Source organism: Pseudonaja textilis, chromosome Z (genome assembly GCF_049901715.1).
Source record: "Pseudonaja textilis isolate UNSWEBS1 chromosome Z, rPseTex1.2, whole genome shotgun sequence".
NCBI lineage: Eukaryota > Metazoa > Chordata > Lepidosauria > Squamata > Elapidae > Pseudonaja > Pseudonaja textilis.
In genome coordinates this window covers 77,602,588-77,674,676 of record NC_142008.1, presented here as the reverse complement: position 1 = coordinate 77,674,676, position 72,089 = coordinate 77,602,588, and the positions used below count along the sequence as shown (strand labels likewise).

At 37.4% G+C, this 72,089-nt stretch overlaps 1 protein-coding gene across 1 annotated transcript; it reads left to right on the top strand.

Annotated features, from left to right (window-relative positions):
- Positions 1-30,273: 30,273 nt before the first annotated feature.
- On the top strand, positions 30,274-70,483 carry CZH7orf57 (chromosome Z C7orf57 homolog). The gene is given in 9 exon segments (XM_087917177.1): positions 30,274-30,283; positions 30,450-30,641; positions 43,299-43,496; positions 45,822-45,912; positions 46,072-46,115; positions 46,118-46,218; positions 63,694-63,941; positions 65,102-65,217; positions 69,894-70,483. Coding segments are annotated over 9 exon segments (1,047 nt in total). The 3' UTR covers positions 69,941-70,483.
- Positions 70,484-72,089: the final 1,606 nt, after the last annotated feature.

The following is a 72,089-nucleotide window of genomic DNA, read 5'->3' as shown; positions in this document are numbered from 1 at the left end:
ACAAAAGTGCTTTATGTGTAATTTTCCCACTGCTTCATTTTAACAATAAAGGAATCTAATAAATGGTCTCTGCCCTGAGACACTGGCCCAACTCAACCGCGATCGATGCCAGCCTCACTAACATGAGGACTGGTGAGGTGGGAATGGGAAAGCTGTGGCGGCACCGCTCCACTGGAGAAGTAAAAAAGCTCAGGGCGGTGGGAAAAGCAACCCACTTTTGCTGTGCTTTGGCCAAGCCCAGACATTTGCTTGAGAAGGGAATCCCTGCTCTCTCCTGGCCTTGCAACAGCCAGTTAGGGTGTCACATGAGAAGAAGGAGGAGGATCATCATCTTTGGGGAAGCCAATACTGTGGCTCGTGCTCAATCCTCATCATACCCTCTACCTGGATCCCATTCCCACCCCACCAGCCCTCGTGTTAGCAAGGTTGGCATCAGTCATGGCCTGGTTGGGCCAGTGTCTCAGGGCAGAGAGCAGGTCATGTGACTGGGTCAGCAGGGAGCCACAGGAAAGGAGTCAAAGAGCTCCATGTGGCTCCGGAGTCACGGGTTGTCAACACCCATGCTAGGATATCAGTAAACATATTTGTAAAGCTGTAAAGATTCTTCTTTACATACTGTTTTAATGAGTAAAGAATCAACATCAAGGATAAAAGTTGTCAATTTCATATGTTCTGAAATTATTATAGTAATCAGTAACAAAATTGCCAGAAGCTGAATATATGTACTATATTTAACATCAATACCAAGACCACAAAAATAGAATATAAAAAAAATTCCAAAACACTGTAATGTTGATAAAATTGTTATGGTGAAGAAAGTATTATAATCTCAGTACCCTAATGTAATAGGTGAAAGATTACTAGTGTGAATTAAATATAAGCTTTTGAAAAATTATATTTCAAAGGATGCTCACCCAGTCTTGACAGTAAATTACTGATCTTAATGCTTAATTCAACTTCTGAACTTGAACGAGATTCAAAGAAACAATTTGACTAGAATTTAGAATTTTTACTGCAGAGTGGATGGAGAGGAAAGAGGAAAGGAATGTATTCTTCTATTAATACAGTGTTTTGTTTACACTACAATCAAAAGATCTCGAGTACTTCACACACACATGCACACACACAACTTCAAAATTTAAAAATATAATCTCAACAATTAAGGTTGGTCTGAGCAATTAAATCTTAAGGATTTATTTTGTTTCCTCAGGGATTTTATTCCAAACTGAATATAGCTATGAGATAAGTTTGCTTGAGACAGATATTCCAAGTCCTTTTCTTATTTATTCAGTTTTATTTTTTTTAAGGGAATATAAAACTTCACATCATATTGTGTTGTTGTCAGAGCATCCACTTGCCCAGTAGGCACCTAGGAGTTAGAATCTGCTGAGATTGCTGACAATTTGCTGCTAATGATCCTTTGGTCCATCACAGACTTGCAATTTTCAGTGTTTCCTGTGGAGAAATAGCGAACAAATGTTTCAGACTTGGATATAGATTAGCTCAATCAAAGTCACTATTCCTCTGATTTTCAAAAATATAGGAAAATGAGTAGGCAGTCTTCTGTCTAATTTCTCATGACATGGAAAAAAACTTGCTTCCACTTAAAAGTTTGTTATTTATATCAGCATATGAATCAGGCATGGGCATAGAGAGAATTAGTGATAGTATCATATATAAAAATGAATTCAAAAATGCCTTAGCTTTTCTGGCTGTGGCTTATGGAATCTATTAATTGCATAGGACAAGGGCAGGCAACTTTTTCTGAGAGCCATTTTTAAAGGTGGATTTTGGAGCTTCAAAGACATTGTTGTAATTATCTGGTATGAGAAGAAGATCTCAAATTTGGGCCATTTTTTTAAAAAAAATCAAAATAGATACTTTAAAACTATAATGGTTTTAAAGTAATTATCTTATACATGCAAAGAAAAAAAAATGTTCAACTTGTCCATATTTTTACTTCAGTCAAATTTTGACAATAAAATTTGGGATGCAAAAGTGCTTCAGTAGATTAAAAAATTGGGGTTGGAAGCTACTTTTGGTTATAGGTTCCTATCTATGTCCAATTCAATGTTGGATAGCCGTGTGAAGATCCATAGGAGAAGAAAGGACTATTTCCTACCATGGAATGGACTCAGTGGTGGATTAAGGCTCACTGGTGCCCTAAGCACTGACAAATCTTGGTGCGCCCCTCCTTTGTACATACAATTTTTTTTTACAAATCTTCACTGGGTTTTTTTCTTTTTCAACTTTGTGGTGCCCCCTTTGGGCCTGGTGCCCTAACCATGTGCTTAGTCTGCTTAATGGTAATACACCACTGAATGAACTGATCCATGGGGCATCTCCTTTAACCAGGACTGTGTGCATGCCCTATGTTGAGCAGAGTCTTTTTGACATGCAGCACTTTTTGTTTGATGTTTCAAATAGCTTATTAGTTTACCAGAATATAAAATACAAAGGAAGATAGAAAACAATGGGAAACTAGGGGTGGAAAAAGGGAAGAGTGTAGAGAAGAGGGAGGAAAGGTTTTTTTGACTTCCAACTCTTTTTAGCACAGTAGAAGATAATAATATAGGGCACAATGGCTCAGCAGTTAAAGACACTGAGCTTATCAGTGGAAAGTTGATAGCTGGAAAGCTGATAGCCTGGGTTTGCAATGCAACAAAGTAGCCTTCTTTCCTTGCCCCAGCTCCTGTCCATCTAGCAGTTCAAAAGCATGAAAGTGCAAGTAGATTAATAGGTATCATTTTGGTGGGAAGGTGACAGCATTCCGTTTGCTTTTGGCTGACCACATGGAAAGTGTCTTCAAACAATGCTGGCTCCCTTGGCCAAGAAACAGAGATGAATGCCATGTCCTGGAGTCAGACATGGCTGGAAGAGAAACCTTTACCTAGAAGATAATAAAATTACACCCTTTTACACAACTTTTTTACTTTTACACAGTAATGTATACTAAACCAAATTTGGGTCCATCACTGGGACCAGAAATTTACTCTTCTGAGGTTTCAGACTCATGCTGGAGCCCATTTTCAGAGAATTTCTCTATTGAAATACATGCTTTGAGCTGTTCTGTGAGGCATGTTTATGTGGTTCCTTCCTATTAACTGATTGGTGTGTTGATTGGTGTGTTGATGGCTGGCAATTGGCTCTTATTTCCTTATGGTGCCAAGCCCTCGGCTCCTAAGTATTTGATAGGCTGGTGATAATTCAGCACTCCTGTTACCTGACAAATGGTCCTTTTCCCAAGCTTCAATCATTTCCCTGGCTATCTTTGTATGGCCAATGATCTTAGTTGCTGCAAAATTAAATGTGTTTCCTTAATCATTGCAATGTGATGCTACCAATGAGTTTGGGTTTCTTCATCTGACTGCTCAGTTATGTTCTTGCAATCTGTTGGTTAGTTTTCTCCCCATTTGTCCTACATAGCCACAGGGGCAATTCATGCAGGGGATCCAGTAGATTACATTATAAGTATCTCCCATCTTCAAACAATATTTACAATGCATAATTTGTCCTCATATGGTAGCCTCTGGGTGGTGTGCAATGCTCACTTACAGATCTCTGCAGCTGCGTTCTATTGCTTCTGAAATGTTTTTGATATATGGCAGGGTATGCCATATAGTTGGTTTTTTACCTTCTTTCTTTTCTCTCCTTTTATTATGCACAGGCATCTTGCAATAAATAAATACTTGTGGGTACCCATTTCACTTGAATTGTTCATGTATGCACCCTCTCTCCAGTTGTTTAGTTTGCTGGGTACTATAGTGGGTCCTCACTCTGCCATATAGTGTTCTAATGCAACTATTTTTATGTAACAGTGGATAGTTACTATTGAAACTAAGAATGTGTAGAGTGTTGGTGGTTTTGCAATAAACCATAGTTTTTAGATATCCACCATCATACCTGTTGACAAGCACATCTAAAAATGATAATTGTCTAGCCATTTCTTCCTTCATTGTGAATTGTATGTCTGGGAAGATGGAGTTCAGTAGCATACGAAAGACTTTTAATGCATTTATTTTGATGATGACAAATGTGTCTTTCACATAGCATCACCAAAATTTAGGTGTGTAGTTTTGAAATGCATTGTGTTCTAGTTCATGCAGGACAGTTTCTGCAATGACATCTGATATTGGGAGGTCTCATAAGGGAATGTCATCATTGTCCCTTTTATTTGCTCATACATTTTCTTTTTGAATGTGAAGAAGGTATGGTGACAGTACTGGAGTAGTTTCATGATTTGTGTCCAGGTTAGGATATTTTAATCTGTTTTGTATTCTTCTTCTATTTTTTTATCTACTACTTCATATTGTAGTTTGGGGGACAAGGATGTACATCAAAGGAGACCATGATCTCATCAGAAGCCACATTTAAGCCTTGTAATTTTGTCAAAATTGGTGTGGATGATATAACTGTGGTGTTCAAGGATGGGGTCAGAAAGCTTAAGCATTGTGCCAGCAATTTAGCAGGTTGTAGGTAGGGATATCTTGGAGAGTTACAATAGGTCTGAGAGAAACTCCTATTTTAGGTATTTGGAGAGTCCATAAAATCTCGCTGGGCTAGCAGCTATTGCTCTCATTTTCCAACATTGTTTTTCTGTTATACACTTGTTTTGTTTGAGCTGGCTGAGATAAGCATTCAATTGTGTGATCATCTCTAATATCTTTGCTGGTTTATATGCTGAGGAATCATTAAGCAGTACAAATGCCCTCATTTCATAATCTGTGTGATTCATCACCACTGTTGAGTGGCCATTATCTGCTGATAAAATAATAATGTCCTGATATTGTTTCATTCAAGATGTTGGGCTGAGCATGTTGCTTGATTCATTCGAGACCACTACTTTTTGTCTGATGTAATTTTTTTTTGTCTTTTCTATCTCTAATTTGTTGAGTATGAACTCTAATGCTGCTATAAATTCTCTTGATGTTGCATCTCGTGTGTTAAACCTCTCCATCAACATCTAGTTCAAGAATCCAAATAAAACTCCAGGTTTATTCTGTTTCTGAGAATGTTATTGTTTATTGAATACACTGCATGGTAATAGCAATAGCCCTTAGACTTAAATACCACTTCACAATGCTTTACAGCCCTCTCTAAGCAGTTTTACAGAGTCAGCATATTGCCCCCAACAATCTGGGTCCTCATTTTACCAACCTCAGAAGGATGGAAGGCTGAGTCAACCTTGAGCAAGTGAGACCTGCACTGCCAAACTGGTGGCAGCCAGTGATCAGCAGAAGTAGCTTGCAGTACTGCATTCTAACCACTGTGCCACCATGGCTCTTAAATGTCAAAAAGCTAACTCTGAGATTCCCAACACCAGTTCATAGAATTAAACAATAATTTCTCCAAGCTACCAGACTACCGTCTGTTTTAACTCCACACCTGTTATGATGTCCTTGAAAAGGTTTTAGGCTCTCACAGTCTTCAGTGGAATCGTTGAGGTTTTATTTCTCCATCTAACCCATTCTAAAGTAAGCCACCCCACTTCTTACTCTAATGGCAAGTTGAAAAGAAGAGGCACGTAGGTGTGAAAGTTTCATACCTGACAGTCTCATCATGTTCAAGTATTCATAATTCCCACTGGCTTGTTTGTTTGATGAACTATAGACCAAGTTCACACAGGTTTCGGAAGATGGCTTTAACTTTTGAATTTTATCTTCTATTTCCTTTTTTTCCATCTGTTTTTCTTTTTACCAGGGTCCTAATAACATTTTCTAGGTGGGTTACAGATTCTTCTCCAAGTTGTGATAGATAATGCCCTTGTGTATATTTATAGCTGCTTTATAGTTGTTCAATCTTAGATGGCAGTCATTGATTAAGGCTTCTAGCACATTTGCTGAATGTTTTTGCCATGTCTGCCTACTTCCGAGCTGACCGTTGGTTGGTATTACAGGCTGTGTGGAATCACAGCATAATGATTTGTAAGTTGATGCCTCATTACTGTGAAGGATTCCCAAAACTGAACTGTTCATGCATTAGCTGCCCTTATCTCTCACAAATGCAGGCAAAAAAACCAGGATAATGATGCAAAATCAAATTTGGGGCAGTCACTGGGACCAGAGATTTATTCTGTAATAGTATTATATACTAGCCATTACGGACCTATCTAATTTGCAAAACCAAAATCAAAGTTTCATTTTTTTCTATCTCAAGTACAAAATCCAGAAGCAGCTGCCAAGTACAATCAAAATTACATATTTCTTTTCTTTGAATAAAACAATCAATTTAATAATCTCTACTTTTTTTCCTTGCAATGGAAAAAAATGTATATTTCTATTTTCACTTCTTAATCTTTATAGACTATTCTCACTTATATTAATAATGTTTACTATACTTTTAAAAATTATTTAACCTTAAAGAGAAAAAATTAACTTCCATTTAAAACTCTAATATTTCCTTCAAAAATATTTGTAAAATGAATACATTCTAATACATCTTCTTTTAAAACTTTTTCTTAAAATATTGTACATACTTTTAAATTCATTTTTGATAATATTTTACAAGCATTAGGTATTAGATGTTATAAAAGAGGGAAGAAAAACTCCATTTTCAAATCTATTCTATAAACACAAAACTACATTAGACTTTTCTTTCAATTACATAAACTGGTGCAAATCCATGGTAACATGAATAAACTCATTAAATTTAAGTTACTGCTTCCAGCATATACTCATAAAATAAAATCTTTTTCTACTCTAGAATATTTATCATGTAATTATAAACCTGTCCTTTTTTGAAAGGATTCTCAAGCTTCATGGTTCCAAAAAGTCCAAAACTTGTCCTCCTAAGAGATGTAGACTTACTTGGAACTCTTCTTTCTATAGGCTTGTATTTAAATCATCATCATACTAGAAACTGGTGTCAGATCTACATTTCAAAATTGCAGTTAAGTCATTTACATCATCAGATATTTCTACACATAATTGTATCTCTGAATTACTCATCTTTCTTTTAATTACTTGAGTAGTTTGTTCCTCTTGCTCTTTTATAATATCTTTATTGATCTATAAAGTGAATTGTTTTATTTAAATATTTCTCAAGCACCGCTCTGAAAACATGATAAGAGTCTATGTTTCATCACCTTCTTAATTCCCTCTTAAAGGTAAGGAGTAATTTTTAATTTATCAATCAATACTTTCTGGACAATCAGAAAGTTTCAGCCACCCAAAACAGGCAGCACTTTTGCTCTTGTGGAAGCTGGTTGAAGAAATTATTCTGAAATCCCTGTTTACTCTCTCCTGCTCTCTGAGGCAGGAAGGAGGGGAACTACAAGCCTGCATTTATGAAAAGAACCTTAGATCTGAGGGGTTTTTTTTCTGAGTTTCTTTTCCCCTGCAATTTCTTGCTGCACATTCAGGGAAGTTGTCTGCGTCCCTTCAGCAGGCAGTTCTTTCCCTTCCTCCACTTAATGACCCTGCCTGGGAAAACCAGGATATGATTGTAAAGATATGCCACGTATGTCAGGTCATAAATCAAGGACCACCTGCTTGAATGCCTTTTCCATAGTACTGGTTGAATATTAAACAAACATGTCTTTTCTGCAGTCTAAGCCAATATGGCCAAGGAAGGAAGTGTCCAATACCTGCCCAGGACAAAATATGATAATTAGGACTATAGGTGGCCAACAACTGAAGAAGTTGGGCAAATCCCAGCCATTAACTACTGTACATCATCAGTCACATTAGTGATTATTTCCATAAACAAAATTGTGTCAGGAGAACAGTATCATTTTAAATCTGGAGCAATTAAATACAATTCTGATCTGTCTCTGCAGTAGGTTAAAAACTTTTTTTAAAAAAAAACCAAATCTAAGATTTAAAATTTTTCAAAAGAAGGGACCTAAGGGCTACTAAAGTATACAAAATCAGAAATACTGCTGTAAAACAATTCCATGTCTTTGAAATATTGGGAGTAATTGAGAAATTATTATTTTTATATACCCTTTTACAATGACTGTGAGCTGAAAGACTTTCCCCTCCTTCTATTCTTTTTTGCTTTCTGTATTAAGTTTGTTTGGGGGTTTTTTGCTGTGGGAATTTTAAACTATATTTTGAAGGTGAACTGATTAGCCACCAGAGGGAGCAAATGACTAACATTTATGCATTATTTCAAAATCCCAGTAATGGAGTTATTTTAAAAATCAAAGAGTACGATATTGAAAAGATTATTAAAAAATAAAACCCTGCATCAAATCAAAAGTTAACAGAAATAAGAGACCCCCATTGGAACGACTCAGAACATTTGCAAGAAAAATAATATACTGATGGAAAAACACAGTCACAAAAAAGACTAACATTGTTATGATTTGCAAAATATATGCCATGTACTGTATGTATTCCTGCCACAGAAGATCCAAATTATATCCATCAAACTAAATGAATTACTCAAAGAGAAAGTAAAAGATCTAGAAGCAAATCTAGCCACTCAGATATTCACAAGACAAAATGTGAGTATCTCCAACTAAAAGAAAAAGACTATCACAAACTGAACACAATAAGAAACAAACAACTACCAGAAAAAATGGCTCAGTTAGAGATAGACTGATGGCAACATGTCATTTATTTTAAAAAAAATGCAAGAAATATGTTTTATTTATTTATTTATTTTTGTCAATTGTTTACAAGATAATGGGTATAAGTAAAAACATAGGGGGATGACCGTGGCTAGTGACCATAGTTTTGGCGAGGAGCTGGTCCTGAAAGATTTTCAAAGATGATGCTTAGAGGTTCAGCTATGGCAGTGGATAGCTTTTTTAAGAAGTAGGCACATATTCCATCCAGTCCAATAGATAGAGATGGTTTTAGATTGCGTAGTGCTTTTTCAACATTGTCTTCTGTAAAATTGATATGTATTAGATCATTGTAGTTATCTGTGGTTCGACTAGGAAATACTGGGCATGATCCATTGCTGTTTACAAATACTGAGCCAAAGAAGGTGTTAAAGAGGTTGGCTTTAATAGTGTCGTTGTTACAGTCTTTACCATTAGGTCCTTTCAGAGGTGGGATGGACCTTGAGTCTTTTAGTTTGTTGTTTACAAAATTGTAGAAAGCATGGGTGGAATTGGTGCATAGAAGGTTTTCTTCTTGTTTAATGTGATAATTGGTGCATTCAGTTTTTATCTGGTGGCATAAATTTTTGTATCGGCTTTTGAAGTTGGCAATGACTACCATGCTGACTGTATCAAAAGTAAGTCACACATCCCGCAACTCAGCTTTAACCTTCAACCACAACCCTACCTCAACCAATCCACCATCACTCCAAGACTGAGCACGCCACGCCCTAACTACCTCAATTCCAACTACTGCTGGCTTAAAAAGCAAGCTACTCAATGCAAGAAGCCTTGTAAATAAAATACCTGAATTTTTCCTCCTACTAAATATGGCTAAATTCGACATTATATTTGTCTGTGAAACATGGCTCAATGCATCTCTCCCTGACTCCATTACCACAGTAAGAGACTATCATGTTTACCGATCAGATCGTGAAATTCGTAGAGGAGGTGGTGTTGCTATCTTCTACAAAAAGTCCTTACATCTAAAAAATATCCAAGTTACCCAGGAGCTTGCTCTTCCTGAGACCATTATCTGTGAACTATCCTTAAATATCACAATTCGATTCTTACTATGTTACAGAGCACCTGATTACGACATCGAACATGTAAACAAGCTAAATACACTACTAACATGGGCAGCATCCTGCCCATACCCTTTATCTTTCTTGGTGATTTCAATCTGCCTCATATTGACTGGACCTAAATGAATGTACAACTGAAACCATACATGCAACCTTTTACAATGCTGTTACAAATCTGGGACTGGAACAACTACTATCCAACAACACTAGACTAAACAACTGCCTCGATCTCATCTTCTGCAATAGTTTGAATTTAATTTACGGAATACAAACTAAAGAACCCTTTTCAGCAGTGACCACAATATGATTGACTTTTGTCTCAACATACGTCCACACAAAAACCACAACAATGATGTGATCCCCAATTATAATTTCAAAAAAGGCAACTATGATCTTATAAACAACGATCTCTCATCCCTTGATTGGCAATCTCTATTCACTGGATGCAATACTGTTGAAGACCATTACAACATATTTTTACTTGAAGTCAAAGAGTCATCAAACTATATGTACCAACAACTACTCCCAAAACAAAACAAAAACAGATTGCCCATAACAATAAGGAAACTTCAATCCAAAAGAGATCACTCTGGCGGAAAAACAAATCTGGTCATGTTGCCAATTTCAAAAGCCGATACAAAAATTTATGCCACCAAATAAAGACCCGAATGCACCAATTATCACATTAAACAAGAGGAAAACCTTCTAAGCACCAATTCCACCAATGCTTTTTACAATTTTGTAAACAACAAACTAAAAGATTCAAGGTCCATCTCACCCCTGATAGGACCTAATGGTAAAGACTGCAACGATGACACCATTAAAGCCAACATCTTTAACATTTTTTTGGCTCAGTATTTGTAAACAGCAATGGATCATGCCCAGCTTTTCCTAGCCGAACCACAGATAACTACAGTGATCTAATACATATCGATTTTACAGAAGACAATGTTGAAAAAGCACTACGCAATCTAAAACCATCCCTATCTATTGGACCGGATGGAATATGTGCCTATTTCTTAAAAAAGTTATCCACTGCCATAGCCAAACCTCTAAGCATAATCTTTGAAAAATCTTTCAGGACCAGTTCCTTGCCTAACCTATGGTCACAAGCCACAGTCATCCCCATCTTCAAAAGGGAGACCCTTGCCTAGTTGAAAATTACAGACCAATCTCCTTATGCTGCGTCACCTGTAAAGTCATGGAATCAATTATTAACCAATCCATCATCCTCCACTTAGAGACAAACAACCTACTCTCAATAAACAATTTGGTTTCAGAAAAAAACTATCCTGTAATCTGCAACTCTTACACTGCAAAAACATATGGACTACACAACTTGATCAGGGCAAAACAATAGATGCAATCTACATAGACTTCTGTAAAGCCTTTGATTCAGTGGTACATGACAAACTACTACTAAAATAAAATCCTATGGTATCTCTGGACAACTGCATAACTGGATAGAAGCATTCCTGTCAAACAGACAACAAATGGTCAAAATTGGGAGTGTCCTATCAAATTCTGTACCTGTCAATAGTGGTGTCCCCCAAGGCAGTGTTCTAGGACCAACTCTCTTCATACTCTACATAAATGACCTCTGTGATCATATTTAAGAGCAACTGCGTTCTTTTCGCTGATGATGTAAAGCTGTTCAATACCACAGACAATACTGCTACCCTTCAAAAAGATCTTGACTGTGTATCAGAATGGTCAAACAAATGGCAACTTCAAATCTCAACAAATAAATGCTCTGTCTTACATATTGGCAAAAAAAATCCGAAAATAAAATACAAGCTGAATAGTCAAGATCTTGTTGATGATCCAAGCTCTGTGAAGGACCTTGGAATACTCACCTCTAATGATCTAAGTGCTAGTGCCCACTGCAACTACATAGCCAAAAAGGCATTAAGAGTTGTTAACCTAATCTTACGTAGCTTTTCTCTGGTAATATCACACTACTAACTAGAGCATACAAAACATTTGCTAGACCAATACTCGAATACAGCTCATCAGTCTGGAACCCACATTACGTATCTGATATTAGCACAATTGAGAAAGTCCAGAAATACTTCACAAGAAGAGTTCTCCACTCCTCTACTCATTGTAGAATACCTTATGCCACCAGACTTGAAATTCTAGAACTAGAAAACCTTGAATTACGCCGTCTTTGGTCTGATTTAAGCATGGTATATAAAATCATACATTGCAATGTCCTACCTGTCAAGGAATACTTCAGCTTCAACCATAAGAACACAAGAGCACACAACAGATACAAACTCAAGGTTAACCGCACCAAGCTTGATTGCAGGAAGTACGACTTCAGCAACAGAGTGGTCAATGTCTGGAATACTCTACCCGACTCTGTAGTTTCTTCCCCAAACCCCCAAAACTTTAACCTTAGACTGTCTACTATTGACCTTATCCCTTTCCTAAGAGGTCTGTAAGGGGCGTGCATAAGCGCACCAACGTGCCTACCGTCCCTGTCCTATTGTTTCTTTTATTTTTCTTTTATTTTTCTTATATGTACTCATTTCATGTATTCATAATTATGTATACACTTTTACTTATCTCGTAAACAATTGACAAATAAATAAAATAAAATAAATAAAATAAAATGTGACCAGGTTTGTTTTTCCGCCAAAGTGATTTCTTTTTGTATTGAAGCTTCCTTATTGTTATGGGTAATTTGTTTTTTCTGGTGTCGGGAGTTGTTAATGGTACATATAGTTCAATGATACTTTTGACTTCAAGTAAAAATATGTTGTAATGGTCTTGTACAGTGACAATGTTGCAGTCATTTATAGAATTTATCCCCAGAAAAGCTCATTTGACATTCACATTAGTATCATTTTAGCAACAGGTAAAAATTTCCCCTTTTTTGGTTTTTAAAAACTTTCAATTGTATTTTAATTCATATTGTTGTGTTTCATTAACACTTTTTGCTACCTAGTTGGCAATACTTCACTATTTATTATCTGATTATTAATCATTCTGCCCTTTAATGTTCATCAGAAAAAACTTCTAATTTCTTTTTCCACTATCGATCAAGATGGCTTTCTTTATAAAATAGAATAAAAATCCATCAGTTGCTGCTTTGACCATTTTTATCAGAAAACAGACATCACTGATAACTATTATTGATCAGACAATGTAGTATTGATGACTTTCTTGTGGTTAGGTTTACCTATACAGCTCTGAGGCTTTTTATTCAATATTAAACTCATTAAACTCATGTATCTTTATTTTAAAACTAATGTTTCTGCATCCTTGCCCATACAGCTACCAGGCTTTATTTTAAGTAAATTGAAATAATGACATCACCCTCTTCTGCAGTTATGGAATTGTAGTTTGCAGCATAGGCATGTGGAAGATGCCATGTGATTTTTCAATTAGCCCTTCTTTCCAATTACAGTAGAACCTCTGGCAATGATCGTAATCCATTTCATGAATTCGGTTGTCACCCAATTTGGTCATGAATGGAAGCCTTTGAGACCAGAGGTTCTACTGTACTATTCTATACTTCTTTGTTTTCTACCTAATTCCATGATGTAAAAGAGGGATGCTCTGCTTCATTTCAAATATCAGTATGAAGCTGGTTCTGCTTTTTTAGTCAGTATATATACTATACAAAATTCTTGAATCAAAGATCAAAATTCATTAAGTTCCATCCATTCAATATAATATGATGGAAATACAAAGAGGGGTAGAGCTGGCACTTCCATATATATGCAGTTATCACTAAATCTTAGCATAACACTAAGTATTGTGCTAAGTTCTGCCTCATTTTTCTTATAATTATAACTTGCAGTAATTAATCACAATGAATAATGTGGTATTGTTTCACCAGCTGCCTATCATGTACAAGAAAGCAATCACTGATATATACTGTTTAATGTATGACTCATTATTTTGTATTCTGGGGAAAATACATTTTGTCTTTTTTAAAAATATCAGTTTCTCAGAGTTCCTGGAAGATGCAGTTATGATGTCATAAAGCAAATTTCTTATGTAACACTAAAAAGGGGGCCGAATGTGACTATTACAGCTTTGCAGGCTTGAAATGGGGGAAGCTTTGTGACTATTTTTTTACTTCTCAGTTTTTCAATTATTTTTCATTTTAAACTGGCTTATAAATAATCAGTTCCAAAAATGTTTAGTACAGTAGAATTACTATGTGAGGGAGACAGGAAGTTTCTAAATGTAATGAATTAAATAAATAAGTAAATGGATCTCCAAAGACATATGAATGTCTCCCTATAATATTCCACCTTGTTAAGTATTAAGACTAGCTTCAAAGTATCTGCTTGTTTAATGTTGCTTACTATATCCTGATACAAGAAGCTAGAATTCTGGACTTATTATTAGTGCCACTTTTTCTGCAGAGATACTAGAAAAGCTCAGTCTTTGCCATTGAAATGGGGAGAGCTTGAATTAGGATAAGGAACCTTGCATGATATGCCTTCTGATTAGCTTGCTGAAGCTTTTTATAGAATGTCCAAATGTTAATGTGGCAGCCAGTTCTGTATGATAACATTTAGTTGTCTATTTTTGAAATGCTCTTATCTACTAAATAACTTGTTTGACTTTTAGCAAAGACTGTAAGACTTTTTCAAGAGGAAACTGGCTTTCTGGTTTTTCTTTGAAAACATTTTACTTCTCATCCAAGAGTTTTTTCAGCTCTTGGATGAGCTTCTTGGATGAGAAGCAAAATGTCTTCAAAACAAAAACAAAAAACAAAAAAAACCCAGAAACTCTGATTGCCACTTGAAAAAAGCATCTTTGGGACAACCATGATCTGGATGACTGAAAATCTCCAAGCCTCTGAGGGAGTTGGCAGTTTAGAAATATGATACATAAACTAATAAATTTCAATTATTTAAGATTAATTCAGTTGATAATGATAATTCAAGAAAAAGTAGCATATAAGAGGTTGAAAGCAACAAAACACCACCACCCTGAAAAAGATAAGGTGCCTGTATTTCTACTCATGAAAAGAAAATACAGTGAAAAGGTGAAATATATTTTACTTTTCTGTCAAAAAAGCTAATACCTGACCAATTGGCCCACATCTTCACCCACATCTTTAATAAATCATTAGAAATATGCTATGTTCCTTCTTGCTTCAAATGTTCTACTATCGTTCCAGTGTCGAAGAAACCTTCCATCAGGGAATTGAATTACTACACACGGGTTGCTCTGACATAGTTATGAAAACCTTTGAAAGGCTAGTGCTAGCCCACCTAAAAACCATACGAATCCATGGTTAAACCTCTTGCAATTTGCCTACTGAGCAAATAGATGATGCTTTCAATATGGCTCTGCCCTGCATCCTACATCTAGAATCTCCAAAAACCTATGCAACAGGGGTGAAATTTTTCCCTACCGGCTCTGTGGGCATGGCTTGGTGGGACTCAGTATCTAAAAGGAAGAAGGTGGGCAAGTGTGGGTGGGGCCAAGTGATTCAAATCGTCCCTATCACCTCTCAGGTGGTTGAATTTCACCCATGCTATGCAAGGTCCTTTTTGTAGACTTTAGCTTAGCATTCAATACCATCATTCCAGATATTCTTCTAGCTAAACTAAATCAGTTAACTGTGCCTGACCACATTTGTAAGTGGATCATAAGCTTTCTAACAGATAGGAAGCAGTAGGTGAAGCTAGGCAGAATCACGAGCTGTGTACACTCTCCACTTCACTTTTCTCTATATACCAATGACTGCATCTCAAAGGATCCCTCTGTTAAAGTACTTAAGTTTGCAGATGATACAACAATGATTGGTCTCATTTGACACATTGATGAATCTGCATACAGATGGGAGGTTGAACAACTAGCCTTGTGGTGCAACCAGAACAATCTTGAACTAAACACACTCAAATGTGTTTAAACACACTAGAAATGATAGTAGATTTTGGGAGAAGCCCTCCTATACTACCACCATGCACAATACAAGAATAACACAATAGCAACAATCGAAACCTTCAAGTTTCTAGCTTCTATTATATCTCAAGACTTCTATTCCATTCTATTCTATCTTAAATCTTGCTACATAAGAGGCAACATACACTATGTAGGGAGTGATGGTGCCTTTTCCACTAAATTTGCCTGTGGTTTTGTGACTGTGTGGTGCATGAAGATCTACCCTCTTTTTTTCAAATTACAATGACACTGAGTGTCATTGTATTATCTGTAATACAGGTTTTAAAAAGGTAAGATTTTGCCATTTATCACTCTATTCCTCTTCCAAATACATAATTCAAAGTCAGTTCGTTTTAGAGGATGATTTCATGGATTGAGAAAGCAAGATACTACTTTAAAGCTTGCCTTTAGATTCAAGGGCTCAGCTGTAAATCTTGACTCTACAGGCAGAATCCTTAATTCAGGATTTGATTTACTAAGTAGAAAATTCTTAGACATGGTTGGATTAGTTTCTTTACTTCAGGCAAGAAAAAATGTGATACACCCCCTAAATATTTGCACTATACACTGCAGTATAAGAGTGAAAGAAGCTGTATGATTATGAGTGTCTTGCCTTACTCGTGAAATCCAATTGTGTGATTCTCTCCCTCAGTCCAAATCATCTGATAATGTTGTTGTTGTGTGGAAAATAAGAGAGGTAGGGTATGTTGGATATGTTCATTACTCTGAGTTATTTGTAAAATAAAAAAGGCAGGATATACAGGATATAAATAAATATTACAGGATATAAATAAATGTTTTCCCTAGCTTTTCTATGTTAAGAGATTTTTGATCATTTTCTTGAAGGCCTTGATCATTTGATCTATGTTGGCTAATAGTTTTCTCCTGCCTGGGAACTGCTGGTACTAGCCTCACCAACTGCATTCCTTACATTTATCATTAGCAGGACTACATGATGTTTTCAGTTCTCTCGCTTATTTCAGGAAGAGTGATGGTACAACCTGGAATTACTCCATTTGAGGATAAATGTTGGATGGCAATTAGAATAGCTGAGGGCAACTATAAATGCTGCTAAATGTGCGCATATACCATGAAACATAAATAAAAATGCACAGATAAACACTGACACACAATATTACTACATGCAATACTCTAGCCCAGGGGTCTCCCATCTTGGCAACTTTAAGACCTGTGGACTTCAACTCCCAAAAATTCTAGGGAGTTGAAGTCCACAGGTTTTAAAGTTGCCAAGATGGAACTCCTGCTCTAGCTTGACTTCTGTAAGAGTTCAATAGCTAATTCCTTATTTATTTTCCTCTTTTGCACTGCTGCTATTACTTGAAAAATGCCCCTGCCCATTCTGTTTAAAAGGAACAAAGAACAATAACCAGGCAGTCAACCATCTTGCTTGCTTCTATGGTATATAAAAATTATCACTAAACAAATAAAGTACAATTGACTGTTTTGCAATTTCTTTCTTAAAATACATATTTCTTCTCTTTAAATTCAGCTTTCCAATATTATCTGCTGAACAATTTTTGTAATCAATATTGCCCATTGATGGCATTTCCTTCTGGAAGAACTGCCTGGATGATGATATATTTGACTGCATCTGCAATGTCTTTCTAGTCAAAAAGTCAGGCAGCTGTGCAGCAAAGTGAAATCAAACAATAAGAGCAAGGAAAGATAAAATTCTCTTGTTCTGATATGGGCTTGGGGGCAACTTTGATTTGGTGAGCTCATGTAAGTTTACTCTCTTAAGAACATTCAACTATATACCATAACTTATCCTACCTCCATTGTTGTGTTGAATTTCCTGGTTTTCCTTCTATGTCAATCTGCTTATTTCCTCACTTATCACTAGATTATCTGCAGCTAACTATAAATTGGTTGGTTTGTATAACTGAAGCCAAAAAAGCCAATACTTTACTCAAGTTCTGTTGCATCAAAGGTTAGGGCAAATTTCAAACATAGAATCATATTAACTTGAAAAGAAGCGTGGCAAGTTTGATTTTTTTCATTGTTCGAGTTAAATGAAGTTAAACAGAGTTTCATTTTTTAAAATATTTGTTTAAAACCCACCTTTATTATTTTTGTAAATAAGTCCAGATAGCAAACATCACATTCTTCCTCTTCCAATTTCTTGCACAACAATAAACCTCTGAGGTAAGAACAGTTGAGAGAAAATGACTAGTCAAAAATTACCCAGCTCTCATTCATGCCTAAGATAGGACTAGGATGCACAGTGACCCTAATTTCTAGCCTGCTGACCTTATCAAACTGGCTCACTAATGCTGACATTAGTTGTAAGGTTTTATAATCCTGACAAGATTAAAATTGTCTAAATAGTTTTATTTTAGAAGTCCCTTTAGAAACAGCACCAAAATTATTGGAAAAAATAGAGGCATATGGCAAGGTGGCTGGTTTGAAAATAAATAAAGATAAAACAAAGATCTTGACAAAGAATATGCTACTAAGACAAAAAGAATTGGCAGACCTACTGAAAATTCAAGTCACGAACAAGGTTAAGTATTTGGGGATACATTTGACAGCAAGATGTAGTACATTAAAAGAGAACAATTACATTAAACTTAAACAGCAGATAGCGTTGGACTTGATGAAATGGGAAAATCTACAATTGTCATTAATAGGGAGAATTTCAACAATCAAGATGAATATATTACCCAGAATTTTATATTTGTTTCAAACAATACCAATTAGGCTTGGAAAGGACTACTTTGAAGATTTAAATAAAATTGTGTTGAAATATATATGGCAAGGTAAGAAAGCGAGAATAAAGTTAAAACTCTTGCAAGATGCTAGAATTAGAGGAGGATTTGGTTTGCCTAATTGGGAATTGTACTATCAAGCTACAAACTTGATGTGGGAGGAGGAATGGATAACATTAAGAAAGACTAGATTGTTGACATTAGAAGGTCATGATTTGTTGTTGGGGTGCACGCTTTTTTATGGTATAAGGGAACCAAAACACAGGGCTATTTTAGAAGACATCATATACGGGAGTCTCTGTGGTTAAATTGGGAGAAGATTAAAAGACAACGATATTTGAAAATTCCAGTCTGGTTATCGACTATTGAAGCATTTTCCTATCCTATAATATACAAGAAGGAACAAACAGTTAGATATGGGGAAATTTTGAATGAAATGGGTGAACTTAAATCTGTGCAAAAACTAGAGGAACAAGATATAAAGTTGAATTGGTTTTCATATGCGCAAATACACTCAAGGTATGATAAGGTTTTTAAAACAGAAGATTTTTATCATAAATTGACTGACTTAGATAAGATCTTGACAGATAGGGATGAAAAGGTGATTAAAAAAACTGTATGGATATCTATTAGAAATTAAACTAGAAGAAGAACAAGTTAAAGAAACTATGATTGCTTGGGGGAAGAATTTTGGATATGGGATTGATTTAGAGAAATGGCAAAAACTGTGGTCTCAAAATTATAAAATGACAATGTCAACAGCATTTAAAGAAAATTTGTATAAGATGTTTTACAGGTGGCATTTCCCCCCGACAAGTATAGCAAGAATGTTCAAGAATAAATCCGAAAAATGTTGGAAATGTCATCAGATACCTGGCTCATACTACCACATGTGGTGGACTTGTGTGGATGCGAGAAAATACTGGACTAAAATCCACATGTGGTTGGAAAAAATGACAAAAAAATATAGATTTGAAACCAGAGATTTTTTAATTGGGAATTTTACCTGATACATACAGTAAAGATTTAAAATATTTGATTGTAAATGTATTAACAGCGGCTAAGATTGTATTTGCTAAAAACTGGAAAAATGAGAAAATATCATCGCAGGAGGAAACCATTAAGAACATATTGGAATGTGCTGAAATGAGTAGATTGACATTTGAAATTAGAGATCAAGAGGATAAACAATTTTACAAAATTTGGGACCTTTTCTATCAATGGTTAGATAATAAAATATAATATTAAAATATGTAGAATTTTAGAAAACAATGAATATATAAAGATGTATACCTTTTCTTTTTTTATTATTATATCTATAAAATGTTTCTAGGATAGACTTGGGAGAATTATATGAATTGTTATCAAATAAACTAAGTAAATTATAGTTATCTCGCAAAGTATGAATGAACAAAATTATAGTCAAATGATTGATTAATAATGATACTAGGGTATTCAATTTTTGAATGATAATATGAGTTATTATGCAATGTAACTGTAATTGAGACTATGAAATGGATGCACAAAAAAATTTGTTAACCAACCGACACACTGCTTGTACATTTATGGAAGAAAGTTGGGTGTTTTTATGTTTTGTTTGTTTTTGTTTGTCTTTAAAAACCAATAAAATTTACAAATTTTTTTTGTCTAAATAGGCATTTCTTGGAATTGAAGTGCTGATTTTTCACACAAATGGCATCAGTGGCCTTGGAATGTGCTGGCTAAGATGTTGGTGGAAAGATATACTCAGAATACACTGAATGAGAGAATAGCAGAGTTGGACAAGACCTTGGAGATTTTCTGGTCCACTCCTCTGCTCAAACAGATGACCCTATATCAGGGCTCCAAACTTGTGGCCCATGGGCCAGATGTATCATGCACTGGCCATGCCCACGCTCAGTTTAGTGAAGGGGGGAAAAGTCAGGATACATCATGTGATGTTGCCGTGATGATGCGAGTTAACAATCCCTGCCCTATATCACTTCAGACAAATAGCTGACAATCTGTTCATAAAAGCCTCCAGTGATGGAGCATCTACACCCTCTGAAGGCAAATAGATCCACTGGTTAATTATTCTGTTAGGAAATTTCTTAGTTCTACATTCTTATCTCCTGGACTAATTTTCATCCATTGCTTCTTATCCAGCCTTCTGATGCTTTGTAAATAAGACAATCCCCTCTTCTTTGTGGCACTTCTCAAATATTAGAACATTGCTAACATGTCACCCTAGTCCTTTTTGCTAGACTAGACAGACCCAATTCCTGCAACCATTCTTGTATGTTTTAACCTCCAGCCCCTAACCATCTTTGTTGCTCTCTTTGCATCTCGACATATTTTTTATATCGTGGTGACCAAAACTGGATGCAGTATTCCAAATGTAGTCTTACCAAGGCATTATAAAGTGGTACTAACCCTTCATATGATCTTGATTCTCTCCGTCTGTTGATGCAGAAGATTGCATTGACTTTTTGATGGCTGCTGCACACTGCTGGCTCATATTTAAAGGACCGTCTACTAGAATTCCAAGATCTTTCTTGCAGTAACTGTTCTTGAGCCAAAATTCATTTGATCTGTTTTTTTTATTTGATTTTTCATTTGATTTTTCTTGTCTAAGTGTAAAACCTTAGTTTTCTGTCCATTGAATTTCATTTTGTTAGATAGTGCCCAGTGTTCAAGTCTATCCAAATCCTTGTGGATCTTGAGCCTATCTTCTGGAGTGTTGACTCTTTGTGCCAGTTTGGTGTCATGTGCAAATTTGATGAGCTCCCGTTCTATTCCCTCATCTAAATAGTTTATGAAGATATTAAAGACAGGGGTGGGATTCAAATTTATAAACAACTGGTTCTGTGGATGTGGCTTAGGTGGTGGGCATGGCTTGGTGGTCATGTGACTGGCTGGGTGTGGCCAATTCAACATCACTCATATCGAGGCATGCATCTCCTTGCCTGGTTTCTCATGACTGTAGGGATGCTGCAACAGTCATAAGTGTGAATTATGCTCATAAGTCACTTTTTTCAGTGCTATTGTAACTTTGAATGGTCACTCCACACAAGCAAAGTACCAGCAAAGGAGGGGGAAAAAACTCCGGAGAAGTTCTTGAGACAGGAAGTCTAGTCCTGCCAAGAATGTAATAAAGGTTAACAGAGAGGCAGTTTCTGTAAGCAACACCAGAATGTTTCCTTCCTGCCTTCCTTACAGGATTAGGCCAGTAATTTCTTCTAACAACTGGTTCTCCAAACTGCTTAGAATGTTAACAACCAGTTCTAGTGAAGAGGTGCAAACCTGTAGAACCTCACCCCTGATTAAAGAGTATTAGGCCTAAAACATAACCTTGGGATACTCAGCTACTTACTTCCCTCCATGTAGATGTAGTTCCATTAAGGATTACACTTTGAGTTTGGTTTGTCAGCCAGTTATGAATCCATCTGGTGGTACAGAATAACAGAGTTGGAAGGGACTTTGTAGGTCATCTAGTTCAACCCCCTGCTCAAGCAGGAGACCCTATACTATTTCTGACAAGTGGCTGTCCAATCTCTTCTTGAAAGCCTCCAGTGATGAAGCACCAACAACTTCTGGTGGTGACGCTGTCTATTCCACTTATGATGGGTAGGAAACATTTTCCATTTTTAAGTTCAGATAATCCTTTCTCATTCATTATGCTAAATGATCCCATCAAAAATTAGTTCAAATAATTTGGAGGGAGCATTTATACTGTGCTTTGAAGACAATAAATCATACCCTTGTAATATCTTAGAATACTGCTTCCTTCCTTCCATGTGGATGCAGTTCCACTGAGAACCACATGTTGAATGCAATTTGTCAACCAGCTACAAATCCATGGTGATGCTGTCTATCCCACATTTTTTTAGCTTACCAAGAATTAAATTGTGGTCTACTTTCTCAAATATCTTACTGAAATCTAAGTGTACTATGTCCATTACATTTTACTGGTTCACTATTTTAGTCAGTTTGTTGAAGAATGAAGTAAGATTTGTTTGGCATGATCTGTTTTTGACAACATTGTATTGAGTTCTGGTTATAATTTCGCTTGCTTCTAAATGTTTGCAGATCTGTTACTTATCTTTTCCAGGATCTTTTCAGGTATTGATGTTAGGCTGATAGTTCTGTAATTTCCTGGGATCTGGTGGTTGGGGGTTTTTTTGTTTTGTTTTTTGAAGATAGGAACTACATCAGCTTTTTTCCAATCCTCAGGTATAGATAGTCCTCAACTTACAACCACAATTGAATCCAAAATTTATGTTGCTAAGTAAGAAATTTGTTAAGTGAGTTTTGCTCCACTTTACAACTTTTCTTGCCACGTTTGTTAAGTAAATCACTGCAGTTGTTAAGTTAGTCACATGGTTGTTTAGTGAATCTGGCTTCCCCATTGATTTTCTTGTCAGAAAGTTGCAAAATGTGATCACATGAGCCTGGACATTGCAACAGTCATAAATATGAACCAGTTATTAAGCATCCGAATGTAAATCACATGACCATGGGGAGGCTGTAATGGTCATAAGTGTGAGAAATAGTCATGTTTTTTTTCAATGCTGTTGTAACTTTTAACAGTCACTAAATGAACTGTTGTAAGTCAAGGTCTACCTGTAGTTCATCAGTGCTCCAGGATCTTTGAAAGATATGGTTCAATGGTTCTGAGATCTCCTCTGCTAACCCCTTCAGAACTCTGTGTTGTAATCTATCTGGTCCTGGAGATTTGAATTCTTCTAGACTAGACAGGTGTTCTCTTATCATTTTCTTGCTTATTTTAATTTGTACTCCTAGTCTGTTGTGATTATAGTTTTGGTAGGTTTATAATGTTTGGCAAGTTTATAATGTTTAGCTATGTTTAGATTCTTTTCTTAATGTAAGGAACTAATTCAGCCATTTTATATATTTGCTCTGTTGACATTTGACTAATATGGCTCAAGTGATACTATTCTTATGGCAGTATTCTTTATAAATAAAACACAACATACATTTCTTTCTTTCTTTCATTTTTCTCCTTCATTTCTTTCTTTCTTTCCTTTCTTTCTGACTGGAGAAATTTAGAGTGAGAATAATAAAACCTATTGAGTAGCCACTGGGTGTCACTGGTATTCTATCAGCAAAGTATTGTGGAAGAATTTGCTTTATAAAAAAATATGTTTATCTATTTAAAATATAATTTTGATTTAGAATTTTCTTCCAAACCAATTCTCATTTTTCTTCCAAACCAATTCTCATTTTTCTTCCAAACCAATTCTCAATTCTCCCAGAAATCCAATCATCAATTTATGTTTATTCTTCATTATAATGCTGGAACATGTTTTCATTTAATTATTTTTAAGGATCTTCACAATAGTTGGATTTGCAAAATCCCTAGGTGTTCAAAAGCCTCATTAATTATTTATTTGTGGATTAAAATACAAAAATTATATGGCAAGTTGCAAATTCTGTCTAGGTTTTTTGGTAGGGTTTCACCATTTAGAGAAAAAAATGGCATTGTTAAATGGACAGTGCAAATGAACAATTCATATGCAAATTAAGTTATACTATTTACTTTTATTTGAAATTTATGTTGTTTTATAGATTTTTTTATTAAAAAAATAAAAAATTCAATGTCTATATAAACAGTATGTTGTCTGGGTAGTTAATTTTGAGAAATAGTAATGATAATAACAATGATATTCACAACAATAATCACATAATAATAATAGTATTTGATGATCCTTTTTAATATACCTTCCTTATAATCAATCTCTTAAGCTTTTAAATTTCTAACTTCTGTTTCTGTTAGTTAGCCATTGGTAAAACAAATCCCATGTTAAAAAATATTCTTTTCTTCTTTCTCCTTAATTTTAAGTGGTAATCAATCCATTTCTGCACATTCTAATATTTTTTTTATTACGGTTTCATCTGTAGGGATCTTTTTGTTTTTCCACTGTTGTGCAAACACAATTCTGGTTGCTGTTAACACATGTAAAATTAAATATATATTCCCTTTATTGTATTTTTCTGATAAGATTCTCAACAAAAATATTTCTGGTTTTAAATCTATATGTTGTTTTAGCATTTTTTTCTAACTATGTATGTATTTTTGTCCAATTTTTTTTGCCTTTGAGCATGTCCACCACATATGATAATATGAACCCAGTATCTGATTACATTTCTAGCATTTAGCAGACATGTTCTTAAACATCTTTGTCAGTCTTGCTAGTGTATAAAACATTTTATATAGATTTCTTTTATATGTAGTTGACGTTGTTAGTTTATAGTTCCTATCCCATAATTTCTGCCATTTATCTAACTCTATAGTATAACCAAAAATTTAGTCCATACGATCATTGTTTTCTTTACTTGTTCTATAACTGTTTGGTTTGGTTCTGCAACCCAACAGGACAGACACAGACTTCAGAGGATAGCTAGGACTGAAGAAAAAACAATTACTACCAGCCTTGCCCCAATCAAGGACCTATATACTGCAAGAGTCAAAAAGAGGGCTGTGGAAATATTTATAGACCCTTCACATCCTGGACATAAACTGTTTCAACTCCTTACCTCAAAATGACACTACAGAGCACTGGAAACCAGAACAACTAGGCACAAGAACAGTTTTTCCATAAACGCCATCGCTCTGTTAAACAAATAATTCCCTCAACACTGTCCAACTACAAAGTCTGCACTACTATTACTATTAATCTTCTCATCACTCCTTATCACCCATCCCCTCCCACTTGTGACTGTATGACTGTAATTTTGTCGCTTGTATCCTTACAATTTATATTGATTGTTTCCTAGTATGATTTGATTGCCTATTGTACCCTAAGACTATTATTAAGTGCTGTACCTTATGATTCTTGATTCTTGATGAATGTATCTTTTCTTTTATGTATATTGAGAGCATTTGCACCAAGACAAATTCCTTGTGTGTCCAATCACACTTGGCCAATAAAAATTCTAATTCTAATTCTTCCATTTTAATGCTCAGTAGATAGCTATAGATTTTTAAAATTAATTTTTAATCTGACCCTATTAGTATCTGATATAGCTCTGTTGGTTGTCCATACAAAAGGCCTTTCCTTATTAACAGATGACAGCCATCCATTCATATTTAACTGAGAAAAAATTGGTGACTATTCATTTATAGTGATAACAGTATATGTTTAGTCTTATCTGCTTAGAAAATGGTACTATATATTTCAAATAAAATTTAAGAGACTCTTTCTTTCCAAGAACCAAATGACAATGGAATACAAATAAACATATTTCTTAAATTATATTGAGATTTATTCTAGATAGTATTTTTATTAATATTAAAAGAAAAATGCAAATTTGTTGTGTAATTACTATTGATGTGACTTTTGGGTTTCCAAAATATTATTCCAAAATAATAGAGGGAGAAAACAACTTGAAAAATAGCATAACATTGCTAAGAAATTCAAATTAAAAACAGTTAGAACCATTGTGTACTCACAATTCATTCTGCAGGAAAAAATTCTTGATCCACTTAATTTTGACCTAATGCAGAAGAGGTTTTTGGTTAAGCAGAATAGAGTTATTAGGCTTAGAATGATCAAATTATAGATAAGCCTGGGCATACTTTCTGGAAAAATACACAGAAAAATACAATCAAACAATGCAATTAAAGTTCCATGTAGGTTTTTTTTAAATTATTTAGTCATAATTATATTGTGGACAAATCTTATTTGTTACGGAACAATAACTGGCCAAGTTTTGAAGGAAAAATAATTTTACTTATTTATTTAGAAAAAAATTTGGATGCCCATCTTAAACAGCTTTGGATAGCTTACAAGAAATATACAATAAAAAACAGCATGATAAAATCAATATAACCAAATAAAAGATATAATTAAAAATAATTGTAATAGCTAAGGCACCACGACATTAGAACACATCTTCAGCCTGTCTAGTATCTTAAGGATGAGTTTGTGCTTCCCAGAGAGACCCAGGTCACAAGCTGCATTCAATCATGCAAGTCCCAATTATCTTGTGCTTAGATTACTGCAATTCATCCTACATGGGACTAGACTACCTTTGAAAAGAATACAGAAGTTCATCTGGTGCAGAACACAGCTGCACAGGTCCAATTCAACATGTTGATCATCACCTTTAAAGCCTTCATGGCATAGGTTCAACTTATCTGAGAAATCGGCTCAAACTGATGGGATTGTGTGATCCATATGTGTTGGCAGAAGGGACATGCAACAGACCTTGTCAGCCAAGGAATTTCAGCTGAAGAAAAATTAACTGCCATGGCTCCCACCCTTTGGAATATGTTATCTCGAGATCAGATCGAGATCGGATTGATCTTCCAAAAGGCTTTAAAGACATGATTATGCCAACTAGCCTGGGGTCCAAATAAGTGTGTGGCACTTTGGAGGTGGCTAATTTAGTAGAGAACATCTCCACTTTCTTTGTGCACTTTGATCACTCTATCTCCATCCTTCTTAGCTTTATTTTAACTGAATCTTTAAATTAAAGGTCTTTATTTATTGTTTTATTGTTTTATTTAGATTGTATTTATTCAATGCCTGTAAGCCACCCAGAGTCACTTTGGGCTAGATAGGTGGCATACAAGTTTGATAAATAAATAAAAATAAACCTCTACAGCTTTAACTGGATTACAAATTAGTTCTTTGACATATATTAATTAAAGCTAAACAATGTTTTTTTTTCATTAGATTGTTTCAGATTCCTCTGCTTAAACTAGATTAACGATAAATCCATCACAAATTGTTTACTAATGTTTCTCTACAACAACTAGATAGCATGTAGTAACTTTCCGTAACATTAGTAACAATACATTTTTGATTAACTGAAATACTGCTAAGAATCTGATTCTTAGCCAGTCTCTCGAGCAGCTATGCCTGTGCAGACTACCATTACAAAAAAAAATCATCAGGTCCCCAAACACATCAATTTTTTTAAATTCACTGTTTTCTTTTTAATGTCTTATTTGTTGTGTTTTTTCCCTTCATCTTTGTTTTTTAAAACAGAATTTGGCATTTTATATTTAACTTTTTTCAATAAAATAAAAATATATTTAAAAAAAATATGAACTAACACTCTTATACAGCCCATCCCTAATTTTTACAATGATATCCTAATCATCCAATTTTCACCATTTTTAAATAAGTTCATGTAAATGAATTGTTGAGTCAACAAATGCTAAAAGATTGTTATAATTGTAGTTCTCCTATTTCTCTCTCACACATTGCAGGAAATCTCAGGGTACAACCTTTAACAAAGTTTTTGCCTTGCAAAGTAAAAATAATGCAGCCTTAAGAGAATTCGTTAAGGGAGATGGATGTTTACTGACAAAAATACAATTATGTATATGGTAGGAGTCATAAAGTTGTATGGCAGAAATGCTTTTCTCAAATGCAAATATATTCCACTGAGGTCTCAACTTTAACAAGTACTTTCATTAAAAAATTTCCACAGAACATATTTATTATATGTAAGTAAGCAAAAACACATATTCAGTGCACTCCGAGTCTGATTGTTTTCTTGCAGATGTTTCATTACCGAACAAGGTAATATAATTAATGCTACCGTGTTTCTCACAAAATAAGGCCAGGCCTTATTTTTTGACCCAAAATGGCTAGGCCGTCTTTTGGGGGTGACTTAATCCCCCCTTGCATCCTCAGGTAGGTGGGCAGCGACAGCTTGGATGTTGACCTCGGCATTGGTGGGGCACTTCATATCAGGAGACCTTCCGCCACCGTTGCTTTCCCTTCTCCCTTGCTTCTGCGGCGTTTAGAGCAACGCTGTGGCATTTGGCGCAGCCATGTGCGGCCAGCTAGGGCTCCTCCCTGCAACCGGAGCCGGCAGAGACACTTGGCTTCAGGCGTTCCTGTCGCCGCCTTCCCTTTGCCTTTGAAGGTGAAGCCAATTATTTTAAAAACAATGCCCTGCCTGCCAAGCAAAAGGCAGACCTGAGCTTGGCTTCCTTCACAAGTCCCTCCAGCGTGAACCCGAAGGGGCCATCAGGAGAGGCTGCCCAAGGTAGTGATAGCGCACAACTGTCCGCAGACAGGGAGGCAAGGTGATGGCAGCGCTGCTTCCCTGGCTGGCAGAGAGAGTTCGAAGCCACCCATCCTTTCCACCCCTCACCCAGCCCATCCCCGTCCCCATGTATCTCCAAATGCGCTGGCAGCTCCAAATGCTGCAGCGGAATGGGCATCAGGCAGAGGCACTGACTCGGTGGGGCTCAGCTTGAAGGAGAACGCAGTGCAGGCCATCGCTGTGCCTCCCTGTCCACGGATGGGTGGGCACTATCACTGCCTCAGGCGGCCTCTCCCAGTGGCCCCTTCAGGTTTGGGCTGGAGGGACTTGGGAAGGAAGCCAAGCTTGGGCTGGCCCAGCTCTTTCGCTTGGCAGGCAGGCGCGTACCCGCAGCTTGCTTTCCCAGTTCTGCCCAGCCCGCATGGCTCTGGCGCGGCCCTGACGGGATGAGTAGAGGGTCCAGGGGGGAGGCACTCACTGCCTTGGCAAGAGCTCTGCTGCCGGGCAGGAGGGCTCGCCTGTCAGCAGCGCTGGGTGCCCCAGGAGAAGCTCTTCGCACTCTGCCCAGTGCTAGGCAGGGATGGCAGCTGGGTGCTTCTCCTGGGGTGGGCCGATCCTGTGCTGCAGCCCTGGGAGATTCGCCTCCCCACGTGGGGTTGGGCTGCCTTCTTGGGCAGGGGAGGCTTTGTCGTACGGGTAGTAGGGTGTCATTTTTAAAAGAATTGGCTTTGCCTTTGAAGGCGAAGGGAAGGCGGTGACAGGAGTGCCTGAAGCCAAGTGTCTCTGCCGGGCTCCGGTTGCAGGGAGGAGCCCTGGCTGGCTGCCAGGCTCCGGTTGCAGGGAGGAGCCCTGGCTGGCTGCGCTTGGCTGTGCCAAACGCCGCGGCATTACTCTAAACGCCACGGCAGCAAGGGAGAAGGAAAAGCAACGGTGGAGGAAGGTCTCCTGATACAAAGTGCCCCACCAACGCCAAAGTCAACACAGGCAGTACCATATCCGGGTATGCAACAAAAGTACTTCCTAACGGCAAGCCCCCCCGCCATTCCTCCCCATTTCACATGTTTAATATAGGCCTTAATTTGGGGGGAGGGGCTTAATTTGATTTTATGCCAATAAAACATGCTGGGCCTTCCTATTGGGGGAGGCCGTATTGTTGGAGAAACACGGTAGTAGTAGTACATTTTACTGGCTTGCCATGTAGGCTTCCAGAAATTTTCTAGCATTTTTGGACTTTGCTTTGTCTAGGATGTTCACAGTTTCCCAGTTAATACTATGGTTAAGTCTGTTTCTGTGTTGTGAAATTAAAGAGTTTTCATCATATCATTATAACAAAGACTAGAAACTAATAACAGAATAACAGAGTTGGAAGGGATCTTGGAAGTCTTTTACTCCAAACCTCTGTTCAAGCAGGAAACGTATACCACTTTGGACAAATGGCTATCTGATCTCTTTTTAAGGGATGAAGCACCCATTCCTTCTGAAGGAAAGCTGTTAAACTGGTTTATTGTTCTTATTGTCAGGAAATTTCTTCTTAGTTGGACATTGTGTTTGTGCTTTTGCAGTTTCTCTTGTGGGACACTGGCTGGTTACTTTGATAGTGGAGCACCTGGCTGGAGGGGTGGTTTTACAGTAACCTGTGTTTCTAACTTGGCATCATTGCCTCTGTTAATGAGAATATCCAGGAAAGATAGCATCTTGTGGTTTCCTTCTTCCCTGGTATTTTTTTTCCTCTAAAGAGATTTATGATGATTTCGGTTGGTTTTTATTATGAGAAAAATGTCATCCATATACCAGATCCATACTTTGGGTTGTATGTATAGGAGTGCTAGGGATTCCAGGCACCTCATTACAATCCCTGTTATTAGGCCTCAGTGTAGTGATTCCATGGGTGTTCCTTTGGTCTGTTGATGTATTTGTGGCTAGATAAAGATTGATACATCTAAACTGAAAGTATGTGGCTAGACAAGGGCTGATAAGGCCCATGATTCTGGGTATTTCAATTTTGATATACTTGGTTAGGTCAAGTATACTGTGAAGTAGTGGTATCATGGATCAGTGGCGTCGGCCTGCCTTTCGATTGGCTGAAGGGGGGGGCTATTAGTACTGCCTCTCTCTAACCTCCGTATTTTTCTCTCCGCGTGCTCCCGGGACTGCCAGAGCAACAGCTAGCCAGGAGCACGCGACCGATCGGCGGCGGGAGGCGGAATGTTTTCTGTTGCTATAGCAACAGGGATCGTTGTGGCAGTTTGTCGAGGAGCGCAGCCCCACCGCTTCGCTTTTCGTCGTTTCTCTTTGAGCTTCTCGGCCGGCTGAGCGCGAGAGTTTCGGTCCCCTCTTTCCCGACCCCAAGTGCGACCAGGGACGCGGACGACTGCTGTGGCGGTGGGTGTCGGTGCCGGTCGTGTGAGCGAATGCGTTTGCCTCCAAGGATCCTTGGTACACTTTTTGCCGGTCAGAGGATAGCCGTAATTCACAGTAAAGCTTATTGTAGAGTGAGAAGCACCTCCTCCCGTTTGCTCATCATTTTGTCAGCTGTCCTTGTCCGCCCTTTCAGGGAAAGAGTTCGTTATTTCCTCACAAATTAACGGTATGCCCTTGATTTTGAAGTCAAATCATTCGAGGAGTGGGTTTTCTTTTACTGAAATAATACTGGTGAGAGTTGAAAGGATTAAACACGGAGAATTTTGTAGATTGTGATTTTTGTGTGTTGCCTTTTCTCCCCGCACCTCCATTTCTTTCGTTTTTTAACTGGGAAATTTTTAGCGCGTGCAGATTTTATTGATACATTAAATCAGGGGTTTAATCTCCATAGGGCAGAAAATATAGGATGTTTGATGAAATGCGAAATGTTTAATTTAAACTTTTTGCCCTGCACAGGTATGTGGAATACAGATAAAGAGTCACGTGGACCCACATATCGATATGCACCATGTGGCAAGTACACTATTTATACTCGTGATTTTTTTAAAAAATGGAAAGACTGAATTGTAACCCCTTATCCTTGGTAGCTTATATTTAAATTAATGTGAATTTTGTAATCATAAGATATGCAACATGAAGTAAAATACATTCAATAAACTGAACATTTCAGATCTTAATTTACACCTTTGTTAATCCAAAGGGTATAGAATGTACAGAAAATTTATTATTTATTCAATCAACCACCTCCAACTGTGCAGTTCCCCCATTGGGACCCAGGCCAACTGGCAGACTTACATCTTTAGGCTCTTACGAAAGATAGAAGGGTTGGGACCAACTTTACATTGGGGGGCAAAATGTTCCAGAGGAGCAACAGTACAGAAGGCTCTTCTCCTGGACCCCGCCATCCAGAATAATCGCAGTGACAGGTTCTGCAAGCGTGCTGCCTCTGCTGGCACAAGTGGGTTGGTGGTCATAGCCACAGATTCCTATGGAGATTCCATGTGGAAAAGGCCAAAGAAATCTAAAATCTTTATAAAATTCAAAACCTTTATTTTTTTCTTTTGTTTTTCCTATGGGACTTGGCATGAAAAATTAGGGGACAGATTAAATATGTGCAATGCTTATCAGGCCCAAGTATTTTCCCTGGTATTGATTTACTTGTATTTAAATTTTTATTAGTTTGAATTTTTTGTATAATAAACATTCCATTATATATTTTCTCAGAAATAAAGCATACCCTGATTCATAAAAATGCTTTAGATTTGAATAAATGGCATTGTGCCTTCACCTAGTATAAAAGGGAAAGGAAGAGACATTATGAAGAGTGGCTTAAAACTCATAGTCTTAATATTAGAAAGAATTCTATTGAATATTGATGCTCATGAAAAAAATAACATCTTGGTAAGTGACAACATGTCCCAGGGTTTTGGAAATATATGTATATTTGAAAGCCATGTCAAATGGGGAAAACCCATTTGGAATATTTTAAAAGACCTTTGGATAAAAACCTTAATGAACTTTTTCTGCAGATGGGAAAATTTACTATTTGTTATTCTAGCTCAATACCCATGCTTTGCTACAAAACTATGTGGTCAGGCTTAATTTCTGGGGAGGAAAATAAGGGGAAAAAATTCTGCCTCTGCCTACCAGTATCCATCAGTATTCATCTGGCTAGTGTCCATTCAATGTGTGAGAGAGTTGAGGGGTGTTTGGAAACTGAAAGACTATTTGCTGTGTGAGCAAAAAGGAGACAGCAAGGAGCCTGTCTGTGGCTTAGCTCAACTGTTCTGTACTAAAGCTGCTTAGTGCTGTGAAACTGAAACTCCTCTCCTGTTTTGCATTTGGAACAGATTTCCTTTCAAATGGGGGGTGGGAGTAGAACTCCTTAGCATCAGAGCGTGTTAATAATAATATATGAAATACTAATGCTCTGCTGGTCATTTTGAAAAATCCTTTCTTCGTAAGCACCTAGAAGCCAAGAGGAACATACGTGCCAAATTTCAATTTTTTAGGCTTTATGGTTTTGGAGGTTTTGCGATGATGCATGAGTGGTATTTCGCTTTTATATATATAGATTGTAACAAGATATACATTAATTATATATTTATTAAAATATCAAACACTCTTATATTTTAATTATTGAATCTTGTTTTCTCTTGGTATCCTTCTCTGATACTGGTGTAGACCAACGGTTGCCCACCGGTGGGCTGTGGAAAAATTTTGGTAGGCCGCAGAAGAAATGGCCCCTGAAAGCAATTAATCTGGTTTGCCCAGTTCTCGTGCCTCCCAGCTCTTCAAGGGACCCTGGAGTCAGGTCCCTGAGATGCACATGCCAACCAGCTCCCACACATGGCGGGTGGCAGAAGCAACAGTCCCCTCCCCCAGTGCCCACTGTTAGCTATTCCCATTAGTTCTCTAGTTTTGAATTGCTCGTGCCTCTCTCTTCTCCCTCCCACCCACGCCCACATGCAGCAGGCACTTTTCTGTTATGTAGGAATAAAAAGGTAAAGGTTCCCCTCAGACATATGTGCTAATCATTCCTGACTCTAGGGGGCAGTGCTCATCTCCGTTTCAAAGCCAAAGAGCCAACACGTCTCCATGGTCATGTGGCCAGCATGATTAAATGCCACGGAACATTGTTACCTTTCCACCAAAGGTGGTCCCTTTTTTTCTACTTGCATTTTTTTCATGCTTTCGAACTGCTAGGTTGGCAGAAGCTGGGACAAGTAACGGGAGTTCACCCCATTACGCAGCATAGAGATTCAAACCGCTGAATTGGCGAACTTTCAATCAATAAGCTTAGTGTTTTAGCCACTGAGCCACCACATCCTTTTATGTAGGAATAGGATGCTTCAATTTACTAATTATTGATTTGCATGTTCTCACATTTTCAGATTAGTAGAAGGAAAGGGAATTGCAAGCTGGTTTCAGGCTGTTTTTGAGGGATTTAAGAACAAAAAATGCCCTTGCCTAGACATATCTTAAATCCTCAGCAGTCTATCATTTTCACCAATTCTTGAGCTTTGTTTTATGCTCATTTTCAAATATCTTGCTCATTTCAGCTCTTCCCATTTGGATGATTAGAAGACCTTGCTTCTTCTTGATTCATCCCTTAAATTGATGTTGATGTTCTTAAATTCCTGCTGGTTTGTATCAAATTGAAAGCTGCCCAGTTATATTTTAAGATGAATTATAATAACCAAATTTTGAAATCAACTTTATTTACTTGATATCATATCATCTACATACAGAGATTTATAGCAAGTGCTTTCATATTTTATACTATGTTTTCTGCAACTTTCTGCATTTGTAGAAGAATAAAATTTTCTTCTTCATTTCCTATAAATAAACCTTCCTACATTAATAGTCCAACTAGGCACATCTAGTTGGAGATTTATACAGTTGTGTTTTTTTCTTGACACACCACCCTCTAGGAATTGAGTTAGTACTTATAATTTTTTGAAACCATTTATAATGGATCTTTGTATTGACACCATTCAGCTGTTGTCCATCCAAATTACCCTTCCAATTTTTTTTCGGTATATTTTATTTACTTATTTATTTGTCAATTGCTTACAAGATAATAGGTATAAAAATAAACATGAGTATGAATACAGGAACTAGGTACGAATAAATGGAGACAATAGGACAGGAACAGTAGGCATGATTGTGCACTTATGTATACCCCTTACAGACCTCTTAGAAATGGGGTGAGGTCAATAGTGGATAGTTTAAGGGTAAAGGAATGGGGGTTTGAGGATGTAACAACAGAGTCAAGTAGTGCATTCCAAGCATTAACCACTGTTGCTGAAGTCATACTTTCTGCAATCAAGTTTGGAGTGGTTTACATTGAGTTTGTATCTGTTGTGTGCTCTTATATTGTTGCGGTTGAAGCTGCAGTAGTCATTAACTGGTAGGAGATTGTAGCAGACAATTTTGTGTACTACGCTTAAGTCCAACCGTAGACGACATAGTTCTAGGTGGTCCAAGCCCAAAATTTCAAGCCTGGTGGTGTAGGGTATTCTGTTGTGAGCAGAAGAGTGAAGTACTCTTCTCGTGAAATACTTCTGGACTCGTTCAATGTATTAATGTCCAATATATAGTGTGGATTCCAGACAGCTGAACTGTATTCGAGTACTGGTCTAGCAAAGGTTTTGTATGCCCTAGTTAGCAGTTCAGTATTACTGGAGAAGCTTTGTAAGATTAGATTTACAACTCTTAATGCCTTTTTGGCAATGCTGTTGCAGTGAGCTCTGGTGCTTAGGTCGTTTGATATGAGTATTCCAAGGTCTTTGACAGAGTGAGGGTTTTTCAACAAAGTCATATCTGCCTAGCTTGTATTTGGTGTACTGATTTTTTTTACCAATGTGTAAGACAGAGCATTTGTTGGCTGAGATTTGGAGTGGCCAGTTGTTTGACCATTCAGACATATAATCAAGGTCACTTTGAAGGATGGTAGCATTGTCGGTAGTGTAGAATAGTTTTACATCATCAATGAAGAGGATGCAGTTACTTATAAGGTCATCGCAAAGGTCATTTATGTAGAATATAGTGAGTGTGAGTTCTAGAATGCTGCCTTGGGGACACAGCTATTAACTGGTGCAGGGTTTTATAGGACACTTCCTATTTTTACTATTAGTTGCCTGTTTGACAGGAACACAGTAATCCACTTATGAAGGGATCCAGAAATGCCATAAGAGTTTAGTTTTAACAGTAGTTTGTCGTGTACCACTGAATCAAAGGCTTTGCAAAAGTCTATGTAAATTGCATCTATTGCTTTACCCTGGTCAGGTAGAGTAGTCCGTATTGTCAGGATTCCAGCAATCGCTTTAATTAAATCATGATTCTTGAGCCACTTCAAAAAACTTCAAAGGATTTATTAGAGGTGACATACTGGCATTGCCCTGCATTAAGCCAACTCTGGCATATGTAATTTATGGTCACCTGTGACCCTGTTTCCCCTTTCCCCCCAGGTGTCTCATAAATCAAATTCTCCAATTAAGCACATTCATTGGTTGAGTGTCATCACTCACCTTCTCCAATTAAAAAGCTCTGGTAGTTTAGTTACAATCTTTTAAAGATAAGTGTTGGAATGCACTTTTGATTTCAAACTACTAGTACTGCTCTTCCAGATTTCCTCCCCCCCTCCCTCCTTTTTTTGTTTTCTTTTAATGGCAACTACTAAAACAGGCATAGGAAAGTTTTATGAGTTGATCCATGTTTTTACAGTGTAGGAATTGCAGATTGCAGGACAATTTTTTCCTGAAACCAATTTTTTTCTTTTTTTGGAGAGTAGGTTGTTTGACTCTGGGTGGAGGGTAATGGATTGGTTAATGATTGATTCCATGACTTTGCACATGATGCAACTATTTCTGAATAATGTAAATCAGAAAAACTTTGATTTCAGCTTCTAAAATGAATAAATATTATTTCTCAAATTGCACTATTAGATTCCTCTAGAGTATTCTTACTGGCAGAATTACTGGGTCCTCGTCAATTTTATCTATCAAGTAGATACAAAACAGAATATCAGTCAATCTTTCCTGCTTCCTCCTTTGTAGCCACAGTCTTTGGGGGCTTGTAATTTACTTACCTAATTTTTACAGACAGTAAAATCCCTTATATACCAGTGAAGATACAATGGATATGGTATATCCTGCAGCAATTATGCAATATGACTATTTTTTCTAAACTCTCCAAGTCTCAAACAGTCTCTGTTGGTAGATATCAAACCATAACAAGAAAACTCCCAATTGAATGCATATTAATAGACGCTGTATTATTTACATAAAATTCCCAACTGAATTATTTATGTTTATAGCATTATGTCCTCTGTTTTAAATTACTTCAATTTTTTAAATCTGAGTATTAAAGAAATGTTTCTGTATCTCACAGAATTCATGATTTATTTGTCTTTAGTACACTTCCCAAGCTTTTTCTTTTTCTTAGATAGAAACCCTTCATTTTTAGAGTAACATGAATGTTGTTCTACTATTATTAAAGTTGGAAAGAAAAGATAATGAAATGGCTGATTGATATGGAAAAATGACAAATTACCATTATACATACAAAGATATATTTAGTGATTATGCCCCATATACAGTCTACTTATGAACAGATGAAATGATAAAAATTAGGAAAAAAACAAAATATAAATATTCTATCAACTATTAAGGAGGGGCTGTCTTCATCCTCTTTTTCTCACACATAACATGAATTAAGTTGCCTCCTATTTCTTTGGAGCACGCCTTCTTTTGTGACATTGTATTACATTTTGATTTGTCCTAGCACTGCCCTTTATTTCCCTAGATAACTGAGTCTCTTAGTCATTATATATTCCAATTTTTATTATTTTTCAAAACTTTATTAAATTTCAAATAAGGATAAAAAACAGAAAAAAGAGTTTTCTCCTCCATGCTGCATCGAGAGCCCAGGATGGGTTGACTCCTTCCTATGACGTCATTTAACTGAGTCTGTACTAAGATATAAAAGCCAGCCCCCAGGAGAGACCCCAGCTTTTGACTCAGCTCCTTTCGTCAGTAGCTGTGTCTCTGAAAGTGTTCTGTTAGGTAGCACTCACCAGCGATCTTCAATACTTCTTCCTTGCTTCAAGCAGCTCCCAGGGATCTGGGCAGCTGCTCTTCCAGGAGAGCAGGGCTCTCTCTCCTGCAACATTGGGAGCAGCATTACCAGAGCTCTGTGCAGGCAAGCTGGGCAGCGTCTGTAGACCTCCCCCATGCCTGCGATTTGGAGCGATTGTAAAAATGATCAGCAAGCTGATAAGAGTGCAAGCCAGCTGATCGTGTGGCCTGCATTTCTCCCTTGCTGACTTCACTCGGGGCTCTTTATAGCCTAAGGAGCGATTCTTCGATCTCGGAGCCTGTTTCCCCTAGTCAGTGGCCATCTTGGATTGAAGCCTTCCACCACGAGGTAAGCCGCCATTTTGTAAGCCCGTGGGCCATTTTATACTCTAAAGGACTTACTAAAAATTTCTAAACAGTTTCTTTCCAATGCAAGAGCCTTTATTCTACAAATGGAGCAAGATAAGGCTCAGGCAGAGCTCCCCCACCACAGTGGAACAGTCTCTTAAGCCCAATAAGAGAAAAAGACATAGGCAACGCACCCCATCAGTCCAGAGGGAGGTGGCTACTAAAATCAGAGCTAAGGCTCTAGCCCCTAAGAAGGCAACTCAGGCTGAGTTGAGGGCAGAAAAGTGCAGACATGCAGCCCTAGAGAAGCAGTTCAACAGAACTATTCAACAGAAGGGAGTGCAACTACAGCATGTTTCAGGTGATACTCGTGGGCCCCAGCCAAGCCCTCCCAGGGGAGGAGAAGTTATCTATGAGCCTTTCCATCCTCCATGGTGATCTCCTGAGGTTCTTGTAGTACAATCAGATCCTCAGGATCTAAGCAGATCTGGACCTTATTTCAAACAGGCTTCTGGGCCCTATGCTCCTCCCCATCCCTCCAGGCCTCGAACCTCTCCTCAATCTAGGCTTGAAGCCACCTTCACTCCCATAGCAGCAGGCCTTCAGCCTTCTGCCTCTACCTTTGAGCATAGACCAGGGGATATCCAAGATGTTGTCTCATTGGCCATTAGGCAGGGATTGGCTGAAGGCTTCAAGCAAATTCTTCGACCTCTGGAAAGGGTTCAGGCCCTTCTCCCTTCTCAATCTATAAGTTCCTTGCCACATCACCCTGATTTACACAGGCCCCAGGACCTCAGGGTCCATTCTTCTCTACCAGAATGGGGGGAGGTTGATGAGGAAGGAAGGGCTTCACCATCTGAACACAGTTACTCCTCTTGTTCAGAGTGTGAAGAGGGTGAGATTTTTGACCAAAATCTTTCAGAGGAAGAAGATTCTTACCCAAAGCAGACATCCTCTGCATTGGTCTTCAAACCTACTCTCTTCAGGCCATTACTCAGCAAGGCTTTGGTCACTGCCAAGCTGTCGCCAGAAGAAGTGGCCCCTGAGCCACAAGGAAATCCCTCTAGCCAAGGGGACTCACTCTTCTCCAAGCCTGTAGTGCATGCAGAGGTTTTGCCTTCTCCCATTTTGTTCCTGGACATGGTCAAGGAACAGTGTGCTTCCCCTTCAGCAGGTCCTCGCCCATCTTCTCTGGATAAGCGTTTCTACAATGTCAGCACAGCTCTGGACAATGCCCTAGCAGTGCCTTCTGTTGACATTCTGGTTCTGGCCTCGTTCTCATCTTCTGGCACTCCCACGGAGCCAGAAGATATCCTGAAACCAGATGATAAACGTTCCAAACAGACCCTCAAGTGCAATCACCAGGCTGCTGCATGGGCTGTTCGGGCTTCAATGGCAGCATCCTTTTTCACAAGGACATCCATACAGTGGCTGCGCCAACTCCAGAATAGATTGCCTGCTTCTGACCTTTGGTCTCACCAAGACCTTAATAAGATTATCGCAGTGGCAGAATTCACTGCGGATGCCACTCTCAATTCTGCAAATTTGCATCCAAGGTCATGGCATCTTCAGTAGCAGCAAGAAGACTTTTATGGCTTTGAAATTGGCAGGCGCAGTCACGCCAAAAATGGAAGCTGACTTCAGTTCCATTTGTAGGCGATAAGCTTTTTGGCAATGCTCTGGAACCTTATCTCATTGAAACCAGAGATAAACGTAAAATTCTCTCTTCCTCTGGGAAGAAAGCCGACTATTACCCTGCTCCTTATCACCCTCCTGCCTTTCAAGCAGAAACCTCATCTCGCTTCCCCCACTCTCAGAGGCCGTACTCCCAACGCCAAGACCAACGTGCAGAAGCATCTGGCAGGCAACAACCTTCTACTGGTAAACGGCCCTTTTGTGGGGGGAGGAGGTCGTTCCTTCTGTCGCTCTAAGTAAACCCTTGTTCTCTCCACCCATTGGAGGTCACCTAGCCTTCTTTGCCTCCAAATGGGAGGAGTCAACGACGGACACCTGGGTGCTCAGCACTATTAGATCAGGGTTACAATTGGACTTCAAAACATTTCAAGGCAAGCCCTCACGAATCAGGCCATTCAGCACCTTCTTGAAATCAGGGCTATTCAACCTGTTCCCCACTTTCAATGGGGACGTAGGCTTTACTCTCTCCTTTTCATCATTCCCAAAGCCTCAGGGGTGGGGTGGCGAGCCATCCTTGATCTAAAATTTCTCAACCAATTTGTAAAATACAGGCGATTTAAAATGCAGACTCTGCATTCTATTTTAGAGAGCATTTGGGAGGGCGACCTCCTCTCTTCCACTGATCTCATGGAGGCTTACCTCCACATCCCAATTTGACCTCATCATCGCCAGTTTCTCCATTTCTGTTATCAGAATATCCATTACCAGTATTGAACACTTCCCTTCAGCCTCTCATTGGCTCCAAGGGTTTTTACAAAGGTTCTGGCAGCATTGATGGCATCTCTGTGTTCTGTTCCAGTGAGGTTCCAATGCTACTTGGACGACATTTTTTTTCTTTCCTCTTCCATCCTTGCGGCCCATCGGGATCTGCAAATTACCCTGTCATATCTCCAGAGCCACAGATTTTCCATCAACACCAAAAAGAGCCAGCTCTCCCACAACCAAATTGGGAGCAGTCATCGATACCACGTCATGCCAGGTTTTCCTGTCCCCAGCTCATGGCAAGAGCCTTGCAGAGATCATCAGCCAGATCCAGCAACATCAAACGGTCCCCCTGTTGCTGCTGTCCAAACTTCTGGGGAAGATGGTCTCCTGTATTGGCATCGTTCCGTGGGCTCGGCTCCACTCCCAACCCCTCCAATGGTTCCTGCTTCCCTACCAACGAGCAGGAACCAGCCACTCATCCATCGAGGTCCTGCTCCTGCCACAAATCCGGAGATCTCTCAATTGGTGGCGTTCCCCGTCAAACTGGAGGGGACTCCTGTTCAGGGACCCAGACATGCTAGTGATAACCACCAATGATAAGCACTGATGCCAGCCTCCTGGGTTGGGGTTCCCATATGAAGGGCCAGTTAGCTCAGGGCATTTGGTCCAGGTCATAACAGACCTTTCCCATAAATTGGCTAGAGCTCAGCCATTTTTCTGGCTCTCAAGCATTTCAGGCAATCAGTGACCAGCTCTCGTGTTCTAGTTCTTATGGACAACATGGCCACAAAGACTCACGTCAACCGGCAAAGGGGGACAAGGTCCAAAGCCCTCATTACACAGGGTCTACAGTTGGGGTTATGGGCAGAGAAACACCTGTTGTCGATCTCGGTGGACCACATCTCCAGGGTCGACAACTCCCAGGCTGACTGGCTCAGCGGGAGTCTAGTCAACCAGGCAGAATGGTCCATTCTTCCGTCTCTATTCAGATACTTTTCCCTCAGATTCAGAACACCAGAGGTGGATCTCTTCTCCACTCCTCAAAACGCCCAAGTCACCAGATTCTTCACCAGGTTTCCTTGCCAGGGAGCGGAGGGGACCAATGCTCTTCAGTGCAGATGGCCCAAGGGTCTCCTCTAGGCCTTTCCCCCACTTCCCATCATTCCGGCAGTAATTCGGAAGATGTTGGAGGAATGAGTGGAGCTCCTCCTCCTGGCACCCTCTTGGCCAATGAGGTCCTGGTTTGTGGACCTGGTCAACCTATCTGGCTTCTTGGAGGATCCCAGCCCATCTAATCTCCCTTCACCAGGGGGCCCTGCTCTACCCAGAGCCCCGGTGATTCAAGCTGACCATGTGGCACTTGAGCAGCAGTGGCTAGAGGAGGCTGATCTTCCAGAAAGGGTCATCCTCACTGTCCTGGCATCTCGCAAACCTTCTACAAGGCGCATCTATTATGCCACCTGGAAGGCTTTTTCCCAATGGTGCCTCAGGGAGGATCTTTCTCCTGCTTCAGCCCAGTTGGCAGAAGTTCTTAGCTTCCTTCAGCATGGGCTGGAGAAAAGTTTGGCCCCCAACAACTTACTCAGGCAGGTTGCGGCCCTCTCCTCGGTCCTTTCATGGGGTTCGCTTCCTTCCTTATCCCATCACCCTTCAGTCAGGAGCTTTTTGAAAGGGGCTTCCAACCTGCACCCACCGGTGGTTCACAGGTATCCTTCCTGGGACCTTCATATGGTCCTTAAAGCCCTTATGAAGCCTCCCTTTGAACCCCTTAGAACAGTGTCTCTTTGTTTCCCGACTCTGAAAGTAGTGCTCCTTGTTGCCATCACTTCTGCCAGGAGGGTTTCCGAGCTTGCTGCTCTTTCCATCAGACAGGATCTTTGTTCCTTTCACAATGATAAGGTTGTTTTCCATCTGGACCCCTCATTTATTCCGAAAGTTAACACTTGGTCCCAGGACATTGTGTTGCCTGACTTCTGTCCTCTCCTGCACCATGACTTAGAGCAGCAGTGGCACACACTAGATGTAAGAAGGGCTCTTAGAATATACATTAAGCGCACCTCCTCCTTCAGGAAGTCGGAAGCCATGTTTGTTTCATTTTTCCCTGCTCACTTGGGGCACAAGGCTTCTTCTACTACTATTAGCAGATGGGTCAGGTCTTGCATTGAGCAAGCCTACAAAGCTGCGGCACTCTACCAGAAGCGTGGCCACTTCTGCTGCCTGGGCGACCCAAGCATCCTTGGAGGAGATTTGTCATGTGGCCACGTAGACATCCCCATCTCCTTTCCTCAGATACTACTGTTTGGATGCCTTTGCCTCGGTGACTGCAGCCTTTGGCAGATGGGTGCTTCAACAAGTGGTTCCACAGTCAGTGTGATGAGCCAGACGAGGACCCGCCCCTGGACATGCAAGCTTTGATATGTCCCATCCTGGGCTCTCGATGCAGCATGGAGGAGAATGGGCATTGATAGAAGTTACCATGAACTCCCTTTCTATCTATGCTGCAAGAGAGCCCAGCCCCTCCCTTGATTCGTCCGGAGAGGGTAAGACATATTTCTGTATTCATTTGTGCTTTCAGAGACACCTTTCAGTCTGTCAAGTATCTTCGCCAAAGCTGAGGTCTCTCCCAGGGGCTGGATTTTATATCTTAGTACAGACTCAGCTAAATGACATCATAGGAAGGAGTCAATCCATCCTGGGCTCTCTTCCAGCATAGATAGAAAGGGCGTTCACGGTAACTTCTACCAATGCCCATTTTAAAAGGGAAACAAATAGGTAAAAACAAAATTGGAGGGTGCAAATCAAAGGGGAAAACTATTGAAAAGAGATAACTTTTAACTTATTTTGCTACAAATAAAAACCTAAAAATCAGTAATCCTTTGAATAAATCATAACATAAGCATTTGTATCATAAATAAATCAAATAAAAATGTAAAGTTAAAATTTCATTTTTTTCCGTTTCAAACAAAAATCTAAGAGTGGTTTCCAAAGCAATAAATTTCTCAACTCCATTAATTTTACCATCTATTTTTTACATTGTGAGTATGTGTGAGGCCTACCATCTCTGTTTCTTGCAGAACTCCTGCTGTTGTTGTCTATATAAAAACAAAGTTCCATATTTTTTTCAATCCAGTCTACATATTCTCCCATAAATTAAAGATTATTTGGTAACTAAGCATTGTGTTATAAATGTTGTGCATTTGATCTTATAGTTATAACCTTTAATATATTCATATTCCATTATTTATTATCGTTACAGATTGGTATTATCACATCCCTCTGAAACGATCAGAGGAACAAGTTAGTTCAGATGTTGCACAACAGCCAAAATCTCATATCCTTGGTCTTGGTGATTTGGGGGGTCCTCACCATGACATTACCTTTGGGGGTCGAAGAAAGTGGATCAGGGATACTGATTCCGAATATGTAAAACTGGCAAAGCAAGGAGGTCGACCAGGTGATTTACTTTAAACAAATATCAAATCTATTCAGAAGGTTGATGTGAATATTTTTATGTGAAAACAACGGAAGAAATTACTGCTAAAAGTGTTGGAAATTAAAGATAGAATATGACAGAAGAGAAGCATGAACATTTATTTTTCCAGCTGACACTGTGGATCTTAATTCTCAAGGGCTTTTTTATAGATTCTAAGACTCTGAACAATAAGTTATGAAACGTACAAGAAACCAAATGTGTGATAAAAAAGTTGAAGATTTAACAATTAGTGAATCTCAAACTGAATCAAAATAAGGAAAACTTCTTAGACCTCTATTGCTGCTTATGAGGTTGTGTTATTTCTGGTTTTTACTTCAATTTCAGTGGGATACCCCAAGGCTCTGTCCTAGGCCCAGCACTCTTCAAGATCTTCATCAACGACTTAGACAATGGGATAGAAGGGAAAACTGATTAAATTTGCAGGTGACACCAAGCTGACAGAAATAACCAATACACCAGACGATAGTTCAAGATACCAAAGGATCTTGCAGTCTTGAATGTTGGGCACTAGCTAACAAATTGAAATTCACTCTAGGGAAAAGTAAGATTTATGTTTTCTAGGGAAAAGTCAGATTTACTTTTCTAGGGAAATGTAAGATTTATGTTTAGGAAGAAAAACCAAATGCACAGCTATATAATAGGTAGTACCTGGCTCAACAGTAGTAACTGTGTGAGAGATCTTGGAGTCCTAGTGTACAGTCACTTATATTTCAGCCAATAGTATGTTGCAGTTGCCATAAAAGCCAGCACAGTCCTAGGTTGCATTAATAGAGGGATTGAATCAAGATACATGAAGTGTTAGTAACGTTTTATAAAGTCTTGGTAAGACCATACTTGGAATATTGCATCCAGCTTTGGTTGCCATATATAAAAAAAAGATGTTGAGAGTCTAGAAAGAGTCAACAAAGATGATTAGGGGATTGAAGGCTAAAACATGAAGAACTGTGGTAGGAATTAGGTATGTCATCTTCTGGTCAAACCAATGTAAGAGGCCATATAGGAATAATATAATCCAAGGTAACAGTCACATGTCCACTCCATGCAACAGTTAGGTCCTGAGCCAAATTGCTCACTAAATCTTCAGGGGAAAACCCCAAGCTCTTTTTCAAACCCCATTTGGTCCATCAATTGTCTGGAGGAAGCCAATTGAATAAGCTCTGTCTCTCTGAAGGAAAGGGAGAATCAAAAGAGAATCAAAAGACAACCAAAGAATGATCTGTCCACGACTGATGTTAATGTCCACCACCACCTCAGGACAAAAACTAGGCTCAGCATGTAAACACTGACATGTGTCTCACTGTCATTTATTTGGGACAGATTCACTGAAGCCACAATCTTCTGAGGCTCTCCAGACTCAGTCGTCAAATAACAAATTGAAACCCCAAAGATAACAGCCTTTGTGACTCTATTGCCAATCCAGCAACAGATTCAGGTAGCAAGGAGGGTGATAACACCAACAATCCCAAATGTTCCCTTATGCTGAATCACAACTAGAACACCTCATATCTGGTTATCTTGGAGCAGAGTCCCTGAAGTATTAAATTTAAATACTAAACTTATTCAAAGCTGTAAATAAACTTCTACATTTTAAAATCAATCTAGTTCTTAATATCCTCATTTCCAGTTTCTAAATTATTGTAATATATGTTATTTTCAATATTCAGGGAAGTCTCTGGTAGCTTATGTAATCAAATTGGCAAGAGGCATGTATAAGAGTGATCAGCAAGCATGGAATGTTTGCAGGAACACAATATTTTTTAATGAAAAGAATTAAGATTGTGACTCTGCAGTGCTCAATGTCTTATAGTACATACACCAGAGAAGAAACAAGAAATGAAAGGAGAGCAAAATGAATTATTCTGGAGATAGATATTGCTGGATGCTTTTAAATGGCATTTTGATTTCTTTTAAAAATTGAAGATTTCTCTATTTTCCTGAAAGATAAATATTTTTTTCAAATATCATAGTGAAGTAATTTTTATAAGGAACCTACAATAGAATAATATGAAACAGTTAAACACTATCTCCCACATCATTTTATTCCTACTTCAGATACAGCTATCAATAGATTTTAAAAACAAAATGTAAAAAAGAGATTGCATCAAAAACTCTTTTATATCCTGTCATTTAGATATTGTTCTCATTTAGTGCATTAATATTAAAAGCGTTTTAATATTTTTTTCATGCTCTTAACAGTGTGCAGGAAACAGAATTTATTTGATTATCTTTTTTAAAATGTGCAGTTGTTTAAATATATTTTATATTTTTAAATATCTTTGATTTAAGGTTTACTGAGACATTTTACTTCTCCACGAAAAGTATCCCCTTATTGTGCACCTGAATCACATCATAGAAAACAAGCCGCTGATAACTCTAAGTAAGTATTCTGTCTTCATGAGAAGCGTTAATTTAATTTTGCAATGAGGGGGGAATGGTTTTGTTGAATGTTGAAATAAAAAAAAGTTCCATAGCTTGTTTATGTCTGCACTATAATGGCAAAAGCTACATTGAATAATGGTTACATTTTTGCCTCCAGATCTCGTATTCCAATAATGCCAGACTACATGATTCATGAAGAATTTAACCAACCAGATATAAACCTAAAAGGGGTCCTTTTGATTGTGATACGAAAAGTATTTGGCAAAGAGATGCTGAATATAAAGAAAACCAAAAGAAAAGAAAGGTAAGATTCTGCTATTCCTAGCTGTTACATTACTTATTTTTTAAAAACGATGCTAGATACGTCAGTTAGATTTTAAAAAACCAAATATGAAAATAGATTTACCTGAAACAAGATTAGTTATGTGTGTGGAGTACTTTTTGTTGCAATATGCTTGCAGTACAGTCTTAAATATGTATACTTGGAAGCATATTCCACTGGTACTAGTTTTTTTACTATTAGTGTTTAAATATTTAAGAATTTTAGTCTGAAAATTATGTGTATGAAACATAAAATGTATAAATATTGTAAAAAAAACTTTTAGAAAATAATATTTATAATAGGAGCAATACACAGTTTTAACTAACTAAACACTATTATGGGTTAGTATTTAATAAAGGAAAATATCTGTAGCTCAGGGTCCTTGGTGCTCTGAGCTTGGTTCCTTTATTGCAGGCCATTATTACCCAAACTAGAGAATATCATCAGTACTAGTGATTAGTCTTTAAAGAGGTCTATGGGGCTTTCCTATGCATACATGTATTATTTATGCTTATTCAAATAAATCTCAATCATAAGCTTCTTATATAGCGCTAAATAACCAGCCGATTATTTGAGCTCAAATAAGTGTCTATGTCTAGTGTGGAAGATGTCTTGAATTCAAAACAGCCATTTTAAATATGAAATGGTGATTGAAGTATGATATGGAAGTTTTTCCAGAATGCTTGAAACATTCCAATTTATTCAATATGTTAAATGTAGATATTTTAAATTCAAAATGTGGTTTTTCATATTGAAAACATTGTGCCTACCTTTAATGCAAAAACAAAATGTTTATACTTAGTATTTTGTGATGGCAGATTCTACTAATTTGCTATTTTGCTTCCTAAAGTGTGCATAAATTAAAGATCTAGAATGCTTAGATTAAAGATTGGTCCAATCTTATGTATGTAACACTAAACCAGGCCTTATATACAGAATAGTATTCTATTGTATATTAACCCAATTTTAGTTTTAAATATGTTTAAGAGAGTTACCTGTCTCTTGCCAATTTCCACAGAAAAGATAAGCCAAGTACAAGTTTCTTTTCCTAATAGTTTTGTAGTCCTGGCAAATTGGAGCTCATTTCTTCTATTCTGTTTTGGCTAATAACAACCTCTTTGAGTTTGAGGAAGGCACATTCTTTTCCTGACTTCTTGTTTTGAAAAATCAGCCACGGTGTTTGAAAAAACAACAAAGAAGTTGAATAATATACATGCTCTGTAGGACTTAGTGTGCTTGTGAATGCTCCTTTACGCATACCTATTTTTCCGCAGGAATAATAGTTGTTTAAAGATTAGATTAAAGTAAGTTAACCAAAAACATAGCAACTAATTGCAGATAAAAAGAAGTGTTACATTGTAATTTGGATATCTTTTACAAGTAGTTCTCCCTTAATGACAAGGTGATTAATAATCAAATGTATGACAATTTCCTACAGCAGGTGCCTATAATCCAATTTTGAAGTTTTGTGAACTACACACATATACATGATCACAGGCTCACATTTATAGCCTTTTGTAACATCCCATTGTCATGTAACCATAATTCTCAGCACTTTTTATTAGTTTCCGGCATTTGATTCTGGCTTCTGGGGAAAAATGTTCATTGCCTAAAAGGGATTTACTTAATGACCAGTTGCTTAATAACTGCTACAAATCAGGTCATAAAATTGCATATAGTCACAAAGTGATCTGCTTAACAAGCCCAACAATTAATGACTATAATTCTGGGCTCAATTGCAATTATAAATCAAGAAATAACTACTGGATAAACCAAATCACAACTTGATTTCGTATATCATGTGAATAAGGTATTTATATAATATTTATATATAATATTATATATATATATATATATATATATATATATATATATATATTTATATTTATATTTATATTTATATTTATATTTATATATTATGGAAGTAATCTAGTGTATTCTAGCTGTAGTACTTAGAACTCTAAATGATATAATTTCTGTTTACAAGTTTTGTATCTGAACTTAATTAAATTAACATTATGTGGATAGAATACATGTTGTACATACACATTATTGAGAATGAATTGCTTAATATTCAAAAAGCTTAAATTTCACTTTTGTATGGGTTTTGAAATTATTTTTCATTTTGTCCATTTAAAGAACTTTAAATATATCTACATAGTTGGGACTTATATTATCAATATTCTTCTAACAAAGTAGTTTAAAACATTGTTGTTGTTTAGCTTGTTGTGGAAAATGAATTTGGTGCAGCTATAGAAATGACCCACAAGGAAGTTTCATAATGTAAAAAACACTGTAATCCCAGTAGGTTCCAACCAGATTAGTTAAAAACATGTAAATCCTAGGGGAATCTAGATTAGGTTATTTAATACATTATGGATTAATTTTCAGTTTCTGGAATATATATCTGAATTGTGATTGTATACCAAAATTGTGTTTATTTTGGAGTCTTGTTAGAACTGAAAGTCTTTTTTAAAAGCTTCACGTCTATATGGAGCTTCTCGGTTATCCAGGTCATGGTTGTATTAAAGGTACTTTTTCAAAAGGGAACCGGACTTTGTCTTTCCTTGAAGACATTTTGCTTCTCTTCCAAGAAGCTTCTTCAGTTCTGAACTGAAGAAGTTTATTAGATGAGAATCTTCAAGGAAAAACAAAATCCAGTTGACTTTTGAAAAAGCACCTTTGGAATTTAAAAGCTTCAGTTGGTCTTTAACACCTAAACTCATTGTCAGCATTTCTACTATATTGATGTCTTTTATTATTTTGTTTTTGCTCAGAATTAAATTGAAGCTTTTATCCTGTCAGTTGTGGAAAAAATAGTTTTTTTCATTTCATTTTTCATTGTTTAATCTTATTAGCAACTCTTCCATAAACACCATCAATTGCTAATGATCATAGATCTTTTAAATCAGTAAGTAGAACTGTAAGAAGTTACAGATAAACAAAGTTGTATAAATACGAAATACATACATATAAATACAAGCATAGCAGATGATAAAAAAGGCCTAACCTCTAATATATTCGGGTGTGGCTTTTCATAGCAAATTACAGACATTTGAATATTATTCCTGTAGTATCTTTGGACTCTATTTCCTTAGCAACAATAAGAGAACAAAAAAATAGAATCATTTTCTCTGTGTGTAGATTAATAAGATTTATTAAGAAAAAGGCTGAAGTAATAACACAAAAATCCTGGCAAAACATTTTATTTTTAGCCACATCATCAACATGAGAATCATTTCTTGAACTTGTACTTATATTTTCTAAAAGAAGCATTGAGTACTATTGGAAATATATGCACAGTTAAGAAAATAAGAAGGGACATAGGATGAAAGTAGTCGGATGTTTCCTATACATATGTATGTAGTTTTACGTGTGGGCTATCTTGGATCCAGCATGGGAAAGGTTCTGTGCACCTGGCATTGTGATTTGTACTATGTGTGGTGGTAGCTCCTTAGAGAAGCCATGTGTTGTTTTTTTCTGGATTTATATAATAGACACCCAGTCCTTGGAAAATAAGGAGGGTCCCATCTTATATTGCTACCTTGCTATTATCTCCTTATTTCAGTCATCTGCTTTTCAGTGCCTGCAAGACTGCTGTGTAAACCCAGGAAAAAGTATGACTTCCTTAAGAAGCCACCAACAGGCACTCAGTATCTGTACTTCTACCAGAAATAAGGCATTTTTCCCACTTTGCATCTACTGCATACTCCGGTATATGCAGGGGTGGCCAATTAAATTTTTTTTAACAACCGGTTCTGTGGGTGTGGCTTGGTTGGTGGGCATGGCTTAGTGGTCATGTGACTGGGTGGGTGTGGCCAATTCAACATCACTCATATCGAGGCATGCATCTCCTTGCCTGGTTTCTCATGACTGTAGGGATGCTGCAACAGTCATAAGTGTGAATTATGCTCATAAGTCACTTTTTTCAGTGCTATTGTAACTTTGAATGGTCAACACATTTGCATGGGTGTTGACTGTATGGGCCAAGAGGAAAGAAAGACGCAACCTTTGTGCATGTGTGTGTGTGGGGTGGAGAGCTTAGTTTTTTTAAAAGCCCAGAGGAGGGAAAAAAAAGAAATCCCAGGTTGGGGGCAAGGAAAGAAAAGGAATCCCTACTCTGAAAAGGGAGTACCCTCCCAAGAAAACAAAGGAGTCAAAACCTTATTTATTCATACTTTAAAAAATAATAATTTAACAGACATTAAAAAAGTAATTTCAATTTCACTTTCCCAAGTTCAAGTCTTTTGCTTAATGTATGTGATACGTTAACATATTCCTCTATGTTTTAAGCACTAGGAATTCTCTATATAATTAGATTAAAGAAAAGCACTTACATTCAGTTAGTGGCAATTTTCTATATCTCACAAGCAATGAATTAGTGTGGAACTACTTTATAACCATTACACATAAACTTCTGGTCTTTTTTTATTCCATCTGTCGTCTGACACATCCTCATTCTCCAGGTGAGCTGTTCAGAGCATCCAGGCATGGGAGGTGCTTCCTTCTCTCATCCAATAGGCTGAGCTGATTTCTGAGGACATTCCTCCTCGAGGCTCCTCCTTAGTGTCCCCAGTTTTTGCTCAGCCTTCATTCAGAAAAAGCAAGCTTTTCTTTTGGCTGGATTTGTGAACAACATTGAGCAGAAAACAACAGAAATAAACAAGAAAAAAACAGGTCAGATTGCAGCTTCTGGCTGCAGGCGGAGATCGCGATCTATAACTAATTATAGAGAGCGCCTCTGGCGCAGTTTCTAGCATTGTCTGGCTGTCGGAGCTCTTAAAACACCAAAGAGAGCCCTAATGACATTCGTGCGCAGGCTAGAGTCTGCAGACAGTTTTCCCCTCAGGCTACCATCTCAGCAAGCACAGTCAAAACAATTAAAATGAACTGGCTGGCAGAGATAATAAAGCTCCGCAGAAGATTGACTTTGTGTTCAGCACAGCTCGAAGAAAGCTTTTAAATAAACAGTCAGTCTCAAAAAGCTGCAGACACCAACTTTAACAAGCTGCTGGCTGTCATAGCGCTTTATTCCCTCACAGAGGGCAGCAACGGCGCAATAAGTGGAGGCTCTCATAAAGAGTAGCCCAGATAAGGGCTAATTTCCCCAGGAATTCCATTCCCTCATCTAACACCAGGGTGCATATCAGGACATAGCCAAAGTGTGATGGCAGACGCAGAATTTTCTGCAGATGCTACTTTTAATTCTGTAAAATTCTCATCAAGAGCCGTAGCGTCTCAAATCACGGCACAGTGCCTGTACTCTGGCTCTGACATTGGCAAGCGGACACTAAACATAAGTGGAAACTAGCATCTGCCCCCTTTGAAGGGGACAAACTATTTGGATCTGCCCTAGATCTGCTCCTGGGGCTCATGTAAGTCCCTTACAGCTCAGGGTCACCGGTCCACAACAGGACAAACTTGCAGCATAAACTGGCTGGGATTGAGGGCAGTCCACCTGTCCCTCTGCAAATTTCTACTGCTGATCCAGGAACAACGTGTTCTCATCCTGATCGACAGCGTGGCTACAAAGGCCCACATAAACAGATGGGGGCACACATTCAAGATCGCTAATGAGGGAAACAGAGAGACTGTGCCACTGGGCAGAGAGGAATTGAATGTCTGATGCTCCCCCACAAGCGACACTCCTCCACAGGCACTTCACAAAAGCGTCAGGCTCCAGGGATGACTGCTCACCCTGACCCCGACAAATATACCCTAAATGCCACTCACTAAATCCTGGTTGAGTTGGAGGCTGGGATGGGTGCAAACACGTGGCAGGACGGAGGGTCGCAGCCACCCGCCACTGGCAGGTTGCAGTGGTGTGAGCGGCTTCCCCTCCCACCTCCCCAGCTGCCCGTGGGCATTGCCAGCAACCCAGTCAGTGAGCTTTGATCCCCCTCCTGACGGCAAAGAAAAGGCCCAGCAGCACCATCATCACCCCTCACCTTTCCTTCCTGTTGGCGGCCAGCCAGAGGAGGTGGAGCCAGTGAGGGGGGAGAAAGGAGGCTGGGATAGCAAAAGCTGCCCCGGAAGAAGCAAATAGATGCAGCGCCCCTTTGCCTGCCTGCCTGCCTGCCTGCTAACCATCCAAGCAACCCTGGGCGGCTTAGTGAGGCAGAAGAGAGCACTCCTGTGCACGTGCCGAAAGCTGCAGAGTGACGCCCAGGCTTTGAAAGAGATACCAGAGTCTTTCTATTCCTGCTTCTATTGTAGCCATCTTTAGCAAGACGATTTTGGCGGTGATAGAATGATGGAGAAGAGCAACCAGGATGATGAGGGGACTGGAGGCTAAAACATACGATGAACTGGGCCTGGCTAGTCTGGTGAAGAGAAGGACCAGGGGAGACATGATAGCGGCCTTCCAATATTTGAGGGGGAAGGGGTCAAGCTATTTTCTAAAGCCCCTGTAGGCCAGACAAGGAATAATGGATGGAAACTGAACAAGGAGAGGTTTAACTTGGAAACAAGGAGAAACTTTCTGACAGTGAGAACAATCAACCAATGGAACAGCTTGCCCTCAGAAGTTGTGGAAGCTTCATCACTTGAGAATTTCAAGAAGAGATTGGACTGCCATTTGTCAGAAATGGTGTAGGGTCTCCTGCTTGGGTGGAGGGGGGTTGGACTAGATGACCTAAAAGGTCCCTTCCAACTCTGATTATCTGTATCTTGCTGGGAGAGCAACAGAGTCTTTCTTGGCACAGCAAAAAGCTTGCAAGTCCCCCTCCCATTGGGAAACGGCTCCCGGCGGCAGAGAAAAACAGGATTAAACTGGCTGCTTCTCTGCCGCCCAGAGCCATTTCCCAACAGGAGGGGGACTTGCAGGACCCAAAGCTAAATTTCGCTCTGCTGGGAAAGCCTCCCTCGCTCTCCCAACTAGAGAAGCGGCCACTGGCCCTGCTCCGTGTGTGTTCTCTGGCAAGGGTAAGTGGTGGGGATGGGAAAAGGCATCTGGCGGTGGCAGCGAAAGCTAAGTGGTAGGGCGGGAAGGCGACCGGCGGCAGCAGAAGGAAAGTTGGGGTGAAAGGCAACTGGTGGTGGCAGATACACAACAGTGAAAAATTCCATAAAAATCTAAAAACAATAATAAATAAACTAAACATATAAAATAAATAGAACCCAAGAAAGTGGGAGAATAAACATCAATTTCATACAAGCATCTTGTCCTTGAAATCCTCAAAGCTGTGGAAAAAAAAACATGTTTTAGGAGGCTTTCTGGAAGACTGAGAGAGATGATGTTTACCTCACCTCAACCGTTTTTCCTGTCGGTGTTGTCTGGCCAGTGTACATCCTGTTGAGACAATGCTGGCAATGCCATTGGCATTGGAAATGGTGACAATTTGATGTGAAGCCTCATGGTTTAGCCAGAGACAGACAATATGGCATGTAGTTTGCAATATCTAAATTCAGCCTAGGACTTGAAAGACTTATGGCTTGTACCTTTGGGAATGTTGGAGGGGAACAACTGATTGAATTGGGGAAGACTAGTGGCAGAGGAAGGCGGTTTCCTGCAGATTGCCATGGATTCTCTTCTTATGCAAGCAGTCTTTTTTGTTTGTGATTTAATTACAGATGAGAAAGCCAGCCTGATGTGAATTATTGAGACTTGGCTGGGTCTGGGGGAGTGATATGTGTCCCCCTTTTGGAAATGTATCCAGCCAGGTGCTGATGTAGCAAAAGATATGGGGATGGGAATGTGGAGGTTGCCTTTTAGGAGTGTCTTACTGCTTTCAGAGACACTGTTCCGCAAGTTGCTGAATTTGAGACTATTCCTTATAACACTTCCAGGGATTGTTGTTTCTGTACTAGCTAGTATCCCAAGTGTGAAGCAACCTCCTTGCCTTAGTTGCTCAACTCATTCTCAGGGTTAGCAGTGGAGTTCCCCACTGGGAGACTTTAATCTGCCTTCTCTGGGAGTGGGGTCTAAGGTGGCTCAGGAGTTCATGACTACCATGACAGACAAGGGTCTATCCCGAGTCATCGAAGTCCTGATATGGAATAATACTCATAGCCTTGGTCTGATTATCTTGCTCCTTAGATTCATTCTTTTTAGACTTGGTAGAATTTTAAAAAAAAATCAAATGAAGTGTTTTAAAGAACCATTTAATAGATGTTGAGAGAAGGCTAATAAAATCAGAATAATTTTTTCCAAAAAAATACAATTTTCTTAAATGTTAACAAAATCTTTGTTGTTTCCAGCATGAATCCATGCATAATCATAATTTACTTAAACCAAAGCTAACTCATTAGTTTCAAATTGTATTACAGAATAAATTCTGGGTAAGATAAATAAATTAATTAAAATTGTTACAAATGCATTTGTTACTTATTTGATTACTTCAGTATTGCTTATAATATAATTTTCTGGTTTGGGCTCAGTACCTGAATTAGAAAATCTATTGGTTTGTCATTTGTAACTCACATCGTAAAATGTGTGAGTCTAATGAATTACATATTTTTGAATAAAGTGTGTTGTAGCAAATCATGTTGTAGCATGATGTATAACCCAATTATTTTTGACAGTTGGCATCACCTGAAGTCTTCATATACAAATATATTAGATGACACATTTGTCCTAATAACAAGGAAAAGGAAATCCACTCCCTAACTCTGTGGTCCAAATTTTAATTTAGGGGAAATCTATGTAAAACTCAAAGTAAAATCTTAATTATTCTAACATTAAGTACCAAAACCACATGTTATTTTACAATTGATTTAAACAGACTGGTATTAAAAAATGGTTCCTTATACCCTTCCTTTTGCAAGAGACTGGTCAAAAATACTGTGGTTGCTCAGCTGTGTGGTTGTATTTTTGATTTATGAATTATGAGTCTGCCATTTTCCTTTCTCAGTTGAACTATAATAGGGATATTTGGATTACTTGAGATACTGAAGAAAGATTAAAAAGAATAGTGTCAGCTTTTATGATGGAAAATACCTGGTTAGTCCATTGGCAGAACTTCATGATAGGACCCACAAATAGAGAAAACTGGAATGGCATGATTGGCAAAATAGACAAAAGCAGTGACAGGATATAAAATACAAAGATATATGTAGGGGAGAAGGCGGAGCTTTGTCGCTGCGATACAGCTGCAATCTCGGGGCTCTGAGATCGCAGCTGATATCTTTGCCCCTGGTCAGTCCCAATGGACCTAAACCGTCCCGTAGAGACGGTGATAGCAAGGGGTGCATTCTGCTGATCCCAGGGACATCGCAAAGTCCCTGGTTGATCCAGGAGAAGCCCCTTTACCATCGGCGGAGAGGCAGCCATTAAGCTGCTGAAGCTGGGACAGCTCCGGAAGAAAGAGACAGAAAGAGAAAGTGTATCGGCTAGTGAGAACTTTTTTTTTTTTATATTTGGGACTTAAGGACACTCTAGAATAAGAAGAAATCTCTTAAGATTTTTGACAAAACTTGACAAAATTGATTTAGCGGCGATTTTTTAAAGAGAAATGTCAAAATGAGGCTTGGCTTTTTACTTTTACTTTTTTTTTTACTGAACTTATACTGCGATTTAGTAATTGTAACTAGACTGGTTTTTTCTCTTATATTTACCTATTTTTTTCTCCTTTTTGACTGCTTATTTTTTTTAAAATAGAGGCTCCCTTTAGTAATTTTTATTTATATATATATATATATTTATATGTAGATCTTTGGTTGTTCGGGTTTTCTCCCGCGTAAGATTTGAAGTATCTAGGCAACGTTTCGATGAAGTCTCATTCATCATCTTCAGGCTTCTGTCTCCAGCTCTGTGCTTCTCAGAGTAATGGAGATTGCAGCTGCTTCCTCCTTTTAACTGCCAGTGGGGTGGAACTTGATTGGGTGGGGGCTTGGCTGTGTTCTGATTGGGTGGGGGTGTGTTCTCATTGGTAGGGGTTTTGGCTGTGTTCTGATTGGTTGGGGGTTTAGCCGTGTTCTGATTGGTTGGAGGCGTGTTCTGTTCAGGAGGGGGCTTGGTTGTGCTCAGGTTAGTTTTAGTTGCTGGGGGATTTGAGCTGGAGAGTTGTGATCTTGCTGTTTGGTTTCTAGTTCGTGGTCCTGCTGCATCTTCATAGTGGGTGTTGGTTTGCTTCATGTATGGCTCAGAGGGGTTTGAAGTGGGTAGTGATGCAGCTGCAGTGCAGCTTCTGGTCCATGGTCGTTTCTCATTTTCTGAATGGGTGGGAGTCTGTTTTCTACATGGAAGTGTGGTGGTGGCATCTTGTGTGGCTCTCATGGGTGTGGGTCCAGTGTCCTTCTTCATGTTAGGTACTCGTCTGTTCATGAGGGCGGGTTTCCAAATGGCTGGAAGGCGGGAGGTGTCATCTCGTTTGTTCATGCTGTGTGGGCGTTTTTCTATCTCTATGGCTTCTCTGATTATTCTGCTGTTGAAGTGTTCGGTTTTGGCGATAGTTCTGGTATTTTTAAAATCAATTTCATGTCCTGTGGCTTTGAGGTGTTGGACCAGGGAAGAGGTCGTTTCTTCTTTTTTTGATTGAGTTCTTATGTTCTTCAATGCGTGCGCTTATTCTTCTGTTAGTTTGTCCAATGTATGTGTTAGGGCAGGCTGTGCAGGGGATGTCGTATACTCCTTGGTTTTCTAATTCGATTTTGTCTTTGGGGTTTCTTAGGATGGTGGATATTTTTTGTTTGTGCAGAATGCTGTTTTGATGTTGTGTTTTTGGAGGATCTTGCTAATTTTGTCTGTAGTGCCTTTTATATATGGGAGGAGGGCTTTTCCGTTTTCTTGTTCTCTGTCTTGGATTTTGGTTGGGGCTTCTTTTTGGATTAGGTGGGTAATCTTCTTTCTTTGGAATCCATTGGCTGTAAGTACGTTGGTGAGAGTGTGTAGTTCGGTTTTTTGGTGTTGTTCATCGGCTAAGCATTTTGTTCTGGAGATGAGTGTCTTGGCTACGGAATTGATCTGTGCTGGGTGGTGGTGTGAGAGTGCATGTAGATAGCGGTTTGTATGTGTTTTCTTCTGGTAGATGGTGTGTCCTAGGGAGCCATTGGATCTTTTGTATACCAAGACATCTAGGAAAGGAAGTTGATTGTTGGCTTCTGTTTCCATGGTGAATTGTATTTTGGGGTGTAGACTGTTGAGGTATGTGAGGAAGTTGTTCAGTTTTTCTTTCCCGTGTGGCCAGATTATGAAGGTGTCATCTACGTATCTGAGCCAGAGTTTGGGTTTGTGGTCGTATTTTTCTAGAGCTTGTGTTTCAAACTGTTCCATGTAGAGGTTTGCGATGACAGGTGAGAGGGGTGATCCCATAGGTGCTCCTTCTATTTGTTTGTATTTTTGTCCATTGTAGGTGAAGTAAGTATTGGATAGGCAGTGGTTGGTTAGATCTAGGATGTGCTTGGGGGGGTTGTATTTGTTTTGGATGGCTGTCAAGGCTTCTTTTATTGGCACTTGGGTGAAGAGGGATGTGACATCGAAGCTTACTAGTAGGTCGCTAGGTTGTAAGTTTTGTTTCTTTATGATCTCGATGAACTGGAATGAGTTTCTTACGTGTGAGTTGATGGATTCTGCATAGGGTTGTAGTTGTTTGGCAAGAAATATATATATACACACACACACACACACACACACACACACACACACGTATACATATATATATATTTTATTAGGCTTTTACTGGGAAAGAAGGGGGAGTGGATTAAAGAAATTTTGTAACACTGCCAACTAGAGGCTTGAAAATACTTTATTTGAAGTTGAGATGACTGTGAAAAATTCTCTCTCAAGGACACTGGAACTTGATAAGATAGAGGGAAGAACACTGGAGAATGTTTTTACAGGTGTTCTTTGGGACTTCTACTATCAATTGAACATTTGAAGTTTGGCTTTGAAACTTGTGGAGAAGCCATAATAAGAGCCTTGGATAATTAAATAAAATGCAGTGTGCTTCTTTTTTTATTTTCCCTTAGCTGTTTTATCCCTCCCCTTCAATCCCACAGTATTTTGTAATATTTGTATATTTATTTTTTATTTTATTTTTATTTTTAAAGGGAAAGCCTCAGAATATCCTTTTCTTTTTCTTACTGGGACATTTGCCTTTTCCATTCTTATTTTTGATTTACTTCTATGGCTATCTTTTATTTTTTGAGACCTTTCAATTGGATTAAGGTGTGAAGAACCTGAAGAACCTCTCTTTCTTTTTTTTCTTATTATTTTTTAATATTATTAGGTTTTATTTTTCTCTCTGTTTTTAAATTTTTATTCTTGAATCATTACTGACTATCCCACAATAGGATTAAGGTCTAGAAAAACCTGAAGAACCTCCTCTTTTTTCTTTTTAATTTTCGTTTCTTTTTAATTTTGGGCTTTTTATTTTTTATTGGCTTTTTCTTATGTTTTCCCTTTTTCTAATTGGATTATAATTGGCCACTCTACTAACTGGATTAAAAGAGCTTGAAGATCCTGAGCTATCCAAATGAGTAAGAAAATTTTACCTTCTGGCATTTCAACCTCTGCTCCTGCCTCTCCATCAGCTGGAGGATAACTTTTAACAATGGCGAAGCAAGATAAAGCACAAGTGGATTTAACAACGATTATGCAAGGAATTCAAGAACTTAAAATGAGTATTTAACAAAGAACAGAGAGTTTTGAACAAAGAATTGGGAAGACTGATGAAAAAATTGAAAATATTCAACAAATGATGGTGAAATACGATGAGAGGCTTCAAAAAATGGAAGAGAAAGACAAACAAAGAGATGAGACAATTGGAAATATTGATAGCAGATTAACAATGGTTGAACAAGATAAAAGTGGGATGTTGAAGTGGGAGATGGACAGGTCAGAATTCTATCTCAGATTTCAAAATATAGAGGAAGAAAAAGGACAAAATTTGGCTGCAGTAATGATAGAAATCCTGGCTGGAGCTTTGGGAATAACAGAGGAAAAGATGATGGATGGAGGAGATGAGATATACCGAGTCTTCACAAGATATGCAATAAGGAAAAATCTACCAAGAGAGGTCCATGTCAGATTTACCAAAAAACACAAATACTACAAGTGGCAAGAGAGAAGGCGTTGAAATATAAAGACAATGAGATTGTGGTCTTAAAACAAGTACCCAGAAAAGTGAGAGAGATGAGAAGAGAATATCAATTCCTGACTAAAATGTTATTGAAAAAAGAGGTGAATTACAGATGGCTGATTCCAGAAAGATTAATGTTTACATGGCAAGAACAGAGATACAGAATTGACTCAATTGAGAAAGCAGAAATATTCTACAATGAATTTATCGAAAGAAGAGAAATAGAGACAGAAAAAGAGACCATCTCAACTGAACCTCAAGAGGACCAAATGGGGATGGGAAAAGAAGAAGGTGTACTAGGTGGACAAGTGGAGACCAAAGAACAACGTGAAGTAAGATCTACAAGAGCTGTTAGACCTAAATACAAAATATAATCATGGAGGAAAAAAAATTGATCTCTATGAATATAAATGGACTGAACTCAGCTACCAAAAGAAGAAAAATTGTTCACAAATTAGAGAAGTCAAAATTTGACATAATTTGCTTACAAGAAGTACACATTAAAAAACAACATCAACAATTATGGGTACAACCAAAAATAGGGAAAATTTTTACTTCTCTGACTCACTGTAAGAAAAGAGGAGTGGTCTTGTACATTAAAGAAACTATTCCAGCAAGACTGATTTATACTGATGAAGACGGAAGAGTATTAATGGTTGAAATAGTGGATAACAATACAAAAACACTCCTGGTTGCAATTTATGCCCCGAATGATAAACAAGAAGAATTTTATAAAAAATTACATATGAAAACAATGGGATTGGACTATGTTAATATAGTTATGATGGGAGATTTTAATGGAATTGTAGATAATAAACTGGACTACACAGCAACAGCATCAAGACAAAATAGAAAGACTCTCCCTAAATCCTTTTTCAAAATGATAGATGAATTAAACTTAAAACATATATGGAGAGAAAGAAATGCTAAAATTCAACAATATACTTTTTATTCAAATAGATATTTATCATGGTCCAGAATAGATATGATTTGGATCTCAACAGAATTAATATCTAATATTCAAGAAATAAATATTGAAACAAGTATATGGGCAGACCATAATCCAATGACAATTAAATGGAAAGGACAAAAAAGAAGATCTAGATGGACATTAAATAACACTATCTTAAAGGAAAAAGAATTCACATAATGGATAGAAAAAGAACTGGCTTTCTTCTTTAGTGAAAATAAAAAAGAAGACACTTCAATGCAGAATGTTTGGGATACAATGAAGGCATATGCTAGAGGATTAATAATAGACTATACAAAGAAAAAGAACATTAGGAAGAGGCAAACTATTAAAGCTCTAGAAGATCATCACAAAAAACTGGAAAAAGAATTACAGAAAATGCCACAGAAAAAAGATATTAAACTTAAAATGGACATAATTAAACATAAAATGGGTCAGATAGAGAAAGAAGAACTGGCACAAAAAATTAGAAGTGCTAAACAGAACTATTTTGAAGATGCAAATAGGCCAGGTAGATGGTTAGCATATAAACTGAGAAAGGAGAAAGAATCAAGGAAAATATTACAGTTAATAGATGATCAAGGCCAAATGTGTTATGGTAATAAGGAGAAAAAGGCAATTATCCGAGACTTTTATGGACAATTATATAAACAGGAGGATCTTGATGAGGAAAAAGTTAAACAGTATTTACAAAATGCTAACCTACCTAAGATACCTGAAGAGACTGAAAAAATGTTAGAAAGTACTATAACAATGATGGAACTAACTGAAGCATTCAACAGACAGAATAATGGAAAAGCGCCAGGTCCAGATGGACATCCGGCAGAATTTTATAAAACATTACAAGAATTGTTGAGTATTCCACTGCTAGAAGTCATGAACGAAGTTATGTTAAATAAGAAAATACCTAAAACATGGTCAGAAGCTTATATTACACTTATTCCAAAAGAAGGGGCCGATCTATTACAAATCAAGAACTATAGACCTATTTCATTATTGAATGCAGACTATAAAATATTTGCTTCAATTTTGGCAGAAAGGCTCAAAAAATACTTAAACAATTTTATTCATCCTGATCAGAATGGATTCTTATCAAAGAGACAAATTAAAGACAACATGAGGGTAATTTTGGACACTTTGGAATATTATGAGGCGCATCCTGAAAAACAAATGGCTTTGATATTCTTAGATGCCCAAAAGGCATTTGATAATGTGAGCTGGAGATTTATGTTATTACTATTGGAACAGATGGGCTTTGCCGGAAAATTTATTCAAGCAATAGAAGCCATATACTATAAGCAAACGGCAAAAGTAATGATAGAGAGAGAATTTACAGACTCTATTAACATAAGAAAAGGCACAAGACAAGGATGCCCATTATCACCTTTGCTATTTGTACTGACTTTGGAAGTGTTGAATAGAAATATTAGAGAGGACCAAAATATAAAAGGAATGGAAGTCAAAAAGGAGGAATTTAAATTGCAAGCCTTTGCGGATGACTTGGTTTTCATTCTGGAAGATCCTCTAGAGACAGCCTTAAAACTATTGGAAAAGATAGAGACGTATGGTGAGATGACTGGCTTGAAAATAAATAAAGATAAAACAAAGATTCTGACAAAGAATATGTTATTAAAACAAAGAGAAGAACTGGCAGACTTATTGAAAATTCAAGTTACGAACAAGGTTAAATATTTGGGGATACATCTGACGTCAAGATGTATCACATTGAAAGAGAATAACTATATTAAACTCAAACAGCAGATAGCATCTGAGCTGAAGAAATGGGAAAACCTACAATTGTCATTGATAGGTAGAATTTCAACAATCAAGAGGAATATTTTACCCAGAATTTTATACTTGTTCCAAACAATGCCAATTAGACTTGGCAAAGATTATTTTGAAGAATTAAATAAAATTGTGTTGAAGTATATATGGCAAGGTAAGAAAGCGAGAATAAAATTAAAACTTTAACAAGATGCTAGAACTAGAGGAGGATTTGGCCTTCCTAATTGGGAGTTGTATTACCAAACTGCAAATTTAATGTGGGCCAAAGAATGGATAACATTAAGAAAGACTAGATTGTTGATATTAGAAGGTCATGATTTATTACTGGGCTGGCATGCTTTTCTGTGGTATAAGGGAACTAAATCGCAGGGCTATTTTAGAAGGCATTATATACGGGAGTCTTTATGGTTGAACTGGGAGAAAATTAAGAGACAATGTTATTTGAAAATCCCAGTTTGGTTCTCAACTATTGAAGCCTTTTCTTATCCTATAACATATAAGAAGGAACAAACAGTTAGATATGGGGAAATATTGGATGAAAAGAGTGAACTTAAAACGATGCAAAACCTAGAGGAACAAGGTATAAAGATGAACTGGTTTTCATATGCGCAAATACAAGGTATCTTAAAGATTCTAAAGCAGAGGGATTTTATGATAAATTGACTGACTTAGATAGGATTTTGACAGGTACTGATGAAAAAGTGATCAAAAAATTATATAGTTATTTGCTGGAAATTAAACTAGAGGAAGAACAAGTTAAAGAAACGATGATTGCTTGGGGGAAGAATTTTGGATATGGGATTGATTTAGAGAAATGGCAAAAATTGTGGTGTCAAAATTATAAAATGACAATGTCAACAGCATATAAAGAAAATTTGTATAAGATGTTTTACAGGTGGCATTTTCCCCCGACAAGAATAGCAAGAATGTTCAAGAATAAATCCGAAAAAATGTTGGAAATGTCATCAGACACCTGGCTCATATTACCATATGTGGTGGACTTGTGCGGATGCTAAAAAATATTTGACTAAAATCCACACGTGGTTGGAAAAAATGACAAAAAAACATATAGATTTGAAACCAGAGATTTTTTTATTGGGAATCTTACCTGATACATATAATAAAAATTTGAAGTATTTGATTGTAAATGTATTAACAGCGGCTAGGATTGTATTTGCTAAAAATTGGAAGAGTGAGAAAATACCATCAGAGGAAGAAATTATTAAGAAAATATTGGAATGTGCTGAAACGAGTAGATTGACATTTGTCTTGACTTTTGATTCTTTGGAAAATAATTTGACACCCTCGGTTTCTAGGAGCCCCTCCAACATTAGAACAGTGCTATCGTGTCACCCACTGGGTCCTTCTTTTCATTAGATTAGGTGTACCCCATTCCTGTAATCATTCTTCATATGTTTTAGCCTCCAGCCCCCTACTGTGTTTCTCCAACAATACACCTCCCAATAGGAAGACCCAGGATGTTTTCTGGGCATAAAATGAAATTAAGCCCCTCCCCCAAAATTTAGGCCTATTTTAAAACATGCAAAATGGGGAGGAAAGGGCAGAGGGACTTGCGTTAGGAGCGCCCCGCGGCCAGCCATACCTCGCCACCAGCCGCTCCTAACGAGCAATCATGGCAGAGCATGGAGAGCTCCCTTCTCCCGCGAAGCACTTTTGCTGCAGACCCGAGACCTTCAGCGCCTGCCGCCGCTGCTTCCTCTGTGGCCATTGCTTTCCCTTCTGCCCGTGCCGCCGCTGTTTGGAGCTTCTGCTTCCGCATTTGGAGTACTGCTGCCATTTGGACCTCCGTCGCAGTTCCGAACGCACTCCAAATGGCGATGGTGTCCCAGATGCAGAAACACTGCATATGACTCCACTGCTACTAACTTGGCACTGATTGAGTGGACACTAACTGAGGATTTCCCAGGCAAGTATGGTTTATCGGATGTGGAATGTTGATGCCTGCTATGCTTTAATTTGCTTTCCTAATTTTTCACTATTGCATATTTTAAAACGATATTCGAACAGTCCATTATCATACTTCATGAAGTTTGTTTTTGATAGATGGATACTAATTATGTTTAACATGACCAAATCAATATACAGTTCATAAAAATCTGACTTGTTATTTTCATGAGTTTGAGTGTACAACTGTTTGCTTAGAATTTGATGTTACAATGGATCCCCAAAAGGCACTTAGAGCCCAGTTCCAAACTTAGGATTGCTGGGAGAGGTGTGGTCACATTTTCACATTGCAGGCACTTGGCAACCAGTTTGCATTTGTGGCTATTTGTGATGTCCTGCAGTTACATGACTACAATTTTTGGCTTTTTGGTGAAAACTAGCATTTATTTTTGATTTTCAGCAAAAACACCCCATAGCAATCAATGGGGTTGCTTAACACCCATGGTGATTTGCTTAATGACTGCCAAAAAAAATCTGTAAAATTGAATTGGTTGCATGATAACCCTTTTGTAACTGTCACAATTTAAGATTGTAATAGGCTCAATTATGATGGTGAGTCAAGGACTACCAGTACTTCCATTAATAGTAGCCGGGTCCTCTGAACTTTTAAGTTTTCTCCCCTTGATTACTAAAAGGGAGGGTGTAATCAACAACAGTGATAAAATAACAGGATTTGTCATCTGTCCAAAGAACTGTGCTGCTAATTGCTTGTGTCTTTGTATTAGAAGGAATTTTTGATACAATTTTAGAAATAAATTTCACAGGATAACTGATAATTAAACAACTAAAGGAAAGAAGCAAAACAAGAATTGTAATAAACCAGCATGTTACAAAGAGAATGTACATACAAACTACAAAATAAATGTTTACTTCTGTTGCACAATTGACCTACTTGGGAAAGTTTCTGTGAAATAGTTTGACATTTTATTTTTCAGATCCACTAATTATTGGGCCTTTAATAATTGAATGTTTTCTCAAATAATAGGGAAATAGGTATTCAATTCTTCTTTTTGCTTTGTTTTGAAAGTATACACAATTTGTGTTGTTTGCTTATAATTATTACTATGAAAAATCTACTAGGCCTACTTTCAGTTTAAAACTTAATTATTTCTTATTTTCTATGAAGGCCTGCTCATAAAAAAAATGAGCCTGTAAACTTTAGCAAACTGATTAGTAGTGGTTATGGTGATGAATGGCTTCAGCAACGTGATCACTGGGAGAAAAAAAATACTCTGCCTAATGGTAATGCGTTAAAAACTTTTTAAAATATTACATCATATTTAATATGCTGTAAAAGTTTGCTTAATAATCCCTGCTCTCATTTATAAGCCTGTTTATATATTGTGGGTCATAAGTAAATAAAGTATTTTATTCACATTCTGCAATTTATCAGACTTGAATTCACACATCACAATATGGTAGTTCATCTGAAGAAATGTTCAGAGAAGTAAGAGCATTTAGGATTCTGCAAAGCATTAAAGATGGTACTTTGCAAGGCATGTTGGTTCATGTCCAATATCTTTCATACAAGCAGTGAAACAGTCACACTTTATGGAAAGTTTTTGAAGCTGTCTGCACATAATTGTTCGTTTATTTTATGTAGTTAATAGTCCACTCCAATTACGCAGAAGTAGTATTTGGTTCCTTCCATATCTCAGATTAAAACAAAACATGATATAGTTAACAAAGCCACAAAACCACAGTATAAGACCCCAAGGATAATTGTAGATCATACTTATGTATATATAGTCTCATCACTGAAACCATATCCATTTTTTTAAGAACACATAGTCATATTCCCAGGGTTAGGGCAAGCGCTTTTTAAACACCAATAGGGAATAAATAGGCCATTTGAGGGTCTGGGAAACTGCTGTTCCAAAGAAGTGGACGAACAATAGAGAAGGCATACTATTCTAGCACCCATTGAAGGCATTTTCTGAGCAAAGGACACAGAGTTTGTCCAATTTGACAATATTCAGTGAACAGGTGTTCCAAGCCATGAACTATGTAGGGCTTTGGCAGGTGATGGCAACCACCATCTAGAATTACATTCAATGTACAATCAATAGCCAGTACAGCTCCAAAAATAATGTATTGCAGGGGTGCAACATGGTTACTTGAGCCATTGCATTCTGGATGAGATGCACTTTCCAAATGCACTTCAAAGTCAGACCTATGTGGAACGCATTATAATAGCATAATCAAAATGATTAGGGAATAAGTGACCATGGATAAAGTCTATTATATGTGCACTCACATTTACTGCACACGAATAATTGTTTTATGAATTCAGGCACAGACACTTGAGTAGGTTTTGCAGAATGCGGTTTAGAATGTTTTGCATAATCTTAATTGTTTTTATAGAACCAAATTCATATTAAATTTAAATATTTAATATAGATCTGAACATCTTTTGTAATCACTTTGCTTTAAGCAAGTGCTTTGAACAATTATTAAAACCTATTGGGCTTAATTCTATCTTAGAAAAAGAGAAGTTATAATCCTCCTGATTAATTTCTATTATCCATGGGACAAGATTGCAATTCAACACCTTTTGGAATGATCATAGATTCCCCTTCTCTTTATATCCAGAAGGCATTTTAAGTAAAGAATTCCTTTTCCATTATTTCTTGCAGATTCTCTTCTTCCTCCAGAAGAAAATAGAAAAGAGGCAGAAAGCTAGGAAACATACATTGTCAAACAAAAGAAAATCTCAATCTCAATCTGGACTTGAAATGAGTGCCCAGCCTAAGAAGTCACTCTTCAAGCTCAGAATGTGTGCCACCCAAGATCCTATCCCAACAGCCCATTTCTGACATAGCTAAATATAAGAATTCTATTTTGCTGTTATTTTTTTCTCTGCTATTAGAAGAGAATTTAATAATTAGGAAATTAAGGCATATGGTTAATACAAATATTTTTGATGTTAATCAAATATTGAATGATACATTCCTCCCATTCTGAAAGTACCAGAATATTCAGTAACATTTCTCCTTACAATTGAAAATAATTAGGCCTTGAGTTGACAAAATCAGATCAACTCAAACGTTTATTGTCAATGCACAACATATGTACAATGAAATTTAATGAGCCTCCCTTGGTGCAGACCCCCCCCACCGAATTAAAGGCAGATTAAAATAAATAAGTAAATAAATAAAGAGTAATTTTGCATAATAGCATAAATAAATAATAAAATAGAAATTGTTTCTACTTTATACATAATAGCTTCAGTTCCAAGCAGAATAAATGGGAGATTAATGTATATCAAGACTGTTTACTTTTCCTGAACCTTTGCAGACTAATTTTTAAAACGCATGATTTTAATATAAAATAGCTGTTAATTATGCAGCATGCAAAATGAAATTTCTACAACTTATACTGATGTCACACTTTTGCACATTTCATGTAGGCCCTTTATTCAGTGGTTGGATTCAATTTTTTTTACTACTGGTTCTGTGGGCATGACTTGGTGGGCGTGGCAGGGGAAGGATACTGTAAAATATCCAGTCAGAGGTGGTATTTGCTGGTTCTCCGAACTACTCAAAATTTCCGCTACTGGTTCCCTAGAACTGGTCAGAACCTGCTGAATACCACCTCTGCCTTTATTAGGAAATAATAACATTACTTTTATGTAACAGTAAAAAATATAGAATTAGTTCTAATCCAACTATTTGAATTTAGGCAAATTCATCACATTCAAAATAGAATTTAATTCTTATGATTGGGAGTTCATTATTTTATTTATGAGGTATTTGTGAAGAATGGCAGACATAGGCCTCTACAATAACTCCATGAGCTGTATTTGTACTATGCTGTAAAAGAAAAGAAAAAAATTACAAACTAAAATGATCATTAAAAAACCTTGCATTCAATGAATTAATGATATAGTGGAAACAAAATTGAATATTTTTTAAAGGAAATTAGACTTAAATATTAAATAGAGAACTCTTATGTGTCAGAAGAACTCTTGTTCTTTTATCTATGGGTAGTCTTTTGGCTTACAACCATTTGTTTAGTGATTGTTTGAAGTTACAGCAGCACTGAAAACAGTGACTTATGACACACACTTAGAATTGTTGCAGCATTCTCGTGGTCTGGTGATCAAAATTTGGATGCTTGGCAACTGGTTCATATTTATGGAGGTTTTGCAGTGTACCAGGGTCAAGCAACCATCTTTCTTGACTTTTTGACAAGCAAATTCAATGGTGAAGCCAGATTTACTTCACAATCATGTTACTAATTTAACAGTGTAGTGATTCACTTAACAACTGTGACAAAAAGGATTGTAAAATGGAACGAAACTAATTTAACTATCTTAATAATATAAATTTTGGGCTCAACTGTGGTTGTAAGTCAAGAACTACCTATTCCAGTCTATTATATGGAGAATGAAACTAAGTTCCTAAAAATAACTCCTTTTAAATCTACCTCCTCAAATTGCAAGGCTGCACACTTCAGTAAAACAAGTCCCACTGAATTCAGATTTATTACCAAAGATGTATGAGCAAAAACATGAAATAATTGTTGGCTAAATAGGTTTTTAATACTTAATACTAAGTATGTGAAAGTGCATTTACATTGTTTTAAGAAAACTAAGTCCAAGGAATGTCGTATGTTCATAATATTGAAAAATTGATTAGAAAATTTGCCTAGATGTTTTAAATGTTTTTCTCATTAAGACTTTTTTATGTAAATAATTAATTTATATTCTGTTGTTAGATGTCTTGACAGAGCACAATAGTATATCAAAAAGAAAATAACCTAACAATTTCTTCTTGCTAAAAAGTATAGTTGAACATTTCCAAAATGATTTCCAATTTCACAAGCATTTAAAGTAGTGCAAGCCAAAATATTTTAAAAGCACAAAATACTTAAAAGCAATGTTGATTATTCTGTCAAGGAAAAGCATTTCAGAGTTGTAAACCATTTTAGAGAAGTATTGTATCTATTAGTGGCCCTTCTAGAATTTGGTGGTGTTGTGGCATGAGGTATAGAACACTCTCGGTTAATATTAAATGATGCATTAAAAAAAGGTGAAGATAATAATCTCTGAAATTTACAGGGCTGTATCTACAGTTGCTTAAAGTTTAATTTGAAATAAATATCTAAAGTCAAAAATTTAGAAGGCCCCCATGTTCTGTAATAGTTTTAAAGAAGAGTTTTTCTGTGTGTTTTCAGTGCAATTGATGTTTCAAAATTGGAATTACTTAGTATTCTTGGTGGCAAGAATAAAAAATATTTTGTGTCCCACATAATCTGAACTTCCAAGTATATCCATAGTCCATCTTTTATTAATGAATGGATCTGAGAATATGTTAAGGCTAGGTGCTGTCGACTGTACTATAAAGCAGCACTTGCCAGAAGGGTCGGTTATGTCCGGTATTGATAGACTGAACAGCAGTAAAATAAATCTGCATCTATTTTTTTTAAAGCCAAGTCATTCCCATTGATAGTAGTTTATATTTTTGCCAGTATTAAACAGTTATAGAATTGGAGCAAGTGTTTTTACATTTTATATATCCATGAAATTCAAGTTTAAACTGTTATAAAATCCTATATATTTTGTAAAAACCCTTTGAATATTTTGGGAATGAAACTAATATGTTTCATTTGTACTGAATTCAAAGTTATTCAAAACCTTTTCATGTGCAATATTTTATATAATATTTCAAGAACTCATGTCAAGTCATTTACACTCTCTTAATATTGCTAAGTAATATCAAAATGAAAACAAATTGGGAAGTCATAGTCCTGCTTAAAGAAAGATCCCTGTTTCTATGCTGTTCACTTCAATGTAATTTTAAAATAGTGAAGCCCTTCTGTTTCCCCTCCCTCCCCCATATACAAATTTTATTTCGTAAAGCAGAAACATTGTGTTTTGATGAGATTACTAATTTTCTTCTCATTTTTGTTTGCAGATTCAGAGACACCCCAGCCAACATTGACACAAACAGACATTGAGTAAAAGCTGGTACTTCACAGAATTTTCACAATTCTGTTGCTATTTCCAAACAGCACTGTGTGCAGGAAACTTATACAGCTTAGGAAGCAGGCTCCAATAGTATTCTGCTAACCAGGTATAATAGGTGTCAAGCTTCAAAGGCTTCAATAGTTCTCTGATAAACCAACTATTGCTAAGGCTCGCCTACTTTCTTCTAAAGCCACACCCGTTGCTTGAGAGCTGATGAGTATCCCTCCAATTATAGGACACTGTTAATATAAGCTATGCTTTGACATTGAACTATTGAAAAGAGTATAGGGAAACACAAAAATGAGACCAGCTTGAGCTTTACAGTGCTGATTTTTTATTTTTGTATCTTTTTCTAAGTAAAGGCTAGTTATTGCATTTTCTATGAAATAAATGGAATATCAGAGTGATACTTAAATTATTTTTCATAATATTGGATTGTAATGATAGTTTTAAACACCATTTGTATTTTATTCTGCTTTATACTTTATATATAAACATATATGAATACTTGAATTTTATTTGAATAAATATTAAACCATTAGAAATTGGAAACAATTGTCCTTTATTTATGGTTCTTTTCAGTAATAATGTAATGTTATTGAGCAGTTATTTGCACCTCCAAACAAAAAATGTTTAAACATACAAGATTTAATGACAGTTTCCATTTAATTTTAAACAAGATGGATATAAAAAATTTATAATGGTATATAATTTAACACCTCTCTGTTAGTTGCTCTGACGGTCCATAGTATACACAATCATTTACGCCATCACTACAATTCAAAGGCATCAATTTTCTTTGATCAGCCATTCTTAGCATCCAACTCTCATACCCATACATCATTACAGGGAAGACTATTGCTCTAGCCAGCCTGCTTTCTGTATTTATATCAATATCTGCTTTTTCGGATCTTATTCATTTAACCATTGCAGTGTGATCTAAAATTATCGTACATTTGATTTCAGGAGTAGAACGGCCATCATGAACCATTTTAGATCCAAGGAAGATAAATACTCCAACTAATTCAATTTCCTCCTTGTTGATTTTAGAAATGTCATGTCTATTGGCAGATCTTGTCATTATCTTTGTTTTCCTGATGTTACAATTTAGTCTTACTTTTTAACTTTTGTCCTGGATTTTCCAGATCATTTTTTCCTCATCTTCCTTATTTTCAGCTAGTAGTGTTGTATCATCTGTGTACCTCAAATTATTTATGGATTCTTCCCCTAGTCTTCATTCCAACATCAGGCAATTCCAGATCTAATTTCTGCATGATCACTTCATCATACAGATTGAACAAAAAGATGATAAAATACATCCCTGTCTCACTATTACTGATTCTGAGACAATATGTCACCAAAGATGTTCTCAGTATTGCCTCTTCATCAGTGTACAGTGATCTGATGAGTCTGGTTAGGTGGGCTGGGACACCAAGATCCTGCAAAGCCACTCAGCTTATTATGTTCTACAGAGTAAAAAAAAATTATATATTTGATAAAGCATGTTTAAAGATCCTTTCGATATATATGTGCATTTTCCATGACCCACCTAATACTAGCAATGTGATCTTGAGTGCTGTGCCCTTTATAAAATCTGTTTGTCCATCAGATAACTCTTGACGATGAAATTCTGTAGCGTCTGTTTAATGGTTTCTAACAGAAACTTGCTTCCAGGAGAAATGAATGCAATCATGCAATAGTTGGAGTAGGTTAATTAGAAAAATCAGTTTTTCTAAAAAAAAAATCTTGTTGCTTTCAACTCATTAAGCCTTTGCTAGTACTTATATTAAATTAAAATTGTGAAACTAAGTTTGTTTTGTTTTTCCAGTTTTTTTAAAAAAAATATTATTAAGGCATTTCCTCTCACACTACACTTGACAGAGTTTATCTCCCAATAAATAGGTGAATAATAAAAAGTAATGACCTATATTTTGATTTTAAAAAATGTAACCCACATTTTCTACTGGATTGTTATTTATGTATTAAAATAAATTTATCTGGCCACCTGATTCACATACAGTGACTTGGCTTACAACATTTAAAAAAATCACAACACAAAAACCATACAAATCCTAGCTCACCTCCCACACAACAACAGCAATACTATCAAATCAACCACTTGATTGACTCTACTTCCATTTGT